The following is a 60948-nucleotide window of genomic DNA, read 5'->3' on the forward strand; positions in this document are numbered from 1 at the left end:
GTTTTGGAAGTCCTAGCCATGGCAATCAGAGTAGAAAAAGAAGCAAAAGGAATCCAAATTGGAAAAGAAGTAAAACAGTCACTGTTTGCAGATGACATGATACTATACATAGATAATCTTAACGATGCCACCAGAAAACTAGAGCTAATCAATGAATTTGGTAAATTTGCAGGATACAAAATTAACGCATAGAAATCTCTTGCATTCCTATACACTAACAACGAAAGATCGGAAAGAGAAATTAAGGAAACAATCCCATTCACCTTTGCAACAAAAAGGATAAAATACCTAGGAATAAACCTACCTAAGGAGGTAAAACACCCCAGAAAACTATAAGACACTGATGAAAGAAATCAAAGATGACACAAACAGATGGAGAATTATACCATGTTCTTGGATCGGAAGCATCAATATCGTGAAAATGACTATACTACCCAAAGCAATCTACAGATTCAATGCAATCCCTATCAAACTACCAACGGCATTTTTCACAGAACTAGAAAAAAAATTTCACAATTTGTATGGAAACACAAAAGACCCCGAATAGCCAAAGCAATCTTGAGGGGAAAAAACGGAGCTGGAGGACTCAGACTCCCTGACTTCAGACTATACTACAAAGCTACAGTTATCAAGACAATATGGTACTAGCACAGAAACAGAAATATAGATCAATGGAACAGGATAGAAAGCCCAGAGATAAACCCACGCACCTATGGTCACCTAATCTATGACAAAGGAGGCAATGATATACAATGGAGAAAAGGCAGTGTCTTCAATAAGTGGTGCTGGGAAAACTGGACAGCTACATGTAAAAGAATGAAATTAGAACACTCCCTAACACCATACACAATAATAATCTCAAAATGGATTAAAGACCTAAATGTAAGACCAGACACCATAAAACTCTTAGAGGAAAACATAGGAAGAACACTCTTTGACATAAATCACAGCAAAATCTTTTTTGACCCACCTCCTAGAGTAATGGAAATAAAAACAAAAATAAACAAATGGGACCTAATGAAACTTAAAAGCTTTTGCACAACAAAGGCAACTATAAACAAGACAAAAAGACAACACTCAGAATGGGAGAAAATATTTGGAAACGAAGCAACGGACAAAGGATTAATCTCCAAAATATATAAATAGCTCATGCAGCTCAATATTAAAAAAACAAACAACCCAATCAAAAAATAGGCAGAAGACCTAAATAAACATTTCTCCAAAGAAGACATACAGATGGCCAAGAGGCACATGAAAAGCTGCTCAACATCACTAATTATTAGAGAAATGGAAATCGAAACTACAATGCGGTATCACCTCGCACCCATGAGGTTAGAATGGGCATCATCAGAAAATCTACAAACAACAAATGCTGGAGAGGATGTGGAGAAAAGGGAACCCTCTTGCACTGTTGGTGGGAATGTAAATTGATACAGCCACTATGGAGAACAGTATGGAGGTTCCTTAAAAACTAAATAGAATTACCATGTGACCCAGCAAGCCCACTACTGGGCATATACCCTGAGAAAACCATAATTCAAAAGACACATGCACCCCAGTGTTCATTGCAGCACTATTTACAATAGCCAGGTCATGGAAGCAACCTAAATGCCCATCGACAGATGATGAATAAAGAAGATGTGGTACATATATACAATGGAATATTAATCAGCCATAAAAAGGAACAAAACTGGGTCATTTGTAAAGACGTGGATGGACCTAGAGTCTGTCATACAGAGTGAAGTAAGTCAGAAAGAGAAAAACAAATATCATATATTAACGCATATATGTGGAATCTAGAAAAATGGTACAGGTGAACCGGTTTGCAAGGCAAAAATAGAGACAAAGATGTAGAGAACAAACGTATGGACACCAAGGGGGGAAAGTGGGGAATGGTGATGGTGGGATGAATTGGGAGATTGGGATTGATATATATGCACTAAGGTGTATAAAATAGATAACTAATAAGAACCTGCTGTATAAAAAAGAAGAAGAAGAAGAAAGAAAGAAAAGGCTTATGTGAAGGTAAAGGTAATAAGAACTGGAGTAGCCTCAGATAATCTGGACTCCGTTCACTCTTGAAGTCTTCTTTCTTTATAGATAAGCAAAGAAAGCCCAAAGAGTGACATCAAACCAACAGTAGGACAAATTCAGGGAGATTTTGGTAAATTGGAGACTTGGGGAAATATTTCTCCATCAAGTTTTAGGGAGTTGTGAAGAAATTAATATTTACTGGGTTTTGTTGGTGGGTTGATTTTTTTTTAATTTTAAGTAAGTTTTTACTAAAGGGTAGACCTGACGTCCAGAGAGAAAGAGCATTTTGTCATTGATTAAGGGAGCTGAGGGAAGAAATGGTCTGGCTTGGACCAGAGAAAGAAGAGAGGGGCAGGAGAGGCAGGTGTGAGTCTTGGAAACCTCCAGCTAGAGCTGCGTAGTAACCTCAGAGGTGGAAGGCCCAGATACAGCCTGTGCAGACCCTGGGTTATCAAGCTGCTTCAAGCTAGTCCCTGGCCCCTCAGCAATCAAATGAGTGTCATCTAAGGCTGTCCTATCTTAGAAAGTTACAGGGTGACAGCAGGCAGCAGAAGGGGAAGATCTAAAGGGTGTGGTATTTGTGTGAAAAGAGAAAATCTTGATTGCTAAGATAGTGGTAGGTAAAATCCTGTCAGAGGTGAAAAAATCTAGGAAGTCTTTCAGGGGTGTCCTGGGTAGGGAAATTTGGGGAAGAGGAAAGGGAAAAAGAACTTTTAATTCAGTCTCTGCCATGGGCAAGGCACAGTGCTAGGTGGCATTTTTTTTTAATATCAATTTTAATGAGATATATTTCACATATCATACAATTTACCCATTAAGATGTACAATTCAATGTTTAAATGTGCAATTAAAAATTTACAATTCAATAGTTTCTAGTGTATTCTCAGAGTTGTGCAACCATCACCAGTATCTAATTCCAGAACATTTTCATCACCCCCAAAAGAAACTCCACACCCACTGGCAGTCACATACCCACATCACCATTTTCTCCCAACTTTCACCCTAGGCAACCACTAATCTGCTTTGTCTATTCTGGACATTTCATATAAACAGAATTATACATTAAGCGGTCTTTTGTGACTGGCTTTTTTCACTTAGCATAATGTTTTCAAGGTTCATCCATGTTGTAGTATATTTCAGTACTTCACTTCTTTTTATTGCCAGATAATATTCCATTGTATGGATATACATTTTGTTTATCTATTCATCAGTTGATGGACATTTGAGTTGCTCTACTTTTTGGATATTATGAAGAATGCTGCTATAAACATTCATATACAAGTTTTTACGTGGACATATGTTTTTCTAGAATATATACCTGGGAGTGGAAGGGTTGGGTCACATGGTAGCCTATGTTTAACTATGTGGTGAACTGTCAGACTGTTTTCGAAAGTGGCTGCACCATTATACATTCCTACCAGTAGTATATGAGGGTGCTAATTTCTCCACATCCTTGCCAATACTCGTCATCTGACTTTTTGATTATAGCCACCCTAGTAGGTGTGAAGTGGTATCTCACAGTTTTAATTTGCATTGCCCTGATAATGTTGAGCATCTTCTCAGGTGCTTATTGGCAATTTGTCTATCTTGGCGAAATGTCTGTTCAGATCTTTGTCCATTTTAAATTAGATTTTGTCGTTTTATTATTGATTTGTAAGACTTCTTTCTATATTCTAGATACAAGTTCCTTTATCAGAGAAATGATTTGGAAACATTTTCTCCTATTCTGAGGGTTTTTTTCACCTTCTTGATGTTGTCCTTGGAAGCACAAGATGTTTCTACTTTTCATGAAGTCCAATTTATCTATTTTTTTTCTCTTGTCACTTGAGATTTTGGTGTCAACATCTAAGAAACCATTGCCTAATCCAAGGGCATAAAGATAATTATTTGCTTCTCTGGGTGTTCTGCTGATGTGTGGCAATTTTGGATGAGCTATAAAATAAATACATTTAGTTGAATAATGATCATATCTTTATTCCATAAAACAATCCCAACAATTCCAATGAGAATTTAGCTCCCACCATCAGCCATCCATCTACTTAACTGTTCAATTCCAGTATACACATGTAGTGATTTCAGATTTGTTAAAATGAGAAGCAACTTTTTTTTAAGATTTATTTATTTATTTATTTATTTATTTATGGCTGCATCTGGTCTTAGTTGTGGCATGCAGGCTCTTTGTTGTGGCGCACAGGCTTCTCTCCAGTTGTGGCGCGCAGGCTCTAGGGCACGTGGGCTCTGTAGTTCATGGCACACAGCCTTTCTAGTTGAGGCCCAAGAGCTCAGTAGTTGTGGTGCGTGGGTTTAGTTGCCCCATGGCATGTGGGATCTTAGTTCCCTGACCAGGGATTGAACCCATGTCCCCTACATTCGAAGGGAGATTCTTTACCACTGGACCACCAGGGAAGTCCCAGAAGCAACTTGTTTTTTATTAACTAGTGTACAGTGCTTATGTACAGTTCCTTTTGCCTTTAGTTTTATAGACTCCACTCATTTTCTTTATTCCCCTACCTGCTTCAGAGAGGTTGCTTCATATATTTGCAATATATTTAGATTCTTTTATCACACTTTGTATTTCATGCTGGGTTCCCCAAACCTCCTGAATGGTAATTAAAACTTGTATACATTAGCACTATTTACAATAGCCAAGATATGGAAACAACCTAAATGTCCATCAACAGATGAATGGACAAAGAAGATGTGGTATATATACACAATGGAATACTGCTCAGCCATTAAAAAGAATGAAATAATGCCATTTGCAGCAACATGGACGTGACTAGAGATTATTATACTAAGTGAAGTAGGTCCGAAAGAGAAAGACAAATACCATGTGATATCACTTATAAGTGGAATCTAAAATATGACACAAATGAATGAAACAGAAATAGACTCACAGACATAGAGAAGAGACTTGTGGTTGCCAAGGGGAAGGGAGGTGCAGGAGGGATGGGTTGGGAGTTTGGGATGAGTAGATGAGAACTAGTATATACAGAATGGATAAACAACAAGGTCCTGTTGTATAGCACAGGGAACTACATTCAATATCCTGTGATAAACCATAATGGAAACGAATATGAAAAAGAATATATATGTATAACAATCACTTTGCTGTACAGCCGAAATTAACACAACATTGTAAATCAACTATACTTCAATAAAATTTTTAAAAAACTTGTATGCATTAAACTTTATACTCTGTGCTATAAAGTTTTACGGGTTTTAGGTCTTATATTCATAGTATCGTACAGAATAGTTTCATCACCCTAAAAAAAATCCCATTTGTTTCACCTATTCTACTCCCCTCCTCCTGAGCCCCTGACAATCACTAATCTGTTAACCGTCTCTATAGTTTTGTCTTTCCCAGAATGTCATATAATTGGAATATATACAGTATGTAGTCTTTTCAGACTGGCTTCTTTCACTTAGCAACATGCATTTAAGATTCAACCATGTCTTTTTATAACTAATTTCTTTTAATTGTTGAGTAATATTCCATTGTATGGATATACCAACCTCATTTTTTATGTACTTAAATTTCTTTGAACTTGAGTTAAATCTTGCAATACTCCCCAGTATGGAAATGTTTCATTACAAGCTTTACATGATCAATTTTTTCAATGATCTATTTGTTACTTTTTCCCCTGCTAGAGGCACCACACCTGTACTTTTTCATTGGCCAGCTCCAATCTAGACTAGCTGTTCTCTAAAGAAGCTACAGAATTATGCTCTTGGGTCTATCCTTTGACATCATGCTGGAAACTTCCTTTCTCTCTCTATATATATATAAACCTCTTGTTCCCTGCATCCAATGTCTTCCTTTTTCTTGGTTTACTTCTTTCTTCTAGCTCCCCAGCAGAATCCTGAGAAATAGTGAATGGAAGATAACATCACTGAAAATTTTGGCTTCATTCATTGAGCGTTTGGCTCAGTATAGGGTTGAACACTGAAAATAAATTTTCACTCAGAAAATGTCAAGGGATTTGCTCCATTATTGCTATTGTTGTTGTTTTAGCTTCCAGTGTTGTTACTAAGAAATCTGACGATATTCTGATTTTGGGGGTGGGGGGGAGAGGTTTGTATGTGATCTATTTTTTTTCTTTAGAAGCTCTTAGAATACTTTATCTATGGTATTCTAAATTTTTACAGTGATGTAATTTGGCAAGAGTATTCTTTTTGTTCATGGTGCTGGGCATTTTGGTGGTCTCTTATCAATTTGAAGATTCTTATCCTTTAGTTCTGGGAAATATGTCTCTTTGATGATATTCTTCTTACTGTTCTGCCTTTTTGGAATGCTCACCAGTAGTTTTTAAACTTCTTGAATTAATCCTCTAATTTTCTTATCCTTTCTCTCCTTATTGTCATCTATTGGTTTTTCTGTTCTAATTTCTGAGAGGTCTCATTTATTTATTTATTTATTTATTTATTTATTTATTTATTTATTTATGTTTTGAGGTCTCCTTGATTTTATCTTTTTACTCCTCTGTTTAGCTTTTTCTTTAATTTTTACGATCATATCTTGAATTTTCAAGAGTACTTCTTTCTTATTCCATGATTACTTTATATATACACCACGTGTACATGTTCAATCTCTTTTTCCTATTTATTCACTTCAGTCTCTCTCTCTTGTTAGATATTTTCTTTAAATGTCTGGCAGCCCTTGACTGGCCATTCATATACAGGAGTAAGGCACTAAAAACTTTTTATTTATTTTTTTAATTTTTGGCTGTGTTGTGTCTTCGTTGCTGCACGCGGGCTTTCTCTAGCTGTGTCGAGCGGGGGCTGCTCTTCGTTGCGGTGCATGGGCTTCTCAGTGTGGTGACTTCCCTTGTTGCAGAGCACGTGCTCTAGGCGTGCAGGCTTCAGTAGTTGTGGCGCAGGGGCTTAGTTGCTCCGTGGCATGTGGGATCTTCCCGGACCAGGGCTTGAACCCGTGTCCCCTGCATTGGCAGGCGGATTCTTAACCACTGCGCCACCAGGAAAGCCCCAGCACTAAAAACTTAATTGAAAGCACCATTTATGGGCAGGACTTCACTTTAGGGAGAGCTGGCTACAATTCTTTTGCTTTTGGTCAAATTGAACTTTTCCAGAGAGTCTATCTCCTAGGTCAGCGTCACCCACCCAAATACCTGGAACCCCTGTTTCTGAGCCTTTCATGGGTTTTGTGAGAATTCAGCTTATTGTTTAGGGCGTCCAGTTTTGCCCTTCTGTAACTCTGCCAATCTGCCAAGTCACCCATGTACTTTCTACTTTCCTGTATGATTTAAGGCCTCAGATGTCTTCTAGTTTCGTCAAAGACTGGGTTTGCATTTCTGATTTCTATACTTGTATTTTTTATTTTTTATTTATTTTTTTTTTTTGCGCAGTACGCGGACTCTCGCATTGGCCTCTCGCATTGCGGAGCACAGGCTCCGGACGCGCAGGCTCAGCGGCCGTGGCTCACGGGCCCAGCCGCTCCACGGCATGTGGGATCCTCCCGGACCGGGGCGCGAACCCGTGTGCCCTGCATCGGCAGGTGGACTCTCAACCACTGCGCCACCAGGGAAGCCCTGTACTTGTATTTTTTCAGATGAGAATGGGACAGAAATGTCTATACTCTGCTATCTTAAAATAAGAAGTCTTCTAGAATCATGATTTGTTTGAAAAGTTTTGATTCATATTTGTGATTTTAATCTGAAAGTTGAAGAGAATTTGGTTAATTTTCTAAATAGAATTTTACAATTAAAAAAATATTCATTTATTTATTTGGCTGCACCAGGTCTTTAGTTGCAGCTTGTGGGATCTATTTCCCTGACCAGGAATCAAGCCTGGGCCCCCTGCATTGGGAGCACGGAGTCTTAACTGCTGGACCACTAGGGAAGTCCCAAATTTTATAATCATTGGGTTGGCTAGTAGTGTTACATTAGGAAATTTTTCTTTATATTAGATTTGCATGATGGCCATGAGCGTTATATACGGGTACCATTCCCAACACGTTTGTACAGTTAGGGCTCTGGGTATAAATGAAGTTAGATGTACTGGTGCCCTAATATAACAAACTATAAAACTTCCTTTTGTGGACAACCACTACGAAACATCTATTACCAGCGGATGGTTTTTGGGGGGGGGTATTTATTTATTTGTTTGTTTATTTATTTATTAACATCTTTATTGGAGTATAATTGCTTTACAATGGTGTGTTAGTTTCTGCTGTATAACAAAGTGAATCAGCTATATGTATACATATATCCTCATATCCCCTCCCTCTTGCGTCTCCCTCCCACCCTCCCTATCTCACCCCTCTAGGTGGCCACAAAGCACCGAGCTGATCTCCCTGAGCTATGCAGCTGTTAACCACTAACGATTTTACATTTGGTAGTGTATATATGTCAATTCTACTCTCTCACTTTATCTCAGCTTACCCTTCCCCTTCCCCGTGTTCATCAGCAGATGTTTTTAACCACATGATAATGTCTACAATGGTTGTCTCTGACAAATTGCCAATGGAAGTGATCCAGTTCTTCAACAGTACTTACTGTGCATGCTCAGTTGCTTATGGTTGGCACACTGGAAGTTGAGCTGCAGGGTATGGGGGATTAGAATAATCAATCAAAACCAAGGCATCAAAATGACAGTATCAAATACCTTGAGTACTGAATACTCAAGCATTGATGTATGTTTACTGAACAAACTCTGTGTGCCTGTGCTACAGGCTGAAAAATAAAAAGAAATCATGACATCTTTCCTCATGGAGATTTCAATTCACTTAAAGGAATCACATTATACACATGAGTAACAATGATCAAATAAGTCAGAAGATAGGAGTGTGGCAAGGTCCATCTTCCTGACACTTTGCTGTGTGTAGTGCTGGTAAAATTTGGAGTTGCCAGTGTCCCGTCCCCAGCCTCTTGGGTGTTGAGAAGCAATTGCAGCAGTGGCAGAAAGCACAATTCAGTGACGAGGCAATTGTGGTAGTGGCTACTGCAGCTCCGTGATCCCTGAATAGCATTTTAGGCAGTGTGCCAAGATTTTTTTTTTTTTTTTTTTTTTGGCTTAACTGTTCAGGTTCTGGCCCCTTGATCTCCACTTTCCTGATTGTGGCAGAGGAAGCAGCATCCTTGAGAGGTCAGTTCTGCAATGTTCAGGGAGTCACACCTAGAGGTACGCCTTGAGCCCACTCCTCCATTTCTTCCAACAATTTTGTAAGTACCTAACTTCCTGTATTTAATCCCTTTCTGCTTAAAACACCTGGAGTGCTTCTGTTTCCTGCACTGAACCTTGACTAATGTAGAACTAATATTAAGAATTCGAAGTGTTTGATAGAATCAGATATATTAAATGTGTACTTCAAATGTTTAATAAAATTTGATGAACTACTTATATAATATGCTAAATGTTTGAGGATTTAATTTTTTAAATGTAGGTATTAATTGAATATTAATCATAGAATAAGTAAAAATAATGGATCTTACACTTATACAACGTATGATTAGATTAATAATTATCAAGATTTTTAAGTTTAAGAAAAACTAGTGTTTAAAAGTTAAGCATTTAAAAAAAAAAAAAAAAGTTAAGCATTTTAATATACAGTCATCCCTCAGTATCCGCAGGGGATTGTTTCCAGGATTCCCTGTGGCTACCAAAATCTGTGGATGCTCAATTCCTTATATAAAATGGCATAGTATTTGCATATAATCTAAACACATCCTGCCATATACTTTAATCATCTCTGGATTGCTTATGTCAACAAAAAATTAATCAATAGTCAATCTAAGAGAGAAATGGAAAATTTCATTCAAGCCACCTGAGGATTATAACCTGGGAGACAGTCTTTCTGAAAGCTCTGAGGACTGTTCCTCCTGTTGGAGGTCAAGGCACAGTTACATAAGTTTTTGAGACAAAGGGTTGTACGTCAAAGTAACATATTGATAGTTTGCATAGTCCAACAAGGTGAGTAGTGGGTTATTGTGACACCTTACAGGATTGAGACAGGAACGTTATCTCCTAAGTAGTTACCTTGAGGGCACCAGGAGGAAATTGCTTTTTTTTGGTGAGTAGGCATCTTCTAAGGGGATCTAGTTAATGTATAATGAAGATGCACAATGCATACTAAAGGGGAGTGGGATAGTGGCTCAAACAGGCAGAGAGAGAATTTTATGTTTAATTTTTCTTGTAATTTTTCTTGCCTTAAAATAATCTTATTCCATCACTTATAATACCTAAAACAATGTAAATACTATGTAAATAGTTGTAAATCCAATGTAAATGCTACGTAACTAGTTGTTAGCATACAGCAAATTCAAGTTTTGCTTTTTGAAACTCTCTGGGTATTTTTTTTTTCAAGTATTTTCAATCCGCTGTTGGTTGAATGCGCAGATATGGAACCTGCAGATACAGAAGGCCAGCTGAATTGAATATCAATTAAAACATAAGTGACCCCCCGCCTCGGCCCTGAAGGGGCTGGATGGGCGAGTTGGGCGCGATGGCTCGATCCTGGGCGGCGGCGGCGGCGGCGGCGGCGGCGGCTGGAGGCGGTGGCGCGTCCTCCTCCTTGCCCCGGCGCCGGCGGTGATCCGAGCGAGTGGCCGCGGCCCCCGATGAGACTGCTCGCGGGCTGGCTGTGTTTGAGCCTGGCGTCCGTGTGGCTGGCGCAGAGGATGTGGACCCTGCGGAGCCCGCTCACCCGCTCCCTGTACGTGAACATGACGAGCGGCCCCGGCGGGCCGGCGGCGGCCGCCGCGGGCGGCAGGAAGGAGAACCACCAGTGGTATGCGTGCAACAGAGAGAAATTATGTGAATCACTCCAGGCTGTCTTTGTTCAGAGTTACCTTGATCAAGGAACACAGATCTTCTTAAACAACAGCATTGAGAAATCGGGCTGGCTGTTTATCCAATTATATCACTCTTTTGTGTCATCTGTTTTTAGCCTGTTTATGTCTAGAACATCTATCAATGGGTTGCTAGGAAGAGGCTCAATGTTTGTCTTTTCACCAGATCAGTTTCAGAGACTGCTTAAAATTAATCCAGACTGGAAAACGCATAGACTTCTTGATTTAGGTGCTGGAGATGGAGAAGTCACAAAAATCATGAGCCCTCATTTTGAAGAAATTTACGCCACTGAGCTGTCTGAAACTATGATATGGCAGCTTCAGAAGAAGAAATACAGAGTACTTGGTATAAGTGAATGGCAGAATACAGGGTTCCAGGATGATGTCATCAGCTGCTTGAATTTGCTGGACCGCTGTGATCAGCCCCTGACTTTGTTAAAAGATATCAGAAGTGTCTTGGAGCCAACTAGAGGCAGGGTCATCCTTGCTCTGGTCTTACCTTTTCATCCCTATGTGGAAAACGGTGGCAAGTGGGATAAACCATCAGAAATTTTGGAAATCAAGGGACAGAATTGGGAAGAACAAGTGAATAGTCTGCCTGAAGTTTTCAGAAAAGCTGGTTTTGTTATCGAAGCTTTCACTAGACTGCCATACCTGTGTGAAGGTGACATGTATAATGACTACTACGTTCTGGATGACGCTGTCTTTGTTCTCAAACCAGTATAAACACGTGGAGCTTGAAATTTTCACAGTCCACCCCAAGAATGTATGCTCCGGAAGAGGGTCTGCGTTCTCAATTATGCGAAGGGAGGACCTTTGGGGACTGCCATTCTAAATATCATGTAGGAATTTAAAAAGCCAAAATACTAATTATTTCTTTGTAGTGTGTAAAAGGAATGTTTTTAAAAAACAAAAACCCAACTCTTTGAGGATTTTTATTAACTCTTTACTCAGTAATGTAGGTCACACTCCGATTATGGAAGATATTTTTTATACTTAATTGCAGTAGGGACTCATTCCCAGGCAAAGCAATAGTCATGACTTCACATGGAACCAATAAATACGGATTGTTTTTAATAAAATGAAGACTGGCAATAAAACTGTCCATCCAGTTGCAAATATTGGTTATAGGATATAGCCACTGATACTCTTTCATGTTTAGAAATTCTATCATTATTCAAGAAAATGTTTTTAATCATGCTAATAAACTTTTTTGGAGATGAAAAAAAAAAAACATAAGTAAGTATAATAATATCCCCCCCAATGGAAGTTTCCCCTTAGTAAAAAACACAATGGACAGTTAACACTCTATCTCCAGTCCCTCAGACAGCATCTAGCACTGGAGAGTGTTCAATGAAATTTGTTAAGTGAATGAATGAGCAACAATACCATGAAACAGATTTTATCATCACAATTTTAATGATGAAGAAAGTGAGGTTCAGATAAGCTTACCACTAGGCCAGTAGCCCCTAAAATTGGGTGTATTCACCCAGGTGGTATGTGATACAATACTATACATTTTAAAATCAAATGTCTTATTATGTGCACGATTGTGTAGAAGTCACATACACAATACATTAAAATGTACATATATGAAGGGCTTGTGCTCAAAAATGTTTTATTCATGGTGTGAGTGGTCAGGAAAGTTTGTAGGCTACTGGGGTAGACCGAGGACAAATTGTCCTCGGCAGGGTCACGTGGCTTTATGTTTGTACCCGTGGCATAGTGAGAGTGCTCGAGAAACATTCTGAATGAGAATGAAAACACAAATAGACGAATCAATGAATAAAAGAAGATGCCCCAGGTAATACAACTAGTAAGTAGAGGTGTCAGGATTCAAATTCAGATCTCTTTAGCTCCAAAGTCTGTACTTTTCTAAGAACAGGCTCCTGCTCAGCACACCAGATTAGCAAGGGGGAACCTGAGATGTATTTCCAACTAGTTGGTTAAAAAAAGAACACGTAGGGCTTCCCTGGTGGCGCAGTGGTTGAGAGTCCGCCTGCCGATGCAGGGGACACGGGTTCGTGCCCCGGTCTGGGAGGATCCCGCATGCCGTGGAGCGGCTGGGCCCGTGAGCCATGGCCGCTGAGCCCGCGCGTCCGGAGCCTGTGCTCCGCAACGGGAAGGGCCACAACAGCGAAAGGCCCGTGTACCGCAAAAAAAAAAAAAAAAAAAAAAAAAAGAACACATAGATAAACCCCGAGCAACAAAAAAAAGCATTACATTGATCAGGAGGTTTTTAATCATCCAGTCAGCTTTTCCACAAGGGAGACATCCTTCAGAAACATAGAAAGACAAACGAGCTGCATCACGTTTCCAATAGCTACATGTTTGGATAGCACTAGAGGCTGCATTCTGTGTGGCCAGGGGCACTTTTGTTTCTCTATGTGATACATGGAGAGGATGTCTCAACTTCTTTTCAGCATAGGTCATATCTTCCATTTCAAAAACAAAAACAAACAAAATCAATTTAGGCAAGACCTCCAACCTTCTTTTCTACTAAGCTGTCTATCCACAACATCAAATTAGTCACAAGACAGACTCACTTGAGTTTCACTTCTTTCTTCTTCCAAAGAGGAGTAAAGTGGACCGATATCTGAGCCAAAAACATTGAAAATCCAAGCTCATAGGTGTTTACAGCCTGAATAAGAACGACTATTAATTATTGAAAACCTGTGTGCAGAGCACTCTACCACTAGTTGATTTCCACATGTTATTTCATTTAATCTTCACAACAACCCCAGAAGTATTATTATTATCCCCCATTTTATAGATGAAGAAACAGTCTTAAGTAGGTTAAGGGAGTTATGCAAGATCACACAGGTAGTAAATGGTATAGGAGATTTAAACAAAAACCCATCTTGTTCAAAGCACATCTTTCCACCATACCCATACCAGATTTCCGGATTCCAGAATAAGATACGCAGAGAAGTGCCTCTGCCTACCCCTAGCTGCCAAGAAGTAACGTAAGCAAGAAGTAAACCTTGGCTATTTTGCTAAGCCACTGAGATATGGGGGATTGTTTTATTATTGAAGCATTACCCAACAGAAGTCTGTTGGTATAGATGTCTTTAAATACAGTGTCGTAAACTTTGAAAACCACTTTAATAACATGGTACAGTGCAAATCATGCTTAGTGAGAGTCTCTATTACTTTATACCATCCCCGAACAAGTACTTACTTTTACTTAAGACAAAGGCTCAAAAGTGCTTGAAGCTCTGCAGGAAAGACCATGAGTCGGTCGGGGCATGGCTTTGGCATTCAAATAGTTGCATACAAATTGGTGCATAAACGTCTAAAGAAATATATTCTTTTTTGTTGTTCTTTTTTTAAATTGAGAAAATCTTTTAAATCTCCTATTTAAATCATAGTTGAGAAACTAAAGAATATCAGTTTGAAGGGACACCAAATTACAAGTCATCTTGGAGGCAGGGGGCAAATAGCTTGGTCTAGCCTTCCTTATACAGCTCATATCAAAAGGGGGCTATTTTTGGTGGAATTTCAAAGTCACAGAGGTTGAGAGACAGTCTCCTTGACTGGGGAGAGGCAATTATATTCTCTTAAGGGCAATTAGAGAACTTTAACAGTACACTGTCAGTGGGCTTCCCTGGTGGCGCAATGGTTAAGAATCCGCCTACCAGTGCAGGGGTACGGGGTTCAAGCCCTGGTTCGGGAGGATCCCACATGCTGCGGAGCAACTAAGCCCGTATGCCACAACTACTGGGTCTGTACTTTAGAGCCTGTGCTCGGCAACAAGAGAAGCCACCGCAATGAGAGAAACCTGGGCACTGCAACTAAGTGTAGCCCCCGCTCGCCACAACTAGAGAAAGCCCGCACGCAGCCGCGAAGACCCAATGCAGCCAAAAATAAATAAATTAAATAAATTAAAAAAAAAAAAAGTACATTGTCAGGTGGGAACTGTAACTAGAGTCCCAAATATTTATATATTTACTTGCAAACTAAGAATTTATAAGAAACGTTCTAGAATTGTGACTTGATAAAACATTAACAGAAATATCTATAGTTTTTTTAAAACCTGGATTTAGTTGAAGCTAGGAAAACACATTTTAAGGTGATAAGCAGTTACTGTATCTATAAAGGTAGAAGATATGAATAATCCTTTAGACTGTTTCTTTTCTTTTACGTTAGGAAGCCTACCCAATGGGGCTCTCCAGTTGCACAAATATAAAATAACACCCACTTACCTTGGGAAAAATTATAAAGAAAGCTCCTTTCTGACCGCAGATATTTTAGACTGAGAAGCTGAATATATTATCAGTACTGGGGCATGTAAATCATTGTTTCTGGCAAACACATGCTATACCACTGCAAAATTATTATGGGGGATTAGGAATGCATAGACAGAAATACTTACCTCTATATGGATGTAGATATGTTTTTGCGGGGATGTGTGTTCCTGTTTAAGCTGTGTCTTGCACTATAACACAAACAGATCCAGGAGACCACATAAAGGATGTTCAAACTTGTTTTTCATCACTTACTAGAAGAACTGAAACTGGAAAAAGAAAAATGTACTGGACCATGTTTGGCTGATGAGGTTCAACCTTGACTATGCAGTGAGAAGGTCCTACATGTGGTATTAATTGCAAACAATCCAGACTTTGGAAAATATATCAATGTTGGCCCATAAGGAGGCAGAGGGAGAGGTTATATTCCTGCAGAAAAGAGAGGGAATTCCTTTAGAAGCAAATATTCTCATTCTCAATTGTCTTGTATAAAGATATATCCCAAGACAGGAAATGGAGACTCTAAATTAAGGGAAAGAACTTTTCCTCCCCTGGAGTCTGGATACTACAAAGGGTAGAAATTAACTTGGAAGGAATTGCAGCTGGTGAGCTCCTGACCACATGGAGGCAGGTGGGGGCCAGACAAGGAAGGATCCCACGGGCATGGGTCTAGACTGTAGACTACACAGGTATCCACATCTAGTAGTCCTCTGGGGCGACTGGTGGTACTAGCAGCAGCCTGAAAGCTGCTGGGCTCCCAGAACTGTGGAACACAATCTGCAAATTTTGGAAATTTACCTACAAATTCCACAGTGAGTGGACATTAACAGATACTTAGAACAGAACCTGTATGGACTCTGCATACGACATTGCGTCAATGCAAGAACAATTACAGAAACCTGCACTCTTAAGACGAGCAATTTTGAGTCAACGAGACGACAAAAAAATGCAACCGGTTGGAACAGAGCAGCACCTTCCCTTCTGGGCTGGGCAGGCTGGCAGGTTACCTTAGCATTACACTGTAGTAATGGGTGCTGAAGCATGTGTAAGCAAAGTATCACTTGAAGAAGTGTACTACTTATGTTTACAACTATTAACAATATATTACCCATCAAAAACACCTACTAGAGAAAGAACATGACAAAACTGAACTTATAAATTAGGTTTAGGCAAAAATTACAAAAGCAGGTTTTTCCCTCTTGGCCAGAGGTTGGCAAACTTTTTCTGTAAAGGGCCAGATATTTTAGGCTTGTGGGCCATGTATTCTATGTTGCAACTACTCAACTCCGCAAGCAAATTTAGAAAAGTAATTCTGAGAGTTTTCAGCTAATCTAACTTTTAAAACAGTAAAGGGTGAAAAAACAGTCATACTCTCAAAATTTCAAATAAAAAAATTTTTATTGAAATTATTTCTAACATACTTGACAGACACATTAACATATAATACCATTACTACTACTAATAATAGCTAACACTTATATAGGGCTCATAGTATAAGATAAAATTGCCAAAAAAGATAGCATTGTTAGCAAATAAAGGATATCTGCCATATTTTTATTATAATTCTTTAAACAGCCATTTACTCCAATTAAGAAATGTACAATATGATTTGGTGTTTTAATTTTTAAGAGAAAGAACTTAAATTAAGCAAGAAGAGGGAGAGAGGGAGTAATAATATCAATAGGAAGAGGGAGACATGGAAGAAGTATATCTCTTTGTAATAGATCATTTTGAGAGCTGTTTTCTGGCAAAATCATGTTATTGTTATCTGTAATAGGACAGTAAAGATGGGCAGAATTAGCCAAAAACAAAACAAGAAGAATCAAAGAATGAGGGAGGCCAGTCCTAAAATAAGATTACCAAGACTATATTATTAGATGATTTACTTGGGCTTGAAAAGTGGCTATCATTATTACACTGTGAAATGAAAAACAATCCTTGTACCCATTGTGTCTATCCACTGACAGAAACATGATAGTTTCCATAGAAACAACATTCTGCTCATCTAAAGTCCCATTATTTTCAAAGAGCAGTCAGGAAATAGTCAATAATATTCATTTTAACAGAAAATGTACTCGTAATAAAGGGAATTACAGCAAAAATCTGTCCTCAACCTAGTTTACTAGGGAAGATGAGACAAATATAAATGAAATAAAAAGATATACCATTAATATTTCTTCCTTTCTCAGAGGATACTAATCACTAAACAGGTGGAACAAGGGAATAGAGAACTATGCAAGTGAACTCTTTCTGGAAGTAACTGCTATTCACGGCGGAATTAAGTACTCCTAATCTTTGTGTCTCTTCACCTAGTAAAGCTAACAGTTATCCCCATAAATGACAGTAAGGATTGATACACAAATACTGAAAACAGGATTTCCAGATTAGGGAAGGCATATTTCAGTGCAAATTACTCTAGAACACCTCCAAGCCTTAATAACACCTTTAGAGGAATGGTACTGGAGAGTGATTTTGCTGATTGTGGAGATATTTTTTTCCCCAGTCATTTAAAAATTTTTTTATTGAGTTATAATTTATATACCATACAATTCACTCGCTTTACTTGTACAATTCAATGGTTTTTGGTATATTTACAGATTTGTGTAACCATCACCACAGGTAGATTTTAAGTGTTAGGAAAATAACTGAAAAACTGAGTCTTGTGATTTCAACCCTTACGGTAACTAACTCTTTGAATTTCCTTTTTTCCCGAAGTAATTATTTCCAGGGTACAGTATAGTGCTTACACTAGTTTATACTTACAGGATTGAACCGAAAGCATTTAAAGTTTCTTTTTGCGGAAGTAACTTTACATACACAGCAAAAGTATTGAAATAGGCAGCTTCTAAGAATTAAACTGGTAAAATCCATACGTAATGAATTGTGAGAGCAATCCATAAAACTGTCCGTGACTGTGTAACTGAGGAGTTTAGAAACACTCTAAAGCCCTAGTTAAGATGAGGAGGTAATCCCAGGAGGCAAACGAAGCGGCTGTAATCTGCAGCAAAGATCTAATTAATTGTATAGTACACTGTTCAGAGAAAATTTTGCATGAAGATTAGCCTACAGACAGAGAATTGCCAATCTTTACCCAGCACTATTCGGGGAACAGAGATGCAAAGTCCAGAGGGTATGAATCTTCCTGTCTTTGAAGAGGTACACTCTGCTGTGGGGCAGAGATCATTTATCAGGTTTCACCAGGATCTGAATGAGACATCTCTCAAAGCGATTCACCTCATTTTGTTTTGATTCCTTATTTACTAAGAAACTGTCTGATTTGCTTTCCAGACCTGACAAAAAGTTTTCTTGGTGTGTACAGTTTGAACATCACGGTTATCAAAAATGAATCTGTTTCACCCTCCAACAAATGAACAAATGGTTTGGTTTATTCGCTTTCTTGTTTTTCACTCTTGTGTACTAAAACATGCCAATCTACTCTGGGACACTGATAGTATAAGATCATACCCTTAAATGTAATAATTTCCAAGCTAATGTCACCCAAGGAGACCTTGATAAACAGCCATCCAGACTTTTCTTGCTACACCCTGACCTTGTCATAGTGAAATAGACCAGGACCCTATGGTCCTTGCCCCCCCCCACACCCATGTCCTTAGCCTGCCTTTTAAAAAAATATTTATTTATTTATTTATTGGCTGCGTTGGGTCTTCGTTGCTGTGCGCGTGCTTTCTCTACTTGCGGTGAGCGGGGTACTCTTCATTGCAGTGCACAGGTTTCTCATTGCGGTGGCTTCTCCTGCTGCAGAGCACAGGCTATAGGTGCGCGGACTTCAGTAGTTGTGGCACGTGGGCTCAGTAGTTGTGGGTCACGGGCTCTAGAGTACAGGCTCAGTAGTTGTCACGCACGGACTTAGTTGCTCTGCGGCATGTGGGACCTTCCCGGACCTGGGCTCAAACCTGTGTCCCCTGCAGGGGCAGGCAGATTCTTAACCACTGCACCACCAAGGAAGTCCCAGCCTGCCTTTTGTCTGTGGAAAAACTTTAGCCAAAGGATAAGTTTAATCAGAGAAGTGAGAAAATGCAGAAACAAAGAAAACAGAGGAGACCAAATAATAGTTTAGTCATTAAGCATAGTCAAGGACCTTTAGTTCCTCCTTAAGGGCTATAGACAATATTCTGAGCCACATCCTGTGAGCTGTCTTATAGACACTGAAGCCCCCACCAGGTGGAAGAAGTTAACTACATGATGACCAGGCTGTAGCCATGACATAAGCTTCCACAATTCCGAAAACTGGCCTCAAAGAAATGGAAACAAACCGAACCTGGAACTGAAGATTAACTGTACCTAAAACAATCAAGATGACACTGGTAAGACCACTGATGACCAATTTCAAGATGACTGTCAGAGCTGACTGTATTATTTCTGCATGTGGCCCCCTCCCTCTGTCTATAAAAGCTCTTGCCCCAATTGTCGGGGGCGGAGGGGTGGGGGGAGTCGGCCTTTTGGACAGGCATCTACCCTGCCCCACAGTCACTGGCATCCAAAATAAAGCGAACATTCCTTTCCACCAACCTGGCCTTTATTGGTTTCTGAGCAGTGAGCAGCCGAACCCCACTTTCGGTTACAAGAGACCCCAGAACCTACAATTTGGTTACACTCAAACACGGTAAAATAGGCCAAGAGAGAAACAAGAATGTCCTATTCACTCTCTATTAAATTTTACCCTGTATTCTTCTGAACTGAACAGAATCAGAAATGACTGCATTAAATTGGACAAGAATAAATCAAAGCAAATTCATGGTTTTCTTATTTTTCTGGAATGAAAATGCCTTGAAATCAAAAGCACCTATGTTTAAATCACTTCAGTTATTACTGACTTAACATTAATCAACCAAAGATGAATCTGAATAATCATAAATGGATGGATAAAATTAGATAGAAAATGTGCTCAGTAAATAAATATTGAATGTAAGAACCAATACATGATGTGCCTGGAATTCTTTAAAAACTCTCATCTCTTCTGCTGCTAACCAAGTAGGATAGTGCTAGAAATGAATAAATCTGTTGAAATAGTGTCCCTTTTAGTCAGCTTCTCACTGAAAAATTATCAGGGTCTTCTCTTTTTTTTTCTTTTGGCCGCACTGCGCATGTGGGATTCCCTGACCAGGGATGGAATGATGGAACCCATGCTCCCTGCAGTGGAAGGAAGAAGTCCTAACCACTGGACCTCCAGGAAATTCCCAGGGTCTTCTCTCTTTAAATTGAAAGTTCAGTTTAAAAATATGTCACTGAAGGATGAGCTAAAGCAGTGGTCCCCAACCTTTTTGGCACCAGGGACCAGTTTCGTGGGAGACAATTTTTCCGCGGATGGGGGGTCGGGTGGGAAGGTTCAGGCGGTAATGCGAGCAATGGGGAGCGGTGGGAAGCGGCAGATGAAGCTTTGCTCACTCGCCTGCCGTTCATCTCCTGCTGTGCGGCCTGGTCACGAACAGTATCGGTCCTCGGCGCAGGGGTTGGGGACTCCTGAGCTAAAGGACAGACAAAAAAGTACATGCACATATACTCATAATTTTGGAAACCACCGAAGAGATTTCAAGGACTACCAAAGATCCTCTATGGATCTGTTGAGGAGCAAATTAAATTTGTATTTTGGGATTACTAGAAACATTTGTAAAATACATTCAGTCAACTTTCAGAACTGAAAACATGCCCTTCTGCTAAACGATCTATTTTTTTAAATTTCAAAGGCACTTTGGATTTTGAACATACTGTGTTCCTTTCTTTACTGTGACTTCCGGGATGGCCACAGGCAAATTTGCAGTCCATCTCTAGGAGTTCACCAAATTATTACTGCAGGCATTTTGTGTACTGATCTTATCAATGCCTTCATTTTAATCCTCCTCCCTTATTTTCCCCGTGATTTCTCCATCCAGTTTTAGTAATGTTTTATGGTATCTCTGTAAACTGCCTCACATCCCTGGGGAGAGGGAGTTGCAAATAAATACATAATATGAAAAAAATTATCCTCACACTTAGAGTGCAGATCTGTTTTAGCATATTGATAACTGCAGGGTTGTTGTTGTTTTTCTTAATTTGAATTCATCACTAATATTTAAAAACCCCAGCACTTCATATAAAAATCTAGATTTCAGATGTCACTGAGGAAAAAATGTAAAAAGTTCTTACCTCCCTGGACCAGCATGCTACCAGGATCAGTCCTGAGCAGCAACTGTGGTCTCCAGTGGTCCCAGTAGTACTCACACATTCATTGTGCTCATTCATATTACTTGAGAAGCCTGGTAATGACTTCAAAAAAAGGAAGGAAATTCAGGATTCTGCAATACACAGAGGCAGGAGCGCTTTTTCTCGTTCTTTGAAAGCAGCTGGAGAAATAACAGGCACAATTCATTCTGCAACCTTCACTGGACCTTTCCGCTGCGTTGGGCCTAGCGATAGGCTGTTGAAGAGAGAAGCAGAGGTCTGGGTCCTGGGTGGCAGGTACCACCAATGACTGGTCAGAGCACGAATCACCGCCACTAGCACAAGGAGTGTTTAACTGAGCTATATACAAAGCTCGGTTCCGAACCGAAGGTGGAACGGTACTTTAGTGTAGTCTATTTACTAGGGAATCTAAGCTGGGTTCCCCTCCATGAGACACTTACGTAAGCAGCCCACGGCCAGTTCGCAGGAGACGGGGCGGAAAGACAAAGTCACGGCTTGGCTCTGCATTGAATCACAGACAACGCAACTGCTGAACTAGGCGCACTCTCCTAGGACGCCCCCGTTTCCGGAGCAACCGCCCGGTCCCGCCCCCTTAGACTCCGCCCCCGTGAGTCTTTCCCGCCAAAGGCCGTTAACACCGCAGAGCATGGTGGGACAAAGCTCTCGGCTAGGTTTCACCAAATCCTTTCAGGGCGCCGTTGCTTTAAGAGACCCATTCCTGGGGAAACTGATTATTCTTTAGGACTCGACAGAGGTTAATAACCCCTTTTATGAGGGCTCTGTATTTAATATTTACCACTCAGCCGGTGACTTCATTCGCGAACCTCTCCACAAAATCGGAAACGCGGGAACTTTTTTTCCCTTCGCGCGGAGGGTGACGTCGCGCGTGCGCCAGCGTGCCTTTCGCAGCACCCGTTACGCTTCTGCGCGTGCGTAGTGAGATCGAATAGCTGCTTCCTCCCGCTTCTCTTCCTCCCTCCCCCCATATCCGTGCGCCGAGCTGATAAAGGCGCCATTTTGGAGGGGCCGCGGGAGACGTGGTGTAGCTGTGGGCTAGCTCTGCTGTTCGCTAGGCTTGGTGGGAAGACCTGTTCTCGAGTCCGCGCCTTTCGTCGCCGCCATGTCGGGAGGTGGTGTGATTCGTGGGCCGGCAGGGAACAACGACTGCCGCATCTACGTGGGGAACTTACCTCCAGACATCCGAACCAAGGACATTGAGGACGTGTTCTACAAATACGGTGCTATCCGCGACATCGATCTGAAGAACCGCCGCGGAGGACCGCCCTTCGCCTTCGTTGAGTTCGAGGACCCGCGGTGAGGCGGTCAGGGTCTTGCTGCCTTGAGGAAATAGGTTGGAGTAGTTGGGGAAGGCTCCAAGGCCTTCGCATGGAGAATGGGGAGGTGGGCTCTGAGGTTGGGAGCAAGACGAATCGCCCATGCAGGAGTGGAGTGAGGAGCCGAGTCGTCGAGGCTTCTCTTGTGGCTGGGCCCTCCGGACGTCCCCAGAGCCGACTTGCAGGCTCGGAGCGGGAAACTGAGGCGCCGAGGGCTGCCGTAGTGGTCGGCAGCCTGGCGTGCTTCTGGGTGGGGGAGGGGCCATTCCTATTATGCAGCGCATGTGGGCTCTTCCACCCCAGGTGCGCATGTGCGGGGGGCCGCTAGCTCTCCGACCGAGTTAGCCGCCCCTCCCGGTCCTTTTCCTTACGCCTTTGCTCTTCTGTGATCACGCAGGGATGCGGAAGACGCGGTGTATGGTCGCGACGGCTACGATTACGATGGATACCGTCTGCGGGTGGAGTTTCCTCGAAGCGGCCGTGGTACAGGCCGAGGCGGCGGCGGGGGTGGAGGTGGCGGGGCTCCCCGAGGCCGCTATGGTCCCCCGTCCAGGCGCTCTGAAAACAGAGTGGTTGTCTCTGGTGAGTTGACCGTTCCGTGCGAGTTGATGAAAGGGGGCAGAAACCATTTTAAAGTTTTCCTTGCATGACCAGTTTGACAAATGCAAGTTTTCATGCCAGGTCTTAAATTATTTTAGTCCTGTGGGTGAATTTAGTAAACAGGGATTGCTGTATTTGAGATTTGCCAAATTAGGTTGCAGTACCTAGAATATGAAGATCCTTACTTTGCAAATAATTTTGGGCTCTTGATTCCAGAATCTTAACAGCTCCTTAACCTAGGATGTTAAAAATAATCGTTAATTTTAAAGTAATCTTTGTTCTAATGTAAATTTTAAGTTTAATGTGAACTTTAGGATAATTGGTATTGAAAAAAAATAACTTTTTCAGGACTGCCTCCAAGTGGAAGCTGGCAGGATTTGAAGGATCACATGCGTGAAGCAGGTGATGTATGTTATGCTGATGTTTACCGAGATGGCACTGGTGTCGTGGAGTTTGTACGGAAAGAAGATATGACCTATGCAGTTCGAAAACTGGATAACACTAAGTTTAGATCTCATGAGGTAGGTTATACACTTATTCTTTTCTTTGGCCAGAATTGGATACAGTGGTCTTAACAGTGGAATTTGAAGGTAAGATTCAGGCAAGGGTGTCCGAGTAAACCCAGTAAAGTGCCTCTGGTTTAAGTTACATTGAATTCAGCATGCCTGAAGACAGGTGAAAGCTTAGATCTTTCAATCGAAAGTTCTGTCTATTCAATAGGGAGAAACTGCCTACATCCGGGTTAAAGTTGATGGGCCCAGAAGTCCAAGTTATGGAAGATCTCGATCTCGAAGCCGTAGTCGTAGCAGAAGCCGTAGCAGAAGCAACAGCAGGAGTCGCAGTTATTCCCCAAGGAGAAGCAGAGGATCACCACGCTATTCTCCCCGTCATAGCAGATCTCGCTCTCGTACATAAGATGATTGGTGACACTTTTTGTAGAACCCATGTTGTATACAGTTTTCCTTTATTCAGTACAATCTTTTCATTTTTTAATTCAAACTGTTTTGTTCAGAATGGGCTAAAGTGTTGAATTGCATTCTTGTGTAATATCCCCTTGCTCCTAACATCTACATTCCCCTCATGTCTGATAAATTGTATTTTAAGTGATGTCATAGACAGGATTGTTTAAATTTAGTTAACTCTCCATGCTCTTCAGACTGTGATATTATGTAAATGTCTATTCTGCTCTGGTTTGTGTGAACTGGGTTGTTGGGGGTGTTTGTGGTTATCTTACGTGGGGAAGTTCTTATGTTTATCTTGCTTTTCATGTGTCTTTCTGTAGACATATCTGAAGAGATGGATTAAGAATGCTTTGGATTAAGGATTGTGGAGCACATTTCAATCATTTTAGGATTGTCAAAAGGAGGATTGAGGAGGATCAGATCAATAATGGAGGCAATGGTATGACTCCAAGTGCTATTGTCACAGATGAAATTGGCAGTATTGACCTTATACTAAAAGGCAAGGGTTTAAAATGATTGTACATCTACCTTAAAACACTTGCAAACATCTTATGCAGTGACCTTTAGCTACAATTGCTTTGCTCTTTAAACCTTGGCAATTGTGGCAAAATTACGTTGCCCATTTTGTAACAATTTATTTTGCTCCCTACCCTTTTTTGTTTTAATAGGGACTAATGTGGGAAGAACTGGCTAATTTGTCACAATGCTTAGTTACAACTGTTAATGTGTGACCTGCTGTTGGTGTACATGTGGGTACAGGGTGTCTTTAATTCCAACCGGATAGAGTATAATATCAATACTGCTAAATCTGCATGTCCTCTGTGTGACTGATATAGCGTTGCTACTTCATTTTTTTTAAGACAAAATGAAAGCAAAATATAGAGTTCCAACGTATTGGTGTAGATAATCTAGTTGGGAATACTTTTAAGTCTCACCTTCCCCTTTAAACTAATATTCATAATTGACTCATATGTTTAAAACACTTTAATTTACAAATTAAATTACAGATGGGAGCATTAGATTTAGTTTAGACTTAGGTGGGTAGCAATACCAGTAAACTCAACTACATGACTTTTTGCAACCACAAAACCTGTAATACGCTGTACAGTAACAAGTGTTGGCATTATCAGTTGAACTGTAAATATAAAATGCTTCTTCCAGTTAGTCTCTATGATGATTAAGTTTCTAAAATTTATCTGAACACCATTCAGAAACTTGTTTTGGGGAATTTGATAGTTATTGATGTACATCTGTTAAACTGATGACAGACATAACTCATCATTCCCCAGAAACCTTTTTTGATTACAGTATCTAACATTTTGCCTCCTCTTTTTTGGTTTTGCTGGTTATAAAGGTTTGGATTGGAGAGGGCTCACTGGATCCCAATCCTTGGAGCTGGATCATTGGATTCAAATCATAATGTGGATAGGATAGGGAGGATGAATTACAAGGATTCATGGAGCGGGATCAGATTACCAGGAACATAGGAGTGGATTCCTGCCCCAACCAAACCGCATTCGTGTGGATTTTTTTTTTTTTTTTTATTCAACTTAATTGGCTATTCCAAAGATTTTTTTTTTTTCCTATTTTTGACGATTGGAGCCCTTAAGATGCACGATGGAATTGTGTTTTGCATTTTTTGGTAAAAGGAGCAAAGCGAGGACCTGGAGATATACGCTGGAGCAATCTCCTTGGAAGGATTCAGCACGAGTAGATGGTAAACATTTAAAGGGGAAAGGGGGGGTTTGTTTAAAATAGTAAAACAGTAAGTCACTTCTAAATTTAAAGAAAACAAAATTGGAGTTGAAGACTAAGTAGGTTTCCAATTGGCTATTGCCGTTTTTCTTTGAAAAAATAAACATTTTTTTAAAAAAACTATGCATGGTTGTCCTTTTTCCTCTTGTAAGAATTTTTCCTGGTTGACTAGTCTCAGTTAATACTTTAAATTGATAAGATTCCGATTCTTGTGTTTATGTGTTAGTAAATTAAAGGTTCTTGAAAGGACTTTTCTAATAAATGCTATTAGCTATCTGTTAATTGTTGTGAAAAGTCTTCAGGGGAAGATAAAAAATGAGAATAAGGCAATTGTGTATGTAATATGGTAAGTGAGGCGGTGATCTAGTCTCTGAAGGATAAGTTTCAGAGCTTTGATTTAAAAATGATGAAAAGCTTATAGATGCTGCTTATTTTGGGTGATCATCTAGACAGCATAGGGTTTTGTGCAAAATTGGGTGAGGACTAGTAAATTAATGGTGTTATTAGCCTTTGAGTTTCTCAATAAAACTAAACTCATCTAAAAAATTGGTAAGTTTTAAATTCAGCACAGATTAGGATTCTTAACGTAAATTACATTTTCTGTTCAAAGTGTGAATAGCACACTAGAAGATTAACTGCTTATTTGAGTAAATCATTGCTAATAAAAAGCTGGGCATTCTTTAGAATTTTGCCTTGGAAGTCTTCTCAACCATAAAGTTATTCTGTATCCAGAACATACCAAAGCAGTGATTACATCTTGTAGTCTACTGGTTTTTGTATCTTTACCTGATAGCCCCTTGGTGCTAAGTTTTCAATTTAGAGTTGGGGAGGGGTTTTTACTTAGAATTCCTAATCTTCTGATTTCCTGATAGCTAGTCACAACCATCAAACCATTCTTTTTCTACACCCAAAAGGTAGCTAAGTCGTAACATTTCCCTTGGGTGTTAATTATCCTTGGAAGCAGAATTTAAGATTGCTGTTCAGTTGACGTAATTTCAAACCTAGGAAACACTAGAAATCTTGGTAGTAGAGAAAATGGGCCCAAAGGGATTTGCATAAGGTCACCCAACCAGTACATTTAAGTGAACCTTATGGAATGTCAGGAGGAAGAGGAGGGATTTTGGAATGTCAGGAGGAAGTTCAAAATTAGGATTCCATTTTAAGTATTTAAGCAAAACACTTGGTATAGATTCATTAAGGGAGTAACTCTAGTTATGTGAGAATTCAAAACAACTGTTCAAGAGCAGACAGGCACGTAAAACAAGTTCTGTTTCATCTGTAGAATATACAATTGGTATTTTTTAATGACTAATTTTGGAAAGATTAACATGAGCTAGACTTAAGCAAGCCTGGGTTCATTTGTGTTCATTGAATATTTTGGAAACAGAACCAAAATGAAAATTGCCATCGCTCAAAGTTGGCAAAGTTAAGTTGCCATCACTTAAATTGCATTTAAGCTACGCTGAAAGATGTGCTCTACTACAGGTAGTTGCAACCCCTGACTGAAGTGAGGTAGAAAATATTACTTCCCTAGTATATAGGCTGTTTAAGATTAGAGAGGACGTAACTGTTTGAAAGGTAGAAGGATGCAGGTTTTCCAGTTCAGTAAGACCAGACAGCTAAATGCTGTAAGGGGAGAGGCAGACTTGCTGTTTTTCAGTCTTAGGAAATGGACCTTAAATCTCTACCTAGATTAGCAGCTATTAGAAGAAAGTCACACCCTTTTGGAACTAAAAAAGCTGTCTTGGATTTTCCCCTTTTCTCCCTATTTATGTCCCCTTAGATATTGTAGGGAGCCTATAATTAGTTTATTATTTTCTAACCAAGGAAAAACTTAAGTCTCTAAGAAGCAATTATTTTTCATAACGTCAGATTGAGTAACCCACCTTGCTGTTCAGCCCACATCCTTCTGGAAACAAAAGGTAAGAAACCCATTTTCTGATTCCTAATTGTTTGGGATCTGAATTTTATTAATTTAAAAAAGAAACTCTTTGGAAAATGGACAGATTTCCCTCATTTAAAATGTTTTTTCCCCTAAATTTTATAGTTTAATAATATATTCCATTATTCGTGTATCCACGCATAGTGCTTAAGTTCCATATGATTCTAGAATTTTAACTTTCTCAGTTTTGTCTTTGAAATATATTTGCTCATTAGGGCTGGTGTTCTTTTTTCAAGTTTCTGTGAAGATGAATTTCTTGTGTGCGTTTTTGCTTACTTTGTACATGAAGTTGTGATGAAATTGCAAACAAAATAAGTTATATGTCTGTTATTTACCATAAATAGTATTAAAAGGAAAGAAACTCCATTAGACTGAAGTTCTGTTATAACCATCCTTTGGTTTAGCTTATTTCTGTCATGGTATGAAGAATGCAAAGGCAGAAAACAGGTTCACAATCTCTTATCCCAAAACGCCAAAAACAAAGTTTTTTGTTGTGGAGCAAATTGAATATAAAATGTGACCAAAATCGATGCCTTTGTTTTGCACTTAACTGTGACTGAATTGTCTTCCTGCAGAAATATTGATGTGTCAGTTGCCATAGGTTTTGCTGAGAGTGTTATGTGATAAAGGGTCTATATATGATATATGGTATATATATGCATTTTATAAAGTGCAAAAAGCTCTGAATTTCAAATACATCTGCCCCAGAGAGTTCCGGGTAAGGGATTGTAGAACTGTTACAGGATACACAGAGCGAAAGCTTCTGTGTAGTTTTGAGCATGTGAATGAAAACAAACCGGTTACTGTGGATCCTTTATTGATTGAGCTGTAAGTTCCCCGTCTTTTTAGACTGAAGCAGCCACAAGAAAAGGTATGACTCACATTTCTTTATGTTCTGTTGCTATGGTGGACTCTCATCAGTTGTACTCCATTGAAGGAAATATCCTGCCATCCCATCCTATATGGTGGAATACTCTATTTGGGGGTAATTTTTTCTGGTACTTTTTTTTTTTTTACAGGAACATTGATCAATATGACCCTATAGGAAAAGGTGGGATTGGCATGAAGTAAAGAGATTATAAGGAAACATCTGTTCATTGTGTCTCTCGTGATTGTCTATTGAATAAATAGTAATCCTGGCAAAAACTTTTGCTTTAAATATAGATCCAAGAAGTTAACGGTATACTTCAACCAGCTTATTCTTGTGGTTGAGAACTTGGGGGGTAGGGGGCGGTGCTTCTTGCTAACTTTGAAAGCTATACCCGACAACCTTGAATGTGGTGGTGATTTTGTAGGGATGGAAGGAGAGAAGGATTTTTTTTTTATTACAAAAGTCGCTTGGTGCTTCTGTAGTCTGTCAAATACTAGTTAATTTAGGCAGAAGTAACCTCATAATAAACATTTCAAAATAGATGCCTCACTGGGTTATGGGAGAGAAAAATCAAGCATACCTTTGCATAAGGACGTTCCCGGTTAGGTAGGTATGCAAAACACAAATGAAACAGAACAAACATTTAGAGTTAAGTAGATCCTGGGTGTTTCATCTTCATCTCTTAGAAAAAGTTCTAACATTCAACCATCAGGTTAAAGTATCTTTAACTCCTTTTACAATTATTAATAGAATTACCAATGTGAAGATAGTAGAAACTGAGAGCTTTTCTAGAATGCCTTATTCATCCTCACCAAGTATACTTTGAACAAACATTAATTTTGTAGGGATGCCAAATGCCTAATGAGTTGTTTGGGTTTTTGTAGGGTTTTTTTACAATGGTCTATTCCACTCCCAATTTGAGTAAACGCTAGGGAAATTTACTTAGCCACTAGAGGGAGCTATGATACAAAATCAACCAGGAAATACCCTAGGGTAAAGAATCCATACAGCAAGGTGGAAACTATATTAATCCTCTATATCAGCTCCAAAGTTAGGGTTTTTTGGTCTAAGTTTTTTTCCTGAAACTTTACCTTTGCCTCCCCATCTGTTGGGCAGAATTCTTTCCCTTTTCATTTAGGTTTTGAATAGTACTTGATGAGTAAATCTGTAAATCAGAAAACTAACTGGGTTCTGGGACTTAGGAGAAAATGCAAAAGATGTGAATCTGCTTGTTTTTCTGCCTACCTTGTATATCTCCAGGTGTGGAATAGTAAGGCCAGAGTGTAAGAATTGGGTACAGGAGTAGATGTGTGTGTGCCTCCCCCCACAAATCTAGCCCAAAAATTGGTCATATAATGTAAAAATGAAGTATGCTTTCAGAAGCCTTTATCATTTGTTTTTATGGTGTGAAACACTTTGGGGAGTGAAATTAATCTTTATTTCTTGGCATTACTGAGACTTCCAATGATTGTTAGTGTGCCTTAAAACCCTGTTTATTCATCAGGTTGGTTAGCCTTATTTTTCTGTTCTGCAGGCCTTGTTTCAGTAGGCAGAGTATCTTGTGATCAGAAAGTCAGTACAGACTTCTCTTGACATGTTTATTTAATGCCATTTTATTTTAAGAAAGCCAAAATTATTAGGAACTAACACTTCAGCATTTGTCATTCCCACCACCCCCCCTTCAACTTTACATTGCAAAAATGTAAAGGACACAGGCTTCCTGTTTATTGTCACTAAGAATATTGTATTAAAGTGTTTTAGGCCCACTTGATCCAATTTAGTCAACACCAATATGGGAGCACTTGCCTTAAAACACAAATGTTAGGAACTTGTCTACTTTGAAGAATAAGACACTAAAAGAGGACAAATAAAGATATTTTAGAAGAGAAAATACAATCAGGTTTACAAAGTGGAGATTACTTTGCTAAACTCACATTTTATGTAGCAAATGAGGCTACAGAAGGTAGTTGCGGACTAGCAGCCTTGCTGCAAATTGGATTGAGAGAACTAAAAGTGCACTAGATTATGCCTTTCCTTAATTCTAAAAATCTTAGCTCTGATATCTTCCTGATTTAACTTGTGAAGAGAGACCATAAATCCTAAATTGCTCAAATGAAAATCTAGAATTCTCTTTATAAAATAAAAAGACTAAACTTGGAGATTGTTTTAAGTGCCAGATGGCATGGCAGAATTGTACCCTGAAGTGCTGGGTATTAGGAGAGCGTTTGTAAGTTTGGGATAAGCTTTCAGGTGGTTTATTTAGGTTTAATCCTTTGGAATGGACTGCTACATCAGTTGAACAAAAGACAACCTACCGCCTTTAACTAGGACTTGGAAGTCCTGGACTGAATCTGAGGCCATTGGTAACCTGGCCCCTGGCCTACCTTTTAGTCTGATCTCTAGCCTTCCCCCTGATATAGTCTATAACCCAGGACTTGGCATTGTCCAGCATTTCTTGTATTTGGTCCTCCTGTTTCTTCCTTCTGCAGTGCCGTCCATCTCTTCTTCATTCGGAGTCAGCCCTCTGCAACGTACCTTGAATAATCTCGAGTCACCTCTCTGAAAACTAACGTCTGTCATACTGTGTTGGCACAGACTTTGTGTATGTCTAGTATAGCATTTATCACCTACCTTGCTTGCTCTATCCACTTATCTACCTCATCTTACTTGATTCATGAGTTTTTACTTTCTAAGGAACCAAGACAGTGTCTGGCACATGATAGTCCCTGAATAAGCACTATTGGTCCTTCATCATTGTTCCTGAAGAGTATTGTTCTACTGTATCTTAAAACTTAAGCCAATCTGCCTTTATCAGTGAGTTGTTTATATATATATATCTCCTTTCCAACAGGTCATAACCTCATCCCCTTTCCTCCCAGGTACATAGCACAATGCTGTGCACCGAGGAGGCACTCAGTTCAATTGCATTTGAAGAGAAACCTAGAAATTCACATTACTTTACTTCCCTTTCTGAGTATCTTGAATAAGTAACCAGTTAAGAGTCCCAGTTTCTTGTTTCCAAGTTGGAAATAAATCCTTATTCAGTTGATACTTATAGAAAAAGCTAAGTAACATTAAGACATTTTCCATCCTTTTACCTCCTGGTATGTTTCTAACAATTTTTGGAGACTTTTTCTTAACTTGAATTACAAAATAAGAGTGACGTCCACAGCATAAGACTAGGAATGTAAAATGTTGGTTAGCAGTACAGCAAGCACACTACAAAAAAAATCTTAAATGACTCATTTGTCCTCTAAAACTAGGTAGTAAACATGCAGCAATGTGAGAGTCAAGTGCTGCGACTTAATATCACCAGTTATTAGCCACAGTACCATTGTATCTATGACTTGAGCTAGATAGAGATTCTGTTTACTTACCAGATAGAGTTATTCAAAATGCTGTTTGGATTTGTGTCCCATCTTCATTTGCCATACTGGCATCCTTGTCTGTGCACCCAAATTCATTACTAAAGTAATGAAAAACTAGTTAACTGGTTTTGACGACCCGTCTCCATCCTGGCCATCAAATCTGATCTTCCTAAAACTGTCACTCCCTAGTATGAAACAATGGGTTATAGTCTACAATTTAGCACCATTTGCAATCACATCTTCCCCTGCTCTAGCTGATCTGGTAAATATTTTACTGACCATGCTTGCTTTTACTTCTGTATTTTATGTTTTCAGACTTTTCTCCTTCCCTCTTATTAGCACTCACCCTGCAGCTTCAAATCCTTATCACTATCAAGTTAAATTTAATTTCTGAAACTATAAAAAGCAAGCTTCTAAACCCATATAATAGCTCTCTTCTCTGTGATGCATTTAGTCTCCTCCCAATCTTATTACTGTTGAAATTTTTGTTAATTTTTTCTACCCAGTGGAATTTTTGTCGTGTTTGTATTTCCCAGTGAGCCAAATGTTTACTTGCCAGATAGGGTTCTTCAAAATGCTATTTGGATTTGTCTCCCACCTCCATTTGGCCAAGTTTAATAAACGTTGATTGACAAGAGAAAGAACTTAGTACTCCTTAAAAGCAAAGTGCTATAGAAACCTATTTTACGAACTGTTGGTTAACTGGGTAGATAATTGGAGAAAGTAATAATCCTAACATTGCATCAAATAATTCCTCAGATATGAAGCTAGGAAATGCAAATTATTGTTGACCCTTAATGCCAGGGTCAGGGGTGACCCTCCACGCAGTGTAAGATTTCCAGATAACTACAGTCAACCCTCTGTATGTGCAGTTACGCATCTGTAGATTCAAACAACCGCGGGTTGTGTAGTATTGTAACATGTACTGAAAAAAACACGTATAAGTGGACCTGTGCAGTTCAAGCCTGTGTTCAAGGGTCAACTGCAACTTAAATGCGAGCCTAAGCCAAGTATAATTGGAAAAGTAAATGTTGCCCCCAAAATCATTCTTGCAAAGTCAAAAAGAAAGTTGTTCTGTTGCAAAAGTTGTTACTTTTCAGTACAGATCTCAAGAATTGATGCCATTGTCTCCTAAAAGAGCAGAGGAGTTCGCTCTCTTGCTGCTTTCTCCTGGGTCTCCTTTTTCCATCTTTCTTGCCTAAGCGTGATTCTTAAAGAAGCCTTAAATTCTCTCTGAATTTAGTGGTCCTGTATCAGTGAGAACTTCTACAGATTTCTCGTTGGGATTGAATTATTTTGGTTCTTTTTTATTAGTAATCTATAGAGGCATTCACGTACAGAGTGAAAAAACTGGATAGTATTTCCTTGGTTTGGGAATCTTAACATTACTCCAGGACCCTGACCCTGGTCTTTAGGCTGATAGAGGATCAGCTAGCATAAGCAGTTCTCTCAAAGCCAAGAGACTCAGCAAACATTTAGCAGACACCCACAAGTCTTACAAGCACCCACATTCCTTGTGCCATTAAATATTCTTCCACCCCTTCATGATCAGCTAAAGACAAAAGCATTCTTGGACTAACTGCACTGTATTTTTCCTTTGCTTTTCTTCAGCATACTTAGTGTCACATAATGCATACACTTGCATGTTGCCATTAAGTTGTCTGGTTGTCTCATGTATGTTTTATTTCCCCCAGCTACATGGTAAACTCTTAGCGAAGACTATGTTAATAACTTTTTTGACACTTTTTCCAAGATAGTATGTTAGTACATACACACCTTAATAAATATTTATGGATAAATAAGTATGTTCATGAAATCCTTGGCAGGTGGACTGCATAGCTTAGATCTGATATGCAGTGTGGTCCTCCAATCAGATTGGGCTTATTTCCAAAGTAGTGACTTAAAGGGTTCATGCCCTTTCTACCTTCTTAATGGAAAATTTGGAGGGAAAAATGCAAGGACATAGGACAAATACTTCATCATTCGTAATGGAAGTAGTTGTTTTATGAAGTGCTTTGACTCCTTTTAATTCTCAAATGTTATTAGCCTTATTTTGGGTTTTGAGGAAATAGGCTCAGAGATGTTAAAGTGACAGGCCCAGAAATTGAATCTATGTTTTCTAGCGACAAATTCCTGTTTATTTTATTACTACATTGCTTTTTTTTTTTTTAAAGGACAGCGTTTTTCCAGTGGGGAGGTTGTTGGGGGGGAAGGTAAGTCTTTGACCCAAATGATCACCACCTGTAATGTCCACCTGATGCCACCAGGGTGTCCCATGGTGCTGTCTTTGATCCATGTTCTTATCCGAGTTGATGGGGGCTGTTTCAAAGCTGGTGTTAATCTTGTCAGAGTGGCCGTGGCCCAGAGCCCAGCAGCAAGAAAGTGGGTCTTTCCAGTGTGCAGTGCACAGCTAGCATCAGAGAAGCTTTTGACCCCCTCTGGTCAGGTTGGCCCCACAGAAGGATAGCAGGTCAGACAGCGGCCAGAGCCTGGTCAGTCACTCTTACTAGGCAGCAGCCCCACAGACAGTAGCATAAAAAAGGTTCTGAGAATGGGTAAATGTTTATAAACATGCATTTGTTTTGTTAGCTGAGTATACACTTACACAAATTTGTATTAGCAAAATAGATCCAATACACAAAACTGGACTGAATTACTTTACCAGTTTTAAAAGCCAATGCATGGTCACTTCCCACTTTCCAGTTTGCAGTAACAGTCTGGATTATACTTAGCCCTGAGCATACAGCCTCTTAAGCATTAGTTTTGATATTCAGCAACCTTAGATGACAATCTTCAGTATCAAAGCTATCACGTGAGAACCAATGAGGTGCAGTCTCATTTAGTATTAGAGCAAGTAGCCCCTTTAAAATTTTCCTTCCCAGTGATCTTATAAGCACTTTGTATAAACGTCTAACTGTTCTATAATTATTTCTTTCCAAGTTTTGATTTTTCTACTGGAGGAGATTCTTAAAAAGTATTCCAGTAACTGACTGGTACAGCTCCTGGCGTTTAATAGATGCTTGATAAATATTTACCGAAATAGGATAATAGTTATGGCATAGTCCTACTCATGAGCCATTTTTCTAAGAGAATCCACATTAGGAGGTCTTTGTTTTGTCTTCAAATTGATTAGAATCCATTATGAACTAGGAAGTTAGTCCCTGGGGTGTCCCAGCTGGCCTTTCAAAACCTTGAGTATGTCATTCTGGGTTGGAATTAGCACAGACTGAATTTGGTCTGTATCTGCTGATTCTCTTTAGGTATCATCCGTGCAATATCTCTAGGACCAGGTGTTTACCAGGGCTCTTAGAGCCACCAGGAGAGACTAAATTAAACTTTACTGATTGGAGCTCTTGGACTTGGGGGTGCCCTTTTCCCTCTCCCCTCCCTGTTTCCCTGGGTAAGTTTCCATCCCCAAATTCCTGCAGTTTTAAGGTCACTGTGGAACAAATCCCAAACCTACCTCTAGTAGTCAAGGTTTCCTTTCAGTTTTTGCGGCTATTCTCTGGGGAGAGGGCTAAACACAGATTGTAGTACCAACATGGATCCTTCCATATGCTTTGTTTAAGTGATCAGAATAACTGATCTTTAGCGAAATGAACTTTTGTATAGGACATATATGGGGGATTCCTACAGCTTCATGAGTTTTGCTAAAGGTACTATTTAGGTCCTGGACAAATTACTTTAGGAATAAAAGTCAATTCTGATGCAAACAAAAAAAATCCTCTTGTCCCTGAGAAACATAACTAAGTATAAGTAATTAATAAACTAGTTATTTATTTAATAAATTGGTCTGAAGATATTCTTCCATATGTGAAGAATAAGCATATTATGCCTTTCCCATCTAAAGTGGAAATCACTAAAAGGCAGAGAGTGTTTGTATCGCAACCCCTAGGATTCCTGTTTCTGGGATTGCCTCGTACCTGATACTCAGGGAGCATTTTCACCGGCTTGAATTGAGTACTCGCCATCTGCTCTCTGAGCATTCGCTGCTGAATGAAAGGGGAGAGAAAGTGAAATGAGAGGTTGGGTGGGGGGCAAGGAAGCTGGAAAAATAAGAGGAAGCAGCTGGGAGCTGGGGAGTTGGGGGGGACGTAAGGTCAGTAAAACAGAAAGCTAGCAGAGGACAGTGTCAGGCCTTGGAGGTAAAGGGCTAATTCTGTCATCTAGTTGAGTAGAGCCATGTGTGCTTTGTTAAAGAGACTAAAATTACTTCAGAGAAAAATCTAGATTCTCTGAATCTGACCCGTCTTCCCTGTGTACCATAGTAAATTGTTCATCAAGTCAAAATCTAGGAATTGTGGTCCTCTTTCTTCAGGTCTAGCAAAGAGCTTACTGCCACTGCTCAGGCAACCAAGGGTGAAATGCTTCAAGTAGTATTTGTGGATAGCTGGTAAGCTTGATGTTTTATTCCCCAGCTTAAGGAGTAAATGCTGAGTACAGCTGTTGTCCCTGTGTAGAGCTTTAACAACCAGCTTGCCAGGTTCCCTGCACCTGCTTACATGCCTGGATCAGATAACTGACTGGAGAACTTTAGGCAGCTTCTAGTTCAGAGACTTTTGAGTCAAGAAACATCCTTAAAGAAGCAGATCTCTCTCCTGGAGCCTTAGCCAGATCTTATGCTGTTCTGGCCTTGTGTTGCCATCTCTTGGCATTGCTGCCTAGAATGGAGCAGCCTACGTAAAGCTTAGTCTAACTAGTCTTGTGATGTCACATCAGTGTCTTAGGTCACCACTGTTCATGTCCCTCACCCAAGGAACATACTGCATAGGTTCCTCAACACTTGTTTCATTATTTCCTGTTTCCTTCACTACCAGGAATGGAGGGATCCTCAGTCAAAGATCATATTGACCCAATGAGGCTTTTTTTTTATCTAGGCCAATGAAAGGGAGAGGAAGGAGCACCAACTCAGAAAGAGGGAGCCATAAGATCTGCATGTATTAATATGGTAACTCTTTGGAGACTTCTGAGAAACAGAATCCCATATGAACTCTGGACTATCCTCAAGTCTGATAATGAAGAAGAAATTGAAGAGATGTTTCTGTTGGGAGTTTGGGTAAAGAGTATTCACTTGATATATGTATGTTTTTGCCCTGCCCCACTCTTCACAAGAACATTTGGACAGGCATTAACAAGTACTAATTTTTATTTTTTAATTTTTTTTGCAAATGAATCATTTTTCTGGTAACGCAGTTGGCTACCAGCACAATGCTGTTTAGTGTCATTACATCCCTCTTTTAACCAGTGGAATATATTTGGGGTGGAGGCTATAACCACTGAAAAGAGCTTTTCCTTTGTACCAAAATAACTGCTTATGTAGGGATTTAATTTATGTTTTTGACTTATTAGCATGATGTAACTGAACTAAGCTTTTTTTGCGGTACACAGGCCTCTCACTGTTGTGGCCTCTCCCGTTGTGGAGCACAGGCTCCGGACACGCAGGCTCAGCAGCCATGGCTAACAGGCCCAGCCGCTCCACGGCATGTGGGATCTTCCCAGCCCGGGGCACAAACCCGTGTCCCCTGCATCGGCAGGCGGACTCTCAACCACTGCGCCACCAGGGAAGTCCTGAATTAAGCTTTGTAGTTGTTGGTTAAGGCCCACGAAGTTTGCGTGACCTGTTAAGTGGCAACTTTTTTTCAAGCTCAGCCATTACCCTGGACTTGGGGCATCTGAGGGCAGGGAGGAACAGGTGTCCAAAGGAGAAATGTTGGTGCCTGAGAGTATGTTTTCCAGTTGTATTGAATTTCTTACTTGGTGTATTTTTGACCTATCTTAATTTCTTTCCTTCTTGTGTCCTATGCTGTTTTGCTTGCTATTTGTTGGATGTCCTCTGACAGCCATTCAGGAGTTGTAAAACGGAAGGTATTTCTACTCAAATGCTTTGTGGAAGAAACTGATAGGTTAAGCATTGATTTCTGGCAGCTTCTTTCAAAAAGAGTTAAGGTGATAAATGTGTTTCCATTGGCTTTGGATATGTTTTGGGCGTCTTGGGTATATGGCCCTTCTTACAAACAATAGAGTGTTTAAGGACCCTCAACTACCAGTTAAACTAAATGTCTACTAGGAAAATGGGTAGGTTTGTTCCCTGTCCCTTTGTTCTCTGTGACTGTTCCAGACGTCAAGGAACTTAAATTGGTGTTTAGGGAAAAAAATTCTTCGTTGTTTCCCCTTCCTCACCTTACCAGTTAAAACAGAAATAAACTAGTGATGACACTTCAGGTGGTAGAATTGAAACACAAATCCAGCTTCTGGCCACATGGGCCACAGGCAAGTGGCTTAAGCCCTTAGTGTGGGGAGGTGGGGTGGGGAGATTACTTCTGCTTTCCTCCCAGAGAGGCTTGTTTTTGTCTCTTTTGTGTGTGTGTGTGTGTGTGTGTGTGTGTGTGTGTGTGTGTGTGTGTGTGTGTTGTTGCCTTTGGTCTGGTAGGGTGTGTGTCCCTTCTCCCCGATTACACTGAGGCTGATAATGCAGGGTAACATTTCTCTCTGGCCAATGTTTTTGGTATTTCTAAGTATTGCAGTCTTGCCTTTTACTAGTAGATCTGTTCATTGTCACTTCCAGCTTTCTTGCATGAAGAGTTTGTTCATTAACTGCCAATTTGAAGCTGCTTCTAACTAGATAGACTCTATGGACAGTTTTGGATTTGATTTGGTTTTGGTTTGTTGATTAGTCTTTCTTGGGAAGGGTAATTGACAATAGCAGAGATAGTTTCTATGCCTAGGATTCTGCATCTAATCTTAATCCTTAACGTACTCACAGGATTTTAAAATCCTTTCCAAAATGGGAAGGAAATATCCTGTTACTTTCTAATGTTTGCTAAAAGTTGTCCTTGTAAATGCTGATCTTGGTAGGTTTCTTCCTTTGTCATGTGTCCTTAGCCTTTTGGCCCTTTACCTTAGGGCTCTTCAAAGGAGAGGGGGATGGGGCAGGGGGAAAACCTGTTACTTTGAGAGAAAGTAAGAACTGGCTTAGAGCTCTTATGCAGAGTTCCTAGCCCCAGAATTAATCTAGAACCTGACTCAGTAGCACCAATAAAAACATCTACTTAGCACCTGTTATATTCCAGGAAATGTTCTAAGCTTTTTATACACATTTCTCATTTAATCCACAGTCCTGTCTCTGTGAGATAGGTATTTATTTTGTCCTCATTCTCCAGATGAGGAAACTGAGGCCCTAAAAGATTAAGTGACATGTTATACACACTGGGGCAGGGGAGATGGGAAAGAAGAACCTGAACAGGGTGGGGAGGGAATCTGAATTTTATTTGGGTGGATGTAGGCACATATATTTTTTGGCTTAGACACCAGACATTTCAGTTATACATCATAACTGGAGGCAACACCATTGATTCATTCACTGAAAGTTGTTTACAATAATCAATATGAATTTATTGTCTTCAGACATTGCTAGTGTTTTGATTGGACCCCAGTATAGTCTGTGGAAGCAGGCTTGAGGAGGGGTTCATTTTGTTTGTGGTTAAGGATTTTTTCTGTCCTAAGAATGGAATCTTTGACCTTCCTAATTTCATTATATTCCTCAAAACAGTTGGAGCTGATTGTTTTTGAGTACTCATTCCAAACTTTTGGATATTTTCTCTGGAAAATATCCTAAGATTTAAAATTTCATCTGAATTTAAAAGATTGTTAATTTTTATTTTTAATGGGAAAGAAAATTCGGAGCAATCAGGAATTCTGGTTTCATCTCATGGATAGAGATAAAAATTAGCCGTTTACCTCAAGAAAAGTGATACTTCTGAATCCCAGCTCTTCAGTAATGAGAACTGGCCTGTTTTTACTTGACCTCTACTTTGTGGTAGTGGGGAGACCCCTCTCCAGAGGTTGTGAGAAGGATTGCTAGAGAAAGGTTTTCTAGATCCTGGGAAAAGAAGTTCAAGAGAGTGCGGTAATATTGTTAGTAGAAAAATGGTCTTCATCAAGTACTAGTCTTATAATCCTGAAACTTCATTTTCACCACAGTTTGAAAGGCAGCAAAGTAGGAGAGGCTATACAGGGAAGGGAAGACTGAGGAGATGTATTACAGAGACCTCGAAGTGAATACGTTAAAACAGGAAAGAAGGTGCATTCATTGAATGAAAACAAAAGAATACGAAGTGTCCGAGGTCAGAGCAAAAAGGTTTTAGTTGACCTAGTTGATTCCTTAGGTTTACATCTTAGTTCTCTCCTTATCTTGTATGTATATATAAACTTAGGCTTCCTGAATCATTTTATTTCTTTCCAAAAGAGACTAATGGACATTTATAGGAGACATAGGGGCCACTGTAGCAGTTTAGCTGAGGAATGTAATCAGAAACTATTCATCATTTTCTGTCCCCTCCTGTCTTAGGCTGACTGGTTCCCTGATGTGTTACCTGCTTCTGCCACTGATCCAAACTGCAGAACTTCTCATTCGTTCCCAAGGCCTCCAGGCAGTGTCCAGTAGGGAATCAACTCTAAAAGGAACCAGACCAACGTTTGCCAGCCCCTTCATTCTGGTGACTGAGGGAAGGAAAGTGTGGGAAGGGGGTATATATGTGTAGTCGATGGAAAGGAAACACAGACTGTCAAATTACTATACCTCTTCAGTTTCTTTTACCAATAGAATTCTTCAACCATATTATCTTTTATTGTGTATGTATGGGGGAAGTTGGAGATGGTGACCTTGATTAGAATGTGATTTAAGAGGAATAAATGGAGGGAATGAGATAAGAGACAGTCGGTTATGAAAGAGGTTGAAGCCTTGAAATAATGTGACCATCTGTGGAATTTTTTAAAGCCAGAGTTTACAAAAATATCACTGATAGAGGCTGCCTCCTCATTTCCCGCCACAGGAGACTTCTTGGACTGGAGGCACTTGTTTAATAACAGCTTGTCTTTGATAGAAAATGTTCAGGGCATCATCGTACAAAGTTCCAGTAGCAGTGACGCCTACACGGAAGACTTGGAACTGCAAACAGAGGCTGGGGTCACCTCAGTGACAACTGGCGCTGTCCAACCAGAAGTTCGATTCTTGTTTTGGGGGGTGAGGAAGTAGACTGTACTAAAGCACTAAAACAATTTTTTGTCTGTACTTTCTCTTTAATTAAAAAAAAATATTTTGTTGGCGGGAGAGGGGGGTGTTCGATAGAATTTCACATCATATCTGGAGTTAAGAAGAGGATGGGGAAGCTCAGCCCTTCACCCAAGAATAACCCAGTAATGACACCTCTACGCGTGGGAAGTGTTTCCCTCCGCACAGGGAGGATCTGAGGCTGCACCCCAGTGGGATTCCCTGCTTGAGTTGGAAGGCCACTCAGAGGTAGATGCGTATCCAGCAAGAGTGCGGAAGGTTTCGCTGGAATGAAATACCAGAGGGGAAAGACACTGCAAGTCGAAGGGGCTTCCCCCAGTTTGGAGGTAGGGGCTGTGCTGCGCGAAAGGAACTGAAGAGCCCGGGGGCCACCGTGGCCTGTGCCTTCCGCTGAGGGCCTGAGAGGGACGCGATGCTGTCGGGCACCGGGTTTGAGTCACGGGAGCTGGCCCGGCCGTGCCCAGCGAGCCAGCGCCAGACCCTGGCGTCCTCCATCTTCTCTCCTGAGCTCCCCCTGTTCCAGCTGCCTGAGCCACGGACCGCAGCACCACACACCCCCGCGGGGGGGGACGCCGCGCCCCATCCCCGCCCCCGGCCCCACCCCAGCCCCCCCGCGGGGGCCCTGACCCCACCGCCCGCAGGCACTGGCTGAGCTCCGAGGCGGCGAGCGGGCCGCGGGGACGCCCGGGAGGGGTCCGGGCCACTGGGGGCGGCGGCGGCCGGGTCGGGGCTCCCCCCCCGCCCGCGCTCGCCGCGGCGGTGGTGCGTCCCGGAGGTTACCGGAAGTGGCCGCGCTCGGCGCTGCCATGTTGAGGAGCCGCCGCTGCCGCTGCCGCCGCCGCCGCCGCCGCTTTGTTGTCGCCTCCTCCGCCTGAGGAGGCTCCCCGAGCGGGGGGGAGTGGGGAGGAGGGGGGTCGGCCGCTGCAGCCATGGAGGCCAACTGGACCGCGTTCCTGTTCCAGGTACGGGGGGCCCCCCCCGGGGGGGACACGGGGGGGACAGGGGGGCCGGGCCCGGGGCTGGCGGGCGGGCGGGCGCTCCTCCTCCCCTCCCTCCCGGCTCCGCTCTCCGGCCCGGCCTTAATCCCCCTTTGTTTTTCCGCCCGCCCGCCTCGGCGGAGCGGGGCTGCTGAGGTGAAAGAAGGCGGCCTCACGGGGTGCGGGGAAGAGAGCAGGCCTCGGGGTGACCCCCGGTCCCCCCCCAGCACACAAACACACACGCGCACACACACACACACACCCTTCCCTCCCGCCCTGAAGGGGAAGGGAGGAGGCCGGTCGCTGTCACCAGCCGCGGCCCAGAGAAAGGAGGGCGCCGGGCCGCTGGATAGCGCGGTCCGCTCGGCCACGGCGCGCCGGGCCCGGGCCCGCACCGTGGGGTGAGGGGGGTCCCCGGGTCCTGCTCACTTCCCCCCCACTTCATCCATCTTTTCGCTCGCTCTCCGTTCTTTTCACCTCCCTGTCTTCTTTTTGTGTGTATATGTTGACTTTCTGACAAGCCCCCCCGCTCGAGTCCCCGCGAATAGCGGGTATCCTTGGGCTCCCCGCCACTCCCCCTTCCCGCCGCCCCCCTCATGTTTACCCAGTTGGGGGGTGCTGTAAACGTGTATCCCCTCCCCAAACTTTTTCGTTGGATTTACGTGTTTTCATTCCCAAGCCAGTGCCGAGCCTTGGCAGCTGACACCCTCTCCCTCTGTCCAGCTCTACCGCCGTCCCATTCAGCCCGGGGAATCCCCCGGCCGGGGGTGGGGGGCGGGCGGGGGCCCGGCACTCCGGGAGGCCCCACCTTCTGCTGGGGCGCGTTTCTCTCTCGTCCCACCTTTAGCGTTTCCTCCAACCAAGTGGGGGAGACGGCCAGTGGAGAGAGCAAACAAAGTCCGCTTACAGAGCCCCCAGATGAGTCATTCGTGGGGTGTTGGTCTTCACTTTTTGCAAGAAACTTGAAGGTGACTGTAGCCGATGCGTTGGCAACCTTCTTGCCCGCCCATCTGAGGTGGGGACCCCTATTTGGAAGACCTAGAACTTATTTTTTCCCCGCTTCGTTTCTGTTTGAAAACGAAGCACTTAATGGGCAGTAGTAATGAGCTCACGGGGAAACTTAGGAACCGGAGGTTCGGAAGCTCGTCACTTTAAGTGCGTTCTTCCCGCCTCTCTGAGTTATTTTCCTTCTTTGAATAACTTCGTGAAATCTCAAATGCGTAGCTTGGGCGCTTGAGACCTTTTGGAACTAACCAGGAACGGATGCAGAATTTTCAAAAAAAATCCTCCCAGCCACTGGACCCATCCCAGTGGAGTTAATATAAGGAACTGGATAATTCAAACAGTGCCTACTGTGTAGAGATGGTTTATTGTTTTAAGACATATTCTTTCGAATGTGAGTAATTTGATTTTTAAGTAATTGAAATATATTCGGGCTTCTTAAAATTGAACATACCCAAAATTACGGAATTCACTAACTTGGCCCTTATTGTGATCTTGTATTGTTTTAACAAGTGCTTTGATGAGCTTGATAATGTGATAAGTCAACTTAAAAATGCATTGGAAAAAAATGATACATAACTAGCTTGCATCCAGGTTGGTGTAAAGGTGGCAAATGCCCTCTCTAGAAAAAGCTTTCAAATGGTCATTTTAAAATATGGGATTAATGGGCCACTGCAGTGATTTTTCACATGAGGAATGATTTAGATTTACCATATTAAACGTGCTCTCAATGGAGATTGGAAAAAAACGAGAGTTCTTTATGTAAAGGAAAACCCCGTAACTAATTTTTGGAAAACTACTTGAAAAATCTTTTGGAATACTTTTATTATTCTTTTCCTGGGGAAAGCAAATGCCAAGCATTTAATGATCAACTTTTTAATTAGATTTTATATTATTTAATTTTTTTCAGCTATTAAAATCTTTTTTTCCACCTGATGGAGAAGTGTGAAAGCTAATATTTGATCCTGGGCTTGGCAATGTGTGCAGTGAAAATTGTTGGAAAACTTATAATTTAGAGCCGAGGACAGTTGAATGGGTAAAGAGAATATTTCAGTCTTTTCTCTGGAAAGGTATGAATAGACTTACTCAGTTCCAGTTTTAAGTAATTTTCACTGGGGAAATGGAGAGTTAAACTCTCTCATTTGTTTCCTGGAGCATCCTGTTGAATTTATATTTTAAAACAATTTAATACCTGCTTGCTTTCCAAATAACCTGGTGGAAAGTGAAACCCATATCTGTTAAAGTGTTTGATGAATGATTCTCCTAATAGGACATTCAAGATATGACTCACTGATGCCAGTTTCCTTCAGAACAAAATCTTTTACCCTCTGGCACTGGAGATTTCATGGTGCCATATCCTACCACCCTGGGTGATGAAATAACATTTCTGTTTTGTTTTTTTTGCCAGCCCCAGAAGAGGAAAGCTTGGGCAGGGTTAAAAAAGCCTTGCAGTTGAAAGAGATGGGAGATAAAATTAAAACTTTGGTTTGATGATGCTAGTCAAATAAAAGTCTACCCAGAAGTTATATATTTTTAAAAATCACTTAACGGAAGGCAGGCCATGGTTGTTATTTTACTCTGTCTCTCCCTCAGAGAACAAGTTGGGGAAACCCAGTTCCCCTCTTAGAAGGCTTCATATAGAAGTGTGGGGATCCTAGGAATCCTCAGAGAGTGATTCCCGTAGTGGGCGAGGCATTCTACAGCATTTCACCCGAGAAGCAGGGACCTGGTGTGACCCTCCTGTGAGAGTGAGCTTCAGCAATGCTGTAAAAATACTTTATGTTGCCACAGACATCTGAATTGGTAAAATGGCAGTAAGTGCTTTTAGTACTCCATCGAACTAATGGTTGTTTAGAATTGAAAAATGCCTCTGAACACTATAAGTCTGAACTTTGTCCAGAAGATTTGCTTTCCCTATTATCTGATCTGTTAGCCTTTGAAATTGTATATCTTGAGCTATCTTCAGCTATTAACCGTTTGAATACTGTACGGAAGCTTGGGCATCCTACAGCCAGGTTGGAAAGGGGGTAGGATTAGAGTCCAAATTCTATAAAGTTTTTACTAAAGTCACTTGGGTAGACCCTGACAATTACAGGAGCTCCATAAATTAAATTAAAAGTGGACTCAGTGTGAGCACTAAGTCCAGAAAGATACTCATAAGTAAGCACACAATTTCTATGAGTACTTCCAGGACTCAAAGGAAGATTCAGTCAAAATAGTTAAATTGAAAGTGGTTAACTCTGGATATGACACCTCCTGATGATTTAGGGAAGTCTGGTTCTAGGCTTAGCTGTTGTGCTGCTATCAAGTAAACATGGAGCTGTGTGTGGTAGGTGTTCTTATTCGTCAGGAGAGGAGCTCTGTGTGAGTGTGTCTGTGTGTCTCCATATTTTTTTACTTAATGGAGTGTAATGTAGAACTTAGATTTAGAGTGAAAAGGGTAAATAAGTGTCTAGAGTGTCTGAGATGATGGGATGGGCCCTTCCTAGGACACTGTATGCTTAAAATATTTGGAACTCTTACCTCTGAGTGCATGTATCCTTTTAGGATGACAAAACTCAAGCATAGGGGCTCGAGCTCACTGTCCAGAGTTTCAAAAATAATGTTGATCAAATACAGCATATTAGGAAGAACTATTTCAGGAATTTTCTCCCATCATTTCCTAAATGTTAATCAGTATAGAGGTATGGAGAATTTTGGAAGAATCAAAACCAAGTGAGTAACTACTCATAAATACCAAGAACCTGACCCACAATGAAATTTTGGTTTCAGTGCAGCTAAAGAAAATTTCCAAACATTGTCCAGCTCCCAGTTTTGGAGTGGAAAAGCACTTTATAACAGCAAATGTCCAATACTTTAACTCGCCCTACCACTGCTAGAAGAAGATGAAAATGAAAGGAATTTAAATTATTTATAGTTTGTTCTTTCTTATTAGTCTGAGTTTAGGGTTTGAACAGCTAGTGTTGCTAAAGGATGCAGACTTCTAGTGTAAGATTAAATGAGCTGAGAAACAATTGACAGGTGTTTGCTGGGGGCTGCCTTCACAGATGCCTTCCAGGATGATTAATAGCAGATTCCATTTCAACCAAATCTTTTAGTAGAGTTAAGTGGAAACTTTAAAAGTAAACTTAACCACTAGCATATGTATTCAGAGACCTAGATTCCTTGTATTACTTAGCAACAGCGTCTTTCCTCGGTCACTGAGAGTTTGTGATGGAAGGGGAGAGACGTCTATTTTCCTAGGTAAAATAGACAAGTAGATGATTACATGTCTATATGTGTATGTGTGAGTGTGTGGCTTGTGGATTACTGCAGTAAGGTACTGTTAAATAGTTAAGTCTGGAGTGTAATTTTTTTGACAAGTTATTTAAACTTGGTCTCAGCACTGACAGACTAATGCAGACTCATTTCATCAGCTGGTATGTCCCTTATGAACCAGGGTGGTGTGTAGTTTAGTCAGCTGTTTGAAAGCAAGATCACTGTCAGCAACTTACTCGCAAAAGTTTTGTGTCTGTGCAGTGATTTTAATGCTTTGTATTGGGAGCTCTGAGAGTAGCTAGGTGGTTGCTGGATCTCTGCTGCAGAGAGTAGCTTACAGGCTCCTTGATTGTTTCTTCTGGTCTCTATTGTCTGAAGCATGTTGAATTTTGAAGGTCATTGTGAGAGGCTGAATTTCTGAAGTGTAAATGTTTGGTTTTAGGCCCACGAAGCCTCCCATCACCAACAGCAGGCAGCACAGAACAGCTTGCTACCCCTCCTGAGCTCTGCTGTGGAGCCCCCTGATCAGAAACCATTGCTTCCAATACCAATAACTCAGAAACCTCAGGCTGCTCCAGAAACATTAAAGGATGCCATTGGGATTAAAAAAGAAAAACCCAAAACTTCCTTTGTGTGCACTTACTGCAGTAAAGCTTTCAGGGACAGCTATCACCTGAGGCGCCACGAGTCCTGCCACACAGGCATCAAGTTGGTGTCCCGGCCAAAGAAAACCCCCACCACGGTGGTTCCCCTTATCTCCACCATCGCTGGGGACAGCAGCCGAACTTCGTTGGTCTCAACCATTGCAGGCATCTTGTCAACAGTCACTACATCTTCCTCGGGCACCAACCCCAGCAGCAGTGCCAGCACCACAGCTATGCCCGTGACGCAGTCTGTCAAGAAACCCAGTAAGCCTGTCAAGAAGAACCATGCTTGTGAGATGTGTGGGAAGGCCTTCCGAGATGTGTACCACCTCAATCGGCACAAGCTCTCCCATTCGGACGAAAAGCCCTTCGAGTGTCCTATTTGTAATCAGCGCTTCAAGAGGAAGGACCGGATGACTTACCACGTGAGGTCTCACGAAGGAGGCATCACCAAACCCTATACTTGCAGTGTTTGTGGGAAAGGCTTCTCGAGGTACTGCATTTTGCTTTGCTTTTTTTTTCATTATGGTATCAGTACGATCTCTGCGTGATCTAGAAGGTTTATGTGAGAATAGATATTTGCAGGCCTGTGTTATTAGAGGAGATTGGTGACAGATAAAGTATTACACCTCCAGGTCTAATTCCAGTTTGGTGTGGCTGACAAGTGGTGGCATAGTGATTAACTTACTATTTCATTTAAGAAGTGCCTTGGTGGACTCAGGCCTTCTTTCGGCACATCAGTACTTCTTATCACTGCGAAACCATTAGTTTTCAATTCATTTGGGTGGCTGGACATGAGATTCACTGCACAAACCAAAGAAACATATCCTGGAAGTTGGGATGACCTTGGAATCTCTTAAAACTTTTAAGAGAACGTTTTTTTCCATTTTTCTGTGGTTACTAACATTTCACTAATTTTCATTTTTAAAGGCTTTTAAAGTTAATGTAGTAGCAGTTGTCTCTGGCAAGTGTTAGGACTAAACTTTGGGTATTTTGTAATTGTAAAGAATCAAGACCTAATATGATTTGATGTTGACTAGGAAAGAAAATTAACAGGTATAAAGGACTAAGACTTTTGTTTATGGTAAGAGAGGTAAGGAGGCTTGCACTGGGGGGTGGGGGAGTTGGTAATTCTGCTGTCTTTCTTTAAAATGTCCCCCACCCATGTCTGCCAAGCATGTAAACATCACAGTAAGTAGCATTTCTCTATGTGTGTTCCATTACATCTTCTGTTGAAACTCTCTCTTTCACAGGCCTGACCACTTAAGCTGTCACGTAAAACATGTCCATTCAACAGAAAGACCCTTCAAATGCCAAGTAAGAGTTAAAATGACTTATCCTTAGTGTAGCACTTAATGCACATTATCCAGAAGGTCTGAGCCAGTCAAATCTCACCTTTCTTGAATAGTCGTAAAATCACTGACTTGAGTAAATGTGGTCCATTTGAATTCTGGTTTTATAAAATATAAATGACAGCTTCTATTTCTGTGAGGCAAGACCATTTAAAAATGTAAATGTTGTTTTTGTTAAGCTACATTTCATTTTCCTTGGGCAACAGTGTTTATTGTTATAAGAAAAAAAATTTATTGTCTTGCAAAGGTCGTTTATTTGAAAAGAATAAATGAATGAAGTGTTTTAAATTAACTTCTGGGTTGATGATTGAGGTTGTTTTAACCATAATCTAAGAAAATATGAATTTTCTCCCAAATGTTACCACTTACTGGATTTGGCTATCGCCAAATTGGAGCATTCTCTAATGACATAAGTTGTGGTAATGAAGAGGTTAAGAATCTTGCTAAATGAAATGACCGTGTTAGGCGTCAGTAATTCTGGTTTTTTGCTGGAAGTCTTTTTGTGCTCCTTTCAGTTAAATTTTGTTAATGACTGATTTTATTAAGTAAGTGATTCGAATTCTAAGAAAAATCCAATTGGAGGAAGGAAGCTAGTGTCATTGAGTGATTACCTGTCATGAGGCCTTGGGCCAGGCTCTTAATCCACCAGTAATTTTGTGAGGTAGGTATTATTTTCATTTTACAGATGAAATAAATTCAGATAGGTTAGCTAACTTGCTGAGTATTACATTGTTTAGTGAGTCAGGGAGCTGGATTTAAATCCGGGTTTAACTGACTCTACAGCTCACATCTTTCACTACTCTGTTGATATTTTTTTCTTCCCCTCAAAATGTAAGAGTCTAAAATTCACCAGGTGTTTTATCGTGAGTACAATTCTAGGTAACACATGCAGTTAAAATTCAGCTAACTCAGTCTGCTTGCTGACATGAGTAGGGTAATACCTAGAATATAACGTACTTTAAAATGAGTAGAACAGGATAGTCTATATTTAAAAAAAGTTTTCCTCCCTCATGCAGACGTGCACTGCTGCCTTTGCCACCAAAGACAGACTGCGGACACACATGGTACGCCACGAAGGCAAGGTATCCTGTAACATCTGTGGGAAGCTCCTGAGCGCAGCATACATCACCAGCCACTTAAAGACACACGGGCAGAGCCAAAGTATCAACTGTAATACATGTAAACAAGGCATCAGTAAAAGTAGGTGACACTTCAAATTGTATTTCTTTTTTTTTTTTTTTTTTCTTGCAGTACGCGGGCCTCTCACTGTCGTGGCCTCTCCCGTTGCGGAGCACAGGCTCCAGACGCACAGGCTCAGCGGCCATGGCTCAAGGGCCCAGCCGCTCCGCGGCATGTGGGACTTTCCTGGACGGGGGCACGAACCCATGTCCCCTGCGTCAGCAGGCGGACTCTCAACCAGTGCGCCACCAGGGAAGCCCAAATTGTATTTCTTTTGCGTTTCAGATTGATGGAATCTAGATTTTTTTTTTTTATAATATATTGAAGATATTTTCACCTGTGTTCTCAGGACTATATTAATGTTCACCTTACTTGTTTCCTCCTGTTGCTAAAGTATGCAAACACGCGTCAATGGACGGTGTATATTAGTGTTGGAAATACACTTTACGTACATGTATACAGGCAACAATGATAAACTCTCCACTTATTTTGCTTTTAATCCTGTACTGTCTACTAATAACGTCCAAGTTAGAAGAGCACAATTTCCCTGCAGCTATTTTTCAGTGTGTCCCTTCTTCTATGGGGTTTGAATAAAAAGCTTTAGTGTGTTAGGATCGTGGCAGCAGAAGCCATACTAGGAAGCTGCATCTTATGCCAGGCAATTTTAACTGATGTTATTTAATGTAAGGAAGATTCTCAGGCACGAGTGCCCCCTAACTCCTGATAGTATTAATAACATGTCCTTCATAACCTAAAGATAAAAGCAGTGTTACATAATTTTACTTCTCAAACCCAAATCTATAGAGAAAAGGGATAGCGTACCCATTTGAACGTTTAAATGCTTTGCTTACCTTAAATTCAGAGTTGAAAAGATAGAATATTCCAGGGACTTGTGGATAAAATTCAATACTTGCATTTACCCAGGCTTTTTTCTAAGATCTCCCTAACCATCAGAAGAAAGTGTTTTCCTAATTCTGTATTCTATTATATATGTACTTCATGCAGCAGAAACATCAGATTCTCAGAATAGGTGGCCAAAAGTGAATGGGAAAGAATGGTTAATGTGTTTCAATCTCATTCGTTTTTGCTTCTTTGTAAGTACATTGGGTTTATTATCTAGCACGTCAAACTTTGTTAACTTTACAGAAATTTACTTTTAATGTACATCGTTGTGGTCAGGTAACTAACTATGTTACATATTTTGATGAGCATTAATTATTCCATGCTAATATTACCCAAGTTCCATTCTAAAAGATACTTGCTTTTTAATGTAGCAAAGAATTCTTTTATGTTGGTTTTCCCTAGCTCTCTGGAGTTTTAAAATTTATCTATTTTGACCAGTAGAGACACAGCAGCACAAAAGATGTACTATAGTAAAAAACTATCAGGTCAAATGATAAAGATCATAGAGGCATGAGGAGTCAAAGTATCTAAGTTCGGATTTTGAAAAAATAGCCACACTTTTTCCAGGTAAATAATAGCGTTTCTGTCTTTGTCTTTGGAGCAGCGTGCATGAGTGAAGAGACCAGCAGCCAGAAGCAGCAGCAGCAGCAGCAGCAGCAGCATGTGACCAGCTGGCCAGGGAAGCAGGTAGAGACACTGAGACTGTGGGAAGAAGCTGTCAAAGCAAGAAAGAAAGGTAAGATGAGGCATCCAGTGCTCACAGCGTGGCTAGTGTTTTCATCTAGTATGCCAAGTAACAAAGTAAAACAGCCACAGCTTAGAGAATTCGGCTTTACGGAAACACTTTAAGGAGATACTGTATGCTAGGAAATACCTGGTAAAGTTATTAGCAACAAAGCTTCCAAGCTTCCAAGTAAGTTTTTTTTACTAGGAAATAAAAATTCTTAGTACTTCTTGTCAGGTTCTTTCTTGTGACTTAATTTTGTTACACATTTGTAGCCAAATTTGGTCCTTTGCTGTGTACGCTCAGAGTTCCTTTTTATGTTCATTTTTATGTCAACCTTCATGCATTAAAGGCTCCTTTTTGTGTTTTTAAAATAGTCCCACTCTTAAAGGTAGATGAAATATCCTTATGTGTACATAAGTTCATTTTCTTACAACTGTGTTATTTTCTGCTCTTTAGTGTTCTTTCTGAATTGTATTATTTATTACATATTTCAGACTCTATAACGCTGATGTCTTTTTTCTCGGTCTCACCCTTAATCTAATTCAGTCTGTCACTGGGGCTGGCATTAGCTTAACATGTATGTACTTCAGTTGTTAGTGACTTTACTGTAATTGTTACTAAAACTGGGCATGGTTTGCTTTTCTCTCATATATATCTTATAAAGAAGCGGTTGGAGTATCGGTTTTCAGCACAGTTTTTTAACTTAGTAGTTGTAGCTTTGGCTTCTGGACTACTGTGCAGCCATTTCAGTTAAATCATTTTGTCAATGTATCATCAGCCACAGGACAGATTCCTAAATTCCGTTTTGCCTTCCCCACCCTTGTCATGTCTTACTGTTTTATTTTAAATTCATAAGGAATCCCCTGCATGTAGGCTGTGCTGTAATTCCTTTGCTGTGTAGTTTCTTCCATCCTTTGCGTTCATGTAGTGCAGCTATTCCCTTCCTCAGATCCCTTCTAAACATTCTGTACTTGGAAAAAGATAAAAGGAATAGCTTTTCCATATATCTACTGGCACTGGAGGAAAGAATGCAGCAGTTCAGATAGGCTTTCCACTTTGCCTCAGATGCTGCTTATTCCTATCTTCCAAATGAATATTTGTCATTATTTTGATTAAATACTTTGTGATAAAGAGAAGGGATGGAGAATGGTGGGTAGGGGAGAAAAATTTATATGTGTGTATGTGCCGTGATAATTGCATAGTGGGTTGAAAGCGAAGGTTGAAATACGAAGGATGCTTTGCTCAGAGAAGAAGTAAAAGTGTTTAAGTTACAGAAAGGGATAGGGTTAGATTAAAAAGAAAATGAAGGGGAGGTGGGGAGATGGCACACCCACCAAGTAAGTGAAAGCTTATTTGGTGAAAACAGGAGGAGAATATTTTTAGCATGCTACCATCACCTCAAAAGTGAGTCGGTTTTCTCCCTCATTCTTTTCTTCTGCACTCTTCTGTTTGGTATTGTATTTCAGTGTGCTTGCACAATAAGACTCAGTTGTTTAGCTCATCTTCTGATCTGCGTGAAACAAAATGCTATTGTATTCCCATTTGTTGCATGAATCTCTTTGGAAACGACCACTGATGTTAGAAACTTCTGTGTTCATGTTAGTAAATGTCACGTCTGGGGGGAGAAGAGACTCCTGACCTGAAAACCTGAACTTGAATCAGCATGTCCCTTTTAAATATTGGGCTTAAATAAGGTAATATAAGTTTCCAAACCTGGATGACAATGAGATCATCATCTCAGCAGCTTTTTAGATAGATAGATATCCAGGTTCCATCTAAATCTCACAATTGAATTTCCTGGGAAGCAGTTTTTTTCAAAAAAACCTCCCTAGGTAAATGATTTTGATCATCAGCCAGGTTTGGGAATCCCTGATACAGAGTATGGAGCAATGCCAAGGTTACATCATGCTCATCAAGGAAGGGCTGCTCATTGACTCAAGGGTCCACCTGAGGTGATTTGACCATGCGTGGCCTGCGGGCAGACCTCCATCTTTAGTCTCAAATGCATTTCTCCGTTTTGACAGCCAAGTCACAGCCAGCACCCCCATCTGTCTTCTTACTGCACTTTTCTGACACACCAGCAGGTGGTGCTGAATTTTGTTGCAGGGTGGTGTAAGGGGTGTCACCTGTGAGGGAAGTTTTCCTTAAGAAGTGCCCAGGCTTTGCTGATAACAAGGACCACGGTCCCCCAGCTCACTGCAGGGTCTCCTAGCCTGGCTAGTCCCCCTTGGTATGGCTGGTGGTGTGTGGAATACGTATAGTTAAATGACACCAGGCATAAAGTAGGTGATTATGTTAGCCTCAGAAAGAGAAGAAGATACGGGAGCGGGGAGGAGAACATAAACCTACTGAGGGATACTTGTTCATTCTAAACAACGTTAAGAAACAACCAGAAACAACAGGATTATTTAACTAAAATGATTTTTCTAAGACTGAAATAAACAGATGATATTAAAACAGCTTGTTTATCCATCCCTACTTAATGGAGTTTTAAAACCTTAACAGAATGTGGCTTCACCTCTGAGAAGGCTTTAGAGTACATAGCATCGAGGACACACACCTCTCTCTGCTAGTTACAGTATGCCTTGTGAGAAGATTTTTCTGATTATCTGTTACTGTGTAACCATCTGCCCAGCTCTGTGTAAACAAGCTCTTCCAGCCTGGCCTGTGGGTGCTTGGTTCTTCCCGGGAAAGTCTTTAGAATTCAGAGGAACTACATGGAAGTGGTAGTGAGAAAACTTAGCCCTACTTGATATCTCTGCCCCCCAGAGTGCCTTGCAGAAATTACCTGATCTTCCAGCATCACTGTGAGGTAGGTAAGTAAATCTAAACTCCAAACCAAAAGCACCAAGGCTAAGCCAGTTGCCTCAGTCTTGTGAAAGGCACAGCATCGGAAGAGATCTGCTCCCGTGCTGGGATTCCTGGCCCCCAGTCTTGTGCTCAGAAGGATCCTCCCTTCCTGTTGACCACAGGGTAGAAAACTATAATTTAATTTATTAAATGTTTGTCCTTTTTAATTAAAAGAAGTTGATTCAGAAACTGAATTGTGTTCACTGTTTTGAGAGTCTAAAGGCCCTTTTGTCTTCTTATTTTAGAAGCTGCTAACCTGTGCCAAACCTCCACGGCTGCTACGACACCTGTGACTCTCACTACTCCATTCAATATAACGTCCTCTGTGTCGTCTGGGACTATGTCAAACCCAGTCACAGTGGCAGCTGCAATGAGCATGAGAAGTCCAGTAAATGTTTCAAGTGCAGTTAACATAACCAGCCCAATGAACATAGGGCACCCTGTGACTATAACCAGTCCATTGTCCATGACCTCTCCTTTAACACTCACTACCCCAGTCAACCTCCCCACCCCCGTCACTGCCCCAGTGAATATAGCACACCCTGTCACGATCACGTCTCCAATGAACCTGCCCACGCCTATGACGTTAGCTGCCCCTCTCAATATAGCAATGAGGCCTGTAGAGAGCATGCCTTTCTTACCCCAAGCTTTGCCTACATCACCACCTTGGTAAACAGTATTATAAAATCAAAATATGGGTTCAAGTAAATATTTACCAGCAACTTACTTTTAGTTTATTAAAGCAAAAAGTAAACCATGAAATTGGGAGATTTATTACATTAGTTAATAATAGTGTAGTAGCATTATTCTCCAATTTGGCTGGGATTGTTCAAAGTAGGGTGTGTATGTCACTTATCACTGGACCACTTTAGTTTAATCAGAAATTCCTTTTAGCTGACAGCATTGCTTAAACAGGATAGTAGTTGGCAAGATGAAAGCCGGAATTAAAACCAATCATGAAAAAGCAAAACCCATTTCAAAATTAAAAAGCAGCATTACTGTTTTTGATCCCAAGAAATCATTTTATTCTGAACACTAGCAGAACTCTTCTCCCCATATATACAAGGTGGATGGCTGATTTTAACCTGAAGTTCTAAATCCAGGGATTGAGAGCTAGTGTAAAATTGTCTGTGTTTATTGTTTTTATGAGTAAATACATGCATTGTCATAATAAAATGCATTTCAGAGAATATGCATTTTACCTTTGGGAATATGTTAATTTCAGGCAGCATTCCCTATGGGAAAGGTGATACCAGCTCTGATATGCAAAGCATATGATAATTTATCATTCTATCTTCAACATATAATAGGGATTGTGACCTGATATTTGGAGATGTAAATATTGCTCAGCATACTAATCCTGATGGAATATAGCATTGTAGTTGACTTTTTTAAAAAACTTAAAAAAACAAACAAAATATACACATTGTGTTTTGGTAAGAAAAGGCCGCAGCTGACAGAGGAGAAGTCAAGTGTGCGGACAGGCAGACTCCTAACAAACAGAGGCCAATGGGACTCCTATTCAGGGGTCAAGGAGTACTTTGGAACAGTTAAAATATATTGCTTTAATTGGAAGACGCTGGAGGCACTGGGATGTGATATGCCCCTCTCTCTCCCAATCAGAGCCTGTTGATATTTCAACAGGGAAAGGTGTGTTAATTGCTCACTAGAGTTTATGTCTTATATTAAATTGTATACAGTTTTTATTCTAACCACTAACTAGGTAGTATGCCCCTTCAGAACAAGCAGAGTGTATCTTTTTTTTTTAAGTTCTCCTTCTGTTTCTTAAGTATTGTGCAGATTTGTTCAACTTTGTAAATATGGACATCACTTTTTGTTCTTTGAGAAAACACTTGTATCAGCTTTGTCGGGTTTTCAGGGAGACAGCTGTCTGCACTCCCTGCAGAAATCCAGCAATGATTGTGCACGTTAAGACATGTGCTTTTTATTTCTTAGCAGGATGTTTTATCTCTGTACATAGTACAAAGTAGAAACCAAAAGCTAGGGAGACAGATACTCTTTACACCATCATGTCACACATTAATGTTTTTAAAGCATTGTGTTTTGAAAAAGAAGTTACTAAAACCAAGGCGCTGTGATTATTTTTTTTTTAAGTTGCAATATGTTTTGGGTTTTTTTTCCTTTTTTTAATCTTGCAGTTAAGAGAAATGGACATTAGTTGTGTTAATCTTGCAGAATGTTTGCAGGACTGACTATCAAACTGGATGACTTCCATTTATACCCCACTGTGTCAGTTCAAGCATCAAAATACCTTGCATCTGAGGCAGACTTCCTACATCAGGGACAGGTATCTGTGTGTCATTATACAAAACAGTTCGAGGGGGTTGAACTACGTAGTAAAAAAATAAAATAAATAGTACTTAGTGTAAAATAATTTTATAAATGATCTTTTGTACTTTAGGACATTAAATTGTACAACTTTTGTATATATAAAAGCTTAGGAACTTTCTGTTTAGCAGGAAGGCAACACATTCCTACACTTTTAATGTATATGTTTGTTATAATGTCCATGTAAACATGCCCTATGTTTGTGCCTTTTAATTAGTTTGTCTCAATAAACAAAATGTAGAGAAAAATATGTAGCTATGACTTTGTTACAACTGTTCCTATCCACAGTACCAAAATGGTTTGTTTTTAATATGTAGAGCATTATGTGTGGACTACTGGAAGGACTCGTGTAGGGAAGGCCCATGCGTGGCCCTGCTGAGGTCTGGATTGGGCAGGTCTTGGCCACATTTGGAGGAAGCCAACGTTTCCTGGCATGCAGCCCCAGGACCAGGTTCTGGCTCTGCCCGCTAGGACCTGTCGTCTCTCTCTGGCTGGGCTGGCAATCACAATCCTCCATGATTGAGATGGCCCTGGCTTCCTCCACAATGGCCCAAGGAGCAGTCCTCAGTGGGGGCAGGTGTGGACCCTACCCCCAGGCTAGAGTGTGGTCGTCAGAACCCTAAAAGTATTAGTTCTTTAAAAAAAAAAAAAAGATATATACTAGGAATGATTGCTTTATCAATTCATTGTATAATAAACAGGAGTGAGAATTCATTGTATGACTTCAGTTAAAATGATATTTTGTATGCATTCTTTATTCACTTAAGCTTGTCTGCAATAATAAACCCACGTCGTGTCTTCTTTTGGGAGGGAGAGAGTTGGCAGGCTGGGGGTGGCAGTGGGCCACTGAAAGCAGGGGCCGAGTAGGTTGTGTGGTGAAATTCTCCTGTCTTGGAACTGGAATTGAGTTTTGATGCTGATGAACTGATTCAACCAAATGTTGAAGGCAAGAAGGCCACCGCTCACGAAAAAAGCAGAGAGTTTGTTTTTCTCTTCTGGTTGTAACCTGGTTGAGAGCTTCCCCTTTATCAGATTGGCAGCTAAACAGTTGTATTAGATCATCCTCAAATCTGACATCCAGCCTGTTACGCTCTAGGGCTCGCTGCTTGGCCTACATTTGCCTTTTATTGTGTATCCATTTCCCTCCTAAGGTGTGCTCCTAAACGAAGGTTTCTATGTAAGCAGATGGATGATTTTTCCTGTCAATACCAGCACTGTATTACTAACATGCAAAAACTGCAGATTTATTTTGACAAATTAAAGTTAACCGGTCACAAACGTTATGATGGATTGCTTAATACCTCAGAAGCTTCACCATTTCACCATGATGATAGAGAAATTTTTGAAGCACTGCTTCTCCAGGTGTACACGTCTTGATATTGGGCTGGAGAGAGAGGGAAGGACTAATGTCAGGCCGGTTTGACCACCGAGAAGGGAGAGTGGAAATGCACCAGACTGGCTGCAGTAAGAGAAGTAACCTCCTCCAGTCAGCTTGAGTAAAGCCCAGAGCAGGTGGGTTTCAAACATTTCTTTGCATGCTCTAAACCCAGTTTCTTTACTTGAAAAGGGTTTTAGGCTGCGTTGCCTACCCATTTATGTTCAACTAGATTCATCAGATGTCTACTGAGTACCAACAATGTGCCAGGCACTGTTAGGCACTAAAGGGCATACAAAGGTGATTAAGACATGGTTGCTGCCTCCAAGGAGGCTAAGAGAGGTATGACAAGTACCCAAGTGACAGTACCACCAGACAGCAAATCAAGATGGATCTCACACCATTTTTTAAAAAGTTTTGGATACCTACATCTGTTTCATATATAATTGAGGCTTTCCAAACTTCCTCTGATAATTGCTTTAGTCTCTTTATTGACTCAGTGAAAACAGCTGGAGGAAGAGTTCCTTATGTTGCTTTTGTCTGGAATGGGAAGTGTTATTTCACTGAATTGCTAGTTAACCGTCCTGGCTGTCCAGGTGTTTCCACTCTTCTCAAGGGGCGCTGCTGTTTGGTCCTCTCTGGAGAGACCTGGGTTCGGGATGTAGAGGGCATGGTGGAGGTTTTCCCTGCAGTATCCTCAAGTATCGTTGCCTGGAATGGTAATCACTTTCCCCTCCCAGGCTTAATAAATCTGGCCTTCAGTCCTGTACTCTTCCCTCTCTAAAGAGTCTTGTAGCCTGAAAGAATGCCATTTGTCCCCATTTGGGCCTATAAATCTCCCCCACAACTGATCTGACCCTGGCAGATTACTGGATAATCTCTCCCTGTCTTGTAAAAGTAGGGGCCAGGCAGATCAGTGCGTTATGGTTCACAGCTGAATACTGACTGAGTTTGTGCATTGATCTAGACTCCAGCTTCTCTTGGCTGCTCACTTTTGGGCAAAGGCCCATGTAGTTCCCAAGGAAGGAATGGAGGGAGGGTCCAGGGCTCTGCTTAGGATCTTTGTGTGATCTAGCCCTCCCCTTGGACCAGCCCATCAGGGGTTGACTAGTTAGCTCTCTTCTTCCCAAGACAGGCACTTGACCCAGATCTTGGCCTTGGACCATGAGGGTCAAGTATTCTGTCATTTACAAAAACTGCCCTGTCATGGGAAGGGAATGGAGTTTCACACTTCAGATTCTGTATCACCACTGACTTGCATCATAGCTTCAGAAATTGTCTTCATCCCTGATGATCTTTAAGTTGACATCCCACCTTCCCAACTGTTAAATATCTCTTTGAAGAGTACATAGAAGAAGAAGAACTTAAAGTCAGTCTTCTTATTGGAGTGAATCCTTTCTGATGTATATAACTGCCAACCATTCAAGAAGAATTCTCTTGGGTGTTTTGGTAAATTTACATTGTTTATGGAGTTTTCTCAAAGTGAGGTCCACCTGCATTTGGCTGTGTCAGCCCTTTCACCTGAATGTCATTTTTTCCTAAGTACACCTATAAAGACCCTGGGCAAGAACTAATATGCTAACGATGGACACTTGAGGACAACTTTTCATTCTGCCTGTGAGCGATTCCTTTGGCACGGCAGCTAGAGAGGACGAGGAGACCAAGGGAAATGGAAGGGACATGCCCTTCTAGTGACTGGTCCAGCAGCTCTGTCTGGCAGTCAGTGCCCAGGTCCAAGGCTGGGAGGAGTAATGTACCAATTCCAGAGGCTGCTCATGGAGAGGGGAGCCAGCCTCAGAGACTGGGACAGGAAGCTAAGTCTTTGTCAACCTCAGGGGCAATTGGGAGGCCACCAAAGCCATGGTTCTTACTGAGTCAGCCTAAATCCACTCAGAGATCAGGCTTGAAGGAGCCTGGATCCCCAAGGCCCTTGGTCATGAGCCAAGAAATTCCGAGCTTTGTTAATGGTGGGAAAAGAGCCAGAGAGAAATCAGCTTTGCTTATGAGGTGAGGGAGAGAAGGGAAAGGGGGAATTTGGAGGTTAGAAAGAGGCCCAGGGAAGGGGGAGAGAGAGAGATTTTGGAGAAATTGTCCTTGTGCTTCCTGTGGTGTCATCTCCACCCTGTCCTCCTCCCCTTTCCATGCATCTGCCCCGAGCTGGACATGATTACTCAGAGGACCCTGAGACAGGCTGCTAGTGTAAGCCAGCTGTGATGATTTCAGCTCCAGTCAATGGGCAGAAAAGAAGACATGCTCTTCTTAGCCAGAAAAAGAACAAAATCAGTAGCTGAAGAAACAGGCAAGATTCAGGTGATTAGTAGGGAATCCCCACCTGTGGTGGGGACCCAGGAGCCCCTTCCAGCTGCGGAGGTAGGGGTCCCCCTTCCTGAAATCCTAGAGCTTCATCCCAGGAGAGTAGGCCTAGACTCCAGGGTGGCCTGTCCCACACAAGTGAAGTTCTGCCACTTTGCCAACACCAGAAACTGTGGCTATCAAGGATGTCTGAGGGAGAAGACTGGGGAGAGGGTGGAGTTGTGGAAAGAGGAAGGAGATAGAACCTTTGTATATTCTGTCCCTCAGGCCTAGAATGTCCTCCCCCAAGCAACCCTCCAACACATTTTCTCTGTTGTGAACCACTAGATATCCTTCAAAGTCTAATTAAAATGTTGTTCCCTCCGAAGCCTTCCCTGTAACTTTTAGGCAGTTGGTTCATTCCTCCTTGGTATACAGGCAGAATTGGGAGATACCCAAATAAAGTGGAGGTAGTCCAGGGCCCCACAGAAGGGAGGCTAGTTCCTAAGTCGGACTGTATATTCCAAATGTTTTGCCACATCCCCTAAATCTCTGGTTCCAAATTAGTGGGACCATGGCAACCTGCTGCTGACTTGCCCTTGTATCAATGAGTCCCAATGTTCAGGAAGCCCAAAACACAAGGCACCAAGTACCAAGGCCAGAAACAGCAGCAACAGGTAAGTAAGGCCCCCAGAAGATCCAGAGCAGGGCAAGGCCTGGCATAAGGGACAGCTGGGAGGTGCTGTAATACAGGGTTGCAATTAAGAGCAGGGGCTTGGAGTCTGACAGGCTGGGGTGTAAATCCAGGCTATGCCAGTGGGAACTGTGTGTCCTCGGGCAAGATATGTAACCTCTCTGGCCTCAGTTTCC

At 41.1% G+C, this 60948-nt stretch overlaps 3 protein-coding genes and 1 long non-coding RNA gene across 9 annotated transcripts; 3 read left to right on the top strand and 1 right to left on the bottom strand.

The window, feature by feature from the left end:
* Positions 1–10478: 10478 nt before the first annotated feature.
* LOC309838596 (protein-L-histidine N-pros-methyltransferase-like) lies at positions 10479–12035 on the top strand. Its single transcript, XM_082679778.1, has one exon. It carries the CDS (start codon positions 10611–10613, stop codon positions 11565–11567), a length of 957 nt encoding a protein of 318 aa, XP_082535904.1. The 5' UTR covers positions 10479–10610; the 3' UTR covers positions 11568–12035.
* Positions 12036–16473: 4438 nt separating this feature from the next.
* LOC309837767 lies at positions 16474–22597 on the bottom strand. The gene is made up of 4 exons (XR_014298298.1): positions 22459–22597; positions 21709–21769; positions 21233–21503; positions 16474–20574 (listed from the first exon to the last, which is right to left on the bottom strand). It is a non-coding gene; the product is annotated as an uncharacterized lncRNA (long non-coding RNA).
* SRSF1 (serine and arginine rich splicing factor 1) lies at positions 22192–26042 on the top strand. Of its 2 annotated transcripts, XR_014298297.1 has the most exons (5): positions 22192–22582; positions 23000–23184; positions 23551–23723; positions 23923–24603; positions 25519–26042. XR_014298297.1 is itself a non-coding variant. In XM_082678572.1 (4 exons), the coding sequence occupies exons 1-4, from the start codon at positions 22389–22391 to the stop codon at positions 24115–24117; spliced, it is 747 nt and encodes a 248-aa protein (XP_082534698.1). In that variant the 5' UTR covers positions 22192–22388; the 3' UTR covers positions 24118–26042. The 2 variants fall into 2 exon arrangements, 1 of the variants encoding a protein (XP_082534698.1); XM_082678572.1 differs by having other exon boundaries at positions 23923–26042.
* Positions 26043–41963: 15921 nt separating this feature from the next.
* On the top strand, positions 41964–57678 carry VEZF1 (vascular endothelial zinc finger 1). Of its 5 annotated transcripts, XM_082678218.1 has the most exons (7): positions 42046–42132; positions 44743–44963; positions 46850–47544; positions 48305–48368; positions 49402–49603; positions 51087–51221; positions 54308–57678. In XM_082678218.1, exons 2-7 carry the CDS (start codon positions 44958–44960, stop codon positions 54733–54735), a joined length of 1530 nt encoding a protein of 509 aa, XP_082534344.1. In that variant the 5' UTR covers positions 42046–42132; positions 44743–44957; the 3' UTR covers positions 54736–57678. The 5 variants fall into 5 exon arrangements, with proteins under 5 accessions (XP_082534340.1, XP_082534341.1, XP_082534342.1 ...); XM_082678214.1 differs by lacking the exon at positions 44743–44963 and having other exon boundaries at positions 41964–42132; XM_082678215.1 differs by lacking the exon at positions 44743–44963 and having other exon boundaries at positions 41964–42132; positions 51090–51221.
* The last annotated feature ends 3270 nt before the right edge of the window (positions 57679–60948 follow it).

The sequence above is a fragment of the Grampus griseus genome (assembly GCF_964374135.1).
Source record: "Grampus griseus genome assembly, chromosome: 20".
NCBI lineage: Eukaryota > Metazoa > Chordata > Mammalia > Artiodactyla > Delphinidae > Grampus > Grampus griseus.

Bases quoted from the DNA above. Each gene is read 5' to 3' on its own strand.
- LOC309838596 (XM_082679778.1), top strand. From the start codon at position 10,611: ATGAGACTGCTCGCGGGCTGGCTGTGTTTGAGCCTGGCGTCCGTGTGG.
- SRSF1 (XM_082678572.1), top strand. From the start codon at position 22,389: ATGTCGGGAGGTGGTGTGATTCGTGGGCCGGCAGGGAACAACGACTGC. The intron at 22,583-22,999 runs GTGAGGCGGTCA...GTGATCACGCAG, and splicing joins GTTGAGTTCGAGGACCCGCG to GGATGCGGAAGACGCGGTGT. The intron at 23,185-23,550 runs GTGAGTTGACCG...TAACTTTTTCAG, and splicing joins AAACAGAGTGGTTGTCTCTG to GACTGCCTCCAAGTGGAAGC.
- VEZF1 (XM_082678214.1), top strand. From the start codon at position 42,100: ATGGAGGCCAACTGGACCGCGTTCCTGTTCCAG. The intron at 47,545-48,304 runs GTACTGCATTTT...TCTCTTTCACAG, and splicing joins TGTGGGAAAGGCTTCTCGAG to GCCTGACCACTTAAGCTGTC. The intron at 48,369-49,401 runs GTAAGAGTTAAA...ATTTAAAAAAAG, and splicing joins AAAGACCCTTCAAATGCCAA to TTTTCCTCCCTCATGCAGAC.